This window comes from Haemaphysalis longicornis, unplaced genomic scaffold (genome assembly GCF_048455015.1).
Source record: "Haemaphysalis longicornis isolate Haplotype H1 unplaced genomic scaffold, Haemaphysalis longicornis Haplotype H1 scaffold_12, whole genome shotgun sequence".
Taxonomy (NCBI): Eukaryota; Metazoa; Arthropoda; class Arachnida; order Ixodida; family Ixodidae; genus Haemaphysalis; species Haemaphysalis longicornis.
This window is the reverse complement of record NW_027526225.1, coordinates 27,985,092-28,057,180: the sequence shown is the minus strand read 5'-3', so window position 1 is coordinate 28,057,180 and position 72,089 is coordinate 27,985,092. Positions and strand designations below refer to the sequence as shown.

Below are 72,089 nucleotides of genomic sequence, written 5' to 3'. Positions count from 1 at the left end.
TATATAAGACTACTGCGCAGGCATTGATTTACTTTGGCCGGGTGGCTGAATCGAGTCACAGACAGACAGACGGACAGACAGACAGATCAAAATTTCTGGGTTTAAGTAGCCCAAGAAAGACTCCCGTCTTCAAAAACCGAAACGGGACCACCGCTTGGCGCTGCTCCAAGTATTGAACGCTCAGGAGGGCACCTGAAGGAACAAATACGAGGCAAGTTTATTATTATTATTGTTATTAAAATTATTCATGGCATAGCGTCTTGTGGTGAGCTCCTACAACATGTTTCTTTTTACGTACCGCAAAAGTGGACCAGGAAACATAATACCATTAGCGCACCCAGGATTTTTGTCTGTTAGGGGGGGGGGTTGAAATTTAGACAACAAATATTAAATATTATATATAAATGTAAAAATATAAAAGAACAAATATAAAGACAAATGTAAGCAACACAAATAAATAAAAATAAATAACCATAAAACAAAATATATGAAACTATAAAGAATAGGCGAGCTTTTATTAATTTTTACGCGAAAAAATTAAGCATTAAATCAGCCGCCGTAACCTATACAACTCGCCTGCAGGAGGAATATAATAATGGATGCGCCTTCACATAATAAAAGGAGCTACGCGAAGCCTTTTGCCATTGCCCGAAGCCCCGGAGCCAAGTTTGGAAGTACAATAGGAAGGTAGGGATGACGGGAGATCAGGCTGGGAAGGAAATACAATTAAAGCATTCCTGAGTGCCTTCTTCACTGATGAAGTCAAGCAAAGAGTAAAACACGTGCAGTCTCCTCGTGACCTTTATTTTTGCAAAAATGCAGAGAGAAAGACTTTGCAGTACAGTTGACTATTATGTGACGACGAATATTGTCCCTTCTCTACAGCTACGGTAGCATGGTGATTGGCAGTGAAGCATGCAGTCGAGAAGTTTCAGTATTTTTAAGTTGGTTGAATTTACTAATAATATTGGTAGACCATTAAAACATACAAATTTCAAACAATACACTTATTACATGAAACGAAAGAATAGTCAAGCGAGTGTAGCAACAAAATTTGGATAATAACTGCCGCTACTGTAGCATGTAGGTCGAGCGGTGAAGCAGTCGAGAGTCGAGACGTTGAAGAAGTTTTAAGGTTAACTGATTTAATTTACTCATGACATTGTCTGGTATTTAACACATACGAATTGGAAACAATACACTTATTACATTAAATGAGAAAAACAGTAAAGAGAACAAGAGAACTTAAAGGAGCCATGAAGACAAAATACAAGTGGAGATAATTAGAAAGACTGCTTAGTCCAGATAACAATGATACCAATATCATCGCAATCTTCGAAGAAATAACGGAGATATTAAAGAAAACGTTTGAAGCAGTCGCTACCCCCTAGCCAATTTCCCGCAACTTTTCTATGACGTCACGGAACCTTGTTTGTGCGATTGGCGGCCGCCTAACTGACCTGTCGCGACGACACATGACTGGACGTCTGTAATGGGGCTTCTAGTTCAATTTGACCGCATCACTTGAATGCTAACGTGCAGCTAACGCACTGAAAATTATGTTTTATTGTTGGCCCGTATGACGTCATTCTTGCTCATAACACGTCACTGTGACGCAACATTTGGAAGTTTTTAAATACTTCTTGCTTTTTTTTCGTTAAAAAACATCTTTTCTGGCTGTAATGGAGCTGAGTGAGATACTGAATCCTAGTTCTTTCAAATTAAACGAAGTTCTATTTTCTCTTCATGGCTCCTTTAAAGGGTCATGGCTAACTGGATCGCGGTCTCCTGGCGAAAGAGCCGTACGACTGGCGGCACCGTTTCTCGAGTGATTCCCTGGTGCAGGCCCCCTTGCAGCAGGCAGAGCGGCGTTATATTTACTTCAAGCGGACCCGTGGGAGAAAACCATGCACATTCTGGCCCCACTTTCTGCGGCTAATCCGGGAGACGCTTATGAACACCAATCAGCCATGTTCCCACCAAAGAGAAAAGGACCAATGACACATAGATACTGCACTGGAAAACGCGCGCTTGCAGAATTATTGACGCAAAGAAAGTTGTTCAGAGAAAAAGTACACAGTGGAAAAGACAGCAAGGTCGTTTGAACTACACCGAGTGCCCGGAGCCCGAAAGCGGCCAGTGCCGACGCCACGGAGAGTATGGAACGCCGGTGCCGCGCTGTAACCCAAGCTGGGCCGATGGCTCCCCGTAACAGCAGCGTCTTCCAGTCGGTCGGCGCGCAAAGGCACACTCCGCACGCATTTCTTAGAATACCTGGGCCTTGGAGGCCGAAGAAGTAATTAAAAAAAAAAAAAAAGCACATTGAACGGGAGATTTGCGGCAAGAGCAAGAGTACTAAACGGAACATAGCTGAAGGGTGAGACCCCGGCGCCGGCAGCTGCTCCCCGTGAACCCGGCGGACAGGGCTTCGATTTGTTTCGACCGGGTCATTGAAAAGAGAAGCGAATCAGCCATGGTCCTGCCAACGACAAAGGAACTCCACATTAACAGACACAAATTTTGAACCAGAAAACGCGCGCTCCGGCAAAAGAATTATTGACGTAGACGAAATCGTTGAGACAAAACACTGAAGCAAAAAGTGGAAACAACAGGAACGGCCGTTGGAAGAGAGAGGGCTCGCAACCCGGAGCGAACAACACAGGGGGTGCGGAATCTTCTACAACGCGGATACCCGATCCCCGGGGACACTCGGCCAGGACTGTCTCCTCGTTGGTCGGCGCGCAAACGGGTCTAGGTCTTTTCGGTACAGGGCGGTTCGGTACAGGGCTTTTCGGTACGGTCTTTTCGGGACACTGGCGTTTCGGGACACGGGCGTTCCGGTACAGGACATTTCGGTACAGGGCCGTTCGGTACAGGTCGTTTCGGTGCGAAAACGAATTCGAGCGAGCGTTTGAGGCGGCCGAATACGCGTGTGTTGTTAACATGGGAGTTGCACGCACACAAATCGAACCTGTTTATTACAACTGTTGCTTGTATTTCTGCGTTACTTTAGGTCAGTAGAAATTTATGCGGCCTCGCCAAAAAAATGCCTGTTTGCGTAACCGTAGCCAGAAAATGTATAGCTTGTTCATTACTTCGTTTCTTCAGCGACAATATCATCATGTATTTTCTACCCGCCGCGGTTGCACAGTGGCTAAGGCGTTGCGCTGCTGAGCATGAAGTCGCGGGTTCGATTCCCAGCCACGGCGGCCGCTTTTCTGATGGAGGCGAAAAGCAAAAACGCCCGTGTGTACGAGATTTCGGCGCACGTTAGAGATCCCCAGGTGGTCAAAATTAATCCGGAGCCCTCACCCTGCGGCGCGCCTCATCCCCTGCGTTGCGCCGGCGCGTTAAACACTACAATAATAAAAGAAATACTAAATATTCGTCCTCTCGCGAGGCTCAATTTTTATTTGCGCCTTCGCGTTTCTCATCCCGTCATCGCCCACGTGATCTCTTGCGCTTCGGCACATTCTGTGAAAAAAACCATGCCTTGGTACCCCGAATGGTTAGCGGCACGAATGTCAGCGGGAGCCCGATCTTATAGGGCGAGCGTTTTAGGCAAGCTGCGCCGCAAACCATGCACGCTCCTCCCCCACTCCCCGTGCGTCCAGAGAAATTCTGGGAAGACAGGTGACTGACCACACGGGGAACCTCCATTGGGATTCCGCAGCCCCTTCGGTCCAAAATTTTAGCCCAGAATAAAAAAATTACGGGTTTAAGGAGTTTTCGCTGCATGAACATATCAGTTAGTTCTTTATTTTGTTTTTGTTTTGATTTGATTTTGCACAGGATCTCTAGGATCTATTTTTTTAAGACGGCTTCTGAGCTCATATTGTGATTATTTAACGCCTACTTACGAATCCGCATACTTTTCAAACGATTTCTCCTGTAAATATTGGTTGAGGATAGTTCCTCGATCCTGTTTCATTTGTTTGCTTTTCGCATAAATGTTCTTTCAATCGATTATTGAATTACTTAGACATTCTTTTAAATTTTGTTCTGAGTAGCGAAGTTCTTTGTCACAAAAGTACCGTACTTCACAGGTACCAATGAGCCACGATCCAACGTAGCTCCTATTCGGGGGCGCTGCTTTGACGTGCATGTTTGCTGCGGGAAATATTTCTTACGCACTAAGCGCTCTTCCAGGCTGTTAAACTAAGTAAACACCTATCTTATAAATAAGAATGAAACGGTTTAACAGTGCAGTTAGAAACATTATCCGTCGGTATAGTAGCGCTAAAGTGTTACACTGGGTTTTTCACTTACATCAACCCACGCGATTTGAGTTGCAGCGGCTCATTTTAACCTGCAACATGCCTGTTGCAGTCGGCACTTGTTTTTTTTATATATATGCCATGTATAACGTCGTGCCGACACCTGCTTCTGCGAACATCATTTTAACGGTGTGCGGCTCAAATAGTACTGATTATGGGGAGCAGCAGGTGACATTGGTCTCAGATCACGATCATATTATGCCCTGCGGCAAAACGCCAAGAGTTACAGATGAGCAGTCCTTGCGAAGATGAATAACTGTATGTATGCTGCATAAAACATTGCAGAGTGCTTTCAACTTCATTACACAGAATTTCCACATTTCATTCACAAACACAAAAAAACTACGAATAAGTCGGGACGAAAGCGTGCAGCAAGTTACAATAGGTGCCTTCCGTAAAGCATTGCTAATAACGCCTCAACTACTTGCGTTATCAGAAGAAAGCAACGCACACAAATGCAGAATCATAAGAAATTGCAACTTCTTCGTCATTACATGATAAAAGGACAGGTTCCTTCCCCGTGCGGTGGGACTCATTTCCGCGGCCGTTGTCGAAGGGACTCCGCAAAGTGGAAAAAGAAAATAGTTACTCTCACTGATTTTCGAAAAAAAACAGGTGATAATGAGTCGTCAAAAAAAAAAAAACGAGTGAAAAAACACGATGATACTGTCACTGATTTGCATACCTCGGCAAAGTTGGCGCGGCTCACTCAAACTCACTCACAATTTTTTTTTCGAATCACCACTCACTCCAACTCAGACTCAATGCTGAGCAGCACATCTGCGCTCACTCAAACTCAAACTCACATTGAGCGCAAAACTCAGAACTCACTCGGACTCAACACTCAAAATGTACTCAGAACTCAAAATGTACTCAAACTCAAAATGTAATCAAAACTCAAAATGTACTCAAACTCAAAATGTACTCAAACTCAATTTGGACTCAAAACTCAAAATGTGCTCAAAACTCAAAATGTACTCAAACTCAAAGTGTACTCAAACTCAAAATGGACTCAAAACTCAAAATGTACTCAAACTCAAAATGTACTCAAACCTCAAAATGTACTCAAAACTCAAAATGTACTCAAAAATCAAAATGGACTCAAAACTCAAAATGAACTCAGAACTCAAAATGGGCTGAGAACTCAAAATGAATTCAGAACTCACATGGCCTCACAGAGATTGAGACAGTCAGAGAGTGAGAGTGAGAGTTTGAGAGTGTGAGATTGAGAGTGTGAGATTGAGAGTGTGAGTGTGAGTGAGAGTGAGAGTGTGAGTGTGAGTGTGAGTGAGAGTGAGAGTGAGAGTGAGAGTGTGAGTGTGAGTGTGAGTGAGAGTGAGAGTGAGAGTGAGAGAGTGAGAGTGTGAGTGTGAGTGTGAGTGAGAGTGAGAGTGAGAGTGAGAGTGAGAGTGAGAGTGTGAGTGTGAGTGAGAGTGAGAGTGAGTGTGAGTGTGAGAGTGAGAGTGAGTGTGAGTGTGAGTGTGAGAGTGAGAGTGAGAGTGTGAGTGAGAGTGTGTACCTTTTGCTGTATACCTTTTGCGATATCCTCATAATTATAACCAGAAAGCATTTTCATATTTGTCCCACGTGACCCCCTCGACGAGACCTTTAATTTGATACACCACACACCCTAGCAGGGTCATATGGAATTCATACCAGTCAAACTAACCATGACTCATGACTGTAACCAGGACGCATTATTTAGGTGTCCGACATGATTCCCCTAACTGGAACCTTCAATTTGACGCCCCACATGCTTCAGCGGCCTCACCTTGAATTTAACCCCATCTATGACTCATAATGACCATCTCATGATTCGAACTACGAAGCCTTTTTTTTATTTGTACCACGTGATTCCCCTCTTCAAGACCGTAAATTTGATACCCTACAGTCCCTAGCGGGGTCACTTCGAATTTTACCCCAATATAAGACTCGCCTTGACAATCTAATGGTTATAACCAGGAAGCATTTTTGTATTTCTCCCACGTGATTCGGCTCATCAAGACCATTGATTTGATACCCATCACATCCTAGCGGAATCAATTTGAACGTTAAACCAATCAATGACTAACCATGACTATCTCATGATATAGCCCTACCACATTTTTGTAAAACTTGTTGCTGGGCTAGTTAGTTCATGATCATAAAAACTGGGATTAGCGCTTTAAAGACCAGGACACACGTAAGAGAAAATGGACAGGACTGCCGCTGACAGGACTGACGTGGGACATTTTTGTCCCACGTGATTTTCCTTATCGGAACCTTCAATTTGATACCCCGGACACCCAGTGGCATCATTGTGAATTTTAACCTAATTTATGACCCATTTTGACTATGTCATGATAATAATCAGGAAGCACGTCATTACCCTCATCGAGACCTTTAATTTGATACGCCCTAGCGTCATGAACCTGAATTTTAACCGAATCTTTGATTTACCATGACTACGTCATGATATATCCATATCTCATGTTCGTCCCGAATGATTCCCCACATCGAGACCTTGAATTTGATTCCCCACATGCCCTCGCAGCGTCATTTTGAATTTTAACCCAATCTATGACTCATTATGACTGCCTGATGACTACAATCAGGAAGCATTTTTTTTATTTACCCCGCGTGATTCCGTTAATCCGGACCTTTCATTTGATACCTTACACGCCTTAGCCTCATCAGTTTCACTTTTCACCCAATCTAATGTGGTCATTATTCTGTCTTAAGGGGCGCTGCCCAGTCAATTCAGCTAATTCATTTGAAACAGTAGAAAGGACAGCCCCCGCCCCCATTTCCCCCCGGCTCTCACCTCTTCCTTTGTGACCCCTAGTATATCAAGCCGTTAACAGTAGCAGGCGAACAACCAGCACGCCAGCGCCGCCGTGTGCTTTCCCACCACCCTTTCCCACGCTCTTAGTGGATCCGTCAGGAGGAAAAGTTAAGACAACCCTTTTTTATGACCTCACCAGTCAATTATCACTCACGCGCCCAGCCGCGAAAATTAGGTATACAGGAAGTGCTTATGGCCATAAAAATTCAACAAGAAACTAAAAAAAATCAGACACCACCTCCCCCCCAACCGATCATGCAGATCGCGATTGGTGCCATACCCGCAGGTAACTTGAATTCCGAGCCCACAGTGACGCATGAAACTTAACAGCCAACCATAGCTGCCTGCTAGGCTACTCATATGTACTCAAACTCCAAATGGACTTAAAACTCCTATTTACTCAGAACTCAAAATGTACTCAAAACTCAATATGTAATCAAATTCAAAATGTGCTCAAACTCAAAATGTACTCAGAACTCAAAATGGACTCAAACTCAAAATGTACTCAGAACTCAAAATGGACTCAAACTCAAAATGGACTCAAACTCAAAATGAGCTCAAACTCAAATTGTACTCAGAACTCAAAATGAACTCAAACTCAAAATGGACCCAAACTCAAAGTGTACTCAGAACTCAAAATGGACTCAAACTCAAAATGTACTCAGAACTCAAAATGGACTCAAACTCAAATTGTACTCAGAACTCAAAATGGACTCAAACTCAAAATGTACTCAGAACTCAAAATGGACTCAAACTCAAAATGTACCCAGAACTCAAAATGTACTCAGAACTCAAAATGTACTCAGAACTCAAAATGGACTCAAACTCAAAATGTACTCAGAACTCAAAATGGACTCAAACTCAGTCGTGATCACTCGGCTCAAACTCACTCAAGCTCAAACTCACCATGCCACACTAGCCTCGCGCTCACTCAAACTCAAACTCACGCGTGAGTTTGAGTCCAAATGAGTCTGAGTGAGTGGACTCATGAGTGAGTTTGCCGACCTCTGCTGATTTGTTATATAAAATTGTGGTTATAATAAGTCGCTAAGAAACAAATATCGCAGCTAATATTTAACAAATCAACAGAGGTTTTTTTGGAAAGGCCTCACAACCAACTGCTGGCCTAAAATAACGCAGAATTTCGAACAAGAACATCTGTAATAAATAGGTACGAATTCCGTGCTTGTAACCACACCGTAAACAACGCCCGCAGCCTAGAGAGCTCGCCGAAATTCGTCTTTGTACCGAAACACCCGTGTCCCGAAAGGTCCGTGTCCCGTAACGCCCGTGTCCCGAAACGCCAGTGTACCGAAACGCCCGTGCACCGAAAAGACCGTACCCAAACGCCCTGTACCGAAACGTCCTGTACCGAAAAGACCGGAGCCGCGCGCAAACACATCCTACATGCGTTTCTCAGTAAAACGGGGGCCTTGACGCCCGAAGTAGTTTTAAACAACAGGGAAAGACAGCAAACGCAGCGAGGGCTTCGCAACAATTATTCGCGGTTATTGATACTAAAAAAAGGCTGTTCACCTGCCTACCAACCGCAAAATATGGTTGACACGGCGAAGCCAGTTTCGAAGAACAGAGACAGGGCCCAAACTTAAAATACGTCTGAATGTGAAAGTTTACTCAAATTCGATCTATCTGCAAGTGAACGAAATCTGTTCTTATACGTTGGCACAATTTCCACTGAACAGTCAAATTAACGCATATTTCTAAAAGCCTATTCAACACAACATCATTCTTATCCGTGATCACGGGTTTTCGTATCTGCGCACGAAGCAATTGCTGCCTTCCTCGAAAAGTTGTCGGTGTATGCTATCGTCCTCCTGCATCATCCTCATCCACGACGCTGTTAACTTTGTTAAGTCTCGCCACCCGTCGGTTCCTTTGCTGCTAATAGGCGATTTTAACATTCCAAACACTTCCTGGGCAACTGAACCACCTACCATCAGCCCGTTTTGTATGAACATTCGCAAATGATTTCTTAAATCTGTGCTCTATTTTTTCCTTGTCGCAATTAGTAAAGCAACCTACCAGAACCACTGCGTCGGTAGCTAACACACTAGATCTTGTGCTTACGTCCCCCTCCTATTTTGTTTCGAACATTAGCCATCTGCCAGGATTAAGCGATCATACTCTGCTATCGTTCAACATCAATGCATCCTGTCCCAAGCACGTGAAAACGGTTAAAACAATTCATGACTACGGTAAAGCCGATTTTATCTCCATTAATAAGTAACTTTTGCACATTTCTTGATAGTTTCATCTCCACCTTTGATAGTCGTAGTGTTCAAACTAACTAGGACGTTTTTGTAGATAAGGTGAAACAACTAACAAATAAATACATTCCTGTTCGCACTATCACATCCAACCGCAACGCACCATGGTTCAATGTACAGATTAAGCGTCGCTTACACAAAAAGCGTCGTATTTATAGGGCCGCGAAAAAATCCTCCAGCATCGCTCGATGGGACGACCACAAAAAATCCTCGCAAGAGTACACCACCGAAATAAAAAATGCGAAATATTGCTATTTTAACACCATGCTACCGACTATGTTATTAACTGAACCTAAGAAATTTTGGCGCGTTATTAACCCCAAAGATAGCGAAATGTCAACCTTGATTGACAGTGCTGGAAACACCATTCCCCCTCATTTTTGTGCAGAAGCCCTAAACGATGCCTTTTCCAGAAATTTTTCAGTAACTACGGATGTCCCTGTTTCGACTACCTCCCATTGTGACTACCTACCCATGCTTCCTATTATTATTGACTACGTTGGTGTAGAAAGTGTAATCAAGTCCTTAAAGCCTTCCTGTCTCCTGGGTGTGATACGATCAGTCCGAAATTTTTGAAAAATACAAGCTCTTATTGTTCAATCATACTAACAAAGATACTCGAACAATCGTTTCATGAAGGCTGTCTCCCCATCGACTTTAAGATTGGAAAGATAACTGCACTGTTTAAAACGGGTAACAAACATTCACCATCTAACTACCGGCCCATCTCGCTAGCCAGCATACCTTGTAAAATATTAGAACACATAGTATATTCCAACCTGGCAGGTTTTCTCGAATCTAACTCGTTTTTTTCCAAGTGCCAACACGGTTTCAAAAAAAAATTATTCATGCGAAATTCAACTTGCACCTTTCACCCATGGACTAAACACCATTCTTGATCGTTCATCTATCGCTGATTGCATTTTTTTTAGACTTTTCAAAAGCGTTTGATAAAGTATGTCACAAGTTGTTACTTCACAAACTACAAAATCTTAATCTTGATCCCAAACGTTTATTTTGGATTGAATGTTTTCTTTTTAACCGCTCTCAGTTTGTTTTAGCTAACGATAACGTCTCACCCCGAACGAATGTCTCTTCTGGAGTCTCTCAAGGATCTGTCCTGGCTCCCCTGCTATTTCTTATTTACATTAACGACTTACCTTTATCTGTTACTTCTCACATTCACTTGTTTGCCGATGGCTGCGTCCTCTTTCTTTCGTGAAATATCTAATGACTATGACCTATTAACCCTTCAATCCTTCAAGCAGTATGTTCTAAATAAAAAATAAAAAATCACGGCGGCGACGCTTCGGAGACCGTGAACTCCACCACGCCAGTAGGATCTTCAGGGGAAACCGAAAATAATATGGCTGAAAAAGAAATCTGGTCAAGATTCGAGCGTACAGGCGGGAGATGGGAGGTGGGAAAGGGGGCGCTAGAACAATTATTAAAATTTGGTAAATGTAGGCTTGTAAACATTAAACGAAGGTTGGTTGTCCCGAACACAATGGCTGGATCTTGTATGCACAACCGGTACACGCTTAATCAGCATTTAGGACATTAGAACCTGCGGCTGTTTTCCAAAAGGCCCGTTTTTCCTCCCCGACAATATCCTAGACCAGTGTTCGCGAATTCATTTTATCAAGGCAGCCCAGCCTACGTAATACTCTTCATAATGTTTTCTTCATTCTGATGGGCTAGCTAATGTTTGTTACTTTTTGGATATTGGGTGTGCATGTAGTTTATGTAATTTGAGGATGTGATTTAAAAAAATACAAAAGAGGCGGTAGACCATCGTAAACACGGGTAATTGTCTTAGCTAAAAAAGAGCGAATATAAATTAACAACCTCTCATAGATAAAAAAAACATGTGCTAAAGAATTCAATCGGCTGCATAAAAGGTGTCCCCAGGAAGAGGTATTAAACAAAAATATAGAAATGTAGAATTTCTAAAAATACCTGGCAAAGATCGAACATGGCATCAATAAAAAAAATAAATTCACTGCTCCAGATTGTTGTCCACGTTGTCCACGTTGTCCATAACCCACGTTAGCGGAAATAAAAATATAACGGCTCTCGCAAACAGGCAAGCACCAGATAATTTGGTCGCCGAAATTTGGACACCGAAATTTCCGCACCGAAATATCCTGCACCGAAATGTCCCCGAGCCGTCTGGAGTTTGTCCGGTGCTCCCTGAAAAAATTCGCTTAGGAGCGTTTCTTTTGATTATCTTTATCTCCAGATGATCTGCTGCCGGTGGTGTTAATATTCTTATAATATACGCAGTTCGATGTGAGTTTTAAATGCCTCACTTAATTTATACCCAGGATTATCCGACACTATATTTTAATTTAAAAACCTAATTGTAACGTTAATGTAACGACACGTCCCAATTTTCGAAGTGGAACTGGAACGCGTTCCTTTCGCAATAAAGGAACTTGTAACGGGAATTCGTTTCAAAATTGGCAAGGAACGAGGAACGAGCTTTCGTTCCTATTTTGGAGGAACGTGTACACACTGTGTGTAGCGTGTAGCATGTAGCGAGGAGCCCGAGGAGAGGAGGTATGGAGGAAGAAAAATGTTAGGAGGGACCATCACGTCAGGCGGCCCAGCTTCGGCAAGCCAACCTCCTTTGAAGCCGCTTTCTCCTCTCCTCCTCGGGCTCCTCCCGCGCAATGCATTATGGAAGATACACCACCTTCAGGCCCGCGGTAGCATTTAGTGGATCCGGCAGGTTGCTTGTCATGGCTGCCTGTGGAGTAGGCATTCACAGTTTGCATTGGCCTACATTTGCTGCGGCGATTGCGATCCAAGTTTTGTTGGGAGTTATGGCGCCACCTTCCCTTCACATCAAAGCTGTGCAACGATAGCATGCCTCATCAGCTGAGAGTTCTCTGGAAGCGCGAAAAGATTTGGTTTCGCCAGCGTGCATTCTGGCATACCTTCGCTTTCCTGTGCTGGGTTCGCATCATTTCCTCCATGGTTCGCATACGCGTGGTACGCGTGGTACGCGTGCTGTGCGCGGTTGTCGAACATCTGTGGGGCGTTTTTATCTCATTCAATGCATTGAGGGGAAAATCGCTGAACCAGGGATTTTAAAGGTAGGTGCGATAATAATGTTATGGCGAGTGGTAGTGTTGAGGCCGCGGACGTTTATTTGGAACGTGTTTTTGAACACGGGTTGGAATAATAACAGCACCTGTCTGACAAATGTAACTATTTGGGGTCTGTAAATGGCCTGCGAATGAAGAGCAGACAATCTTTTATGGTTCAGAAACGCGGTATTGAATGCAGATTGAGTGTGTGTGTGTGTGATAGTAGACGATCAGAAAAAAAAAATACTCGAAAGTTTAGGTTGCGGGATTTCGCGATGAACGAGTTTAATTGGTACGAATGCATGGTCATATTTGTTGATAGAGGCAAGGATACATAGCATTCCGTGATGAAAGAAATACAACTTTGGCGGGCGACAAAAACGCACACGATACAGTGGGTGGTTAACATTCGCCCGCATTTGTCGCCAGCTTCCGAACGCACGTTCGGCTCTGCTTCGGGCGAGTTCGCAGCAAGTTTGAGTCTGACCGACCGTGGAGAGCCCCAGACAGTCTGTGATATTGAAAAAAAAAGAAAAGAAAAGTAACCTTGTACTTTTTGAATAAATTTGAAATTTGAAAAAGGTTAATCGCTTAGAAAAGAGCTTGCGCTGCAGCTGAAAAGGAAGGCTAGCGGATCCGGTAAACATTAAATAGCAACAGATTTTTAGCTAGCTACTGCTCGATCACGAAAACCCCCAATGCCATGTTTCGTTTATTGTGTGTAGCTGTAAATACACTGCACAGAATCAATTGCGGTAAATTTTAAAAAAAGTTTAATACGTACAGTTATGAACAAGTAAAGCACGATCACGAAAATATGAGCCAGAACGCACAAGTAGCGTTCTTTGACGCCTGTTTTAACGAAGCTGGGAAATGTGGTTTCCTAATGCACCAATGGCGCGCCATTGCCAGACGCACATACGCGGACGCCTCCCGTGTATGGGGCTTTATTGACTCTCGCTTTTCAAAAAGAAAAAAATGTTGACTTCGCGCAACGAGCAAATTTACGGCATAGAAGTTGCCCCCTCTTAAATTGACCTTTGCACTGCGGCGCCAGGGGTTTCCCCAGGCATCGAATCAAGGGGGGGTGTCTCAATGGCTCTGGGGGGGGTCATAAACTAGAAAAGCTGTTTTTTTATTTTTTTATCCCACTAGTTAAATAATAGACGTCTGTTAACCAAACGCTCATCCCCGTGACGTACGTTTTTCATTTTCTATATATATATATATATATATATATACACCTGAGAGGCGGTGCTTTCTATTCAATCTAAGAAAAAACAAATTTAGAGAAATTCATTTTTTACCATGAAAGGTCCGTATTCAGTTTTTTTTTTCAATTTCTCGCCATTTTTCAACGTATAAGGACATTTTCGAACTTCTTACCAGGGCCAGTGACGAAATTTGAGTTCTTGAAACAATGTTTAGGTAGTACACGAATTATGCAGCACTTATAAATCAGGCACCGATTGTACGCTCCCGATTTATTAAAACGCCAGGATTAGCTTCCGTAGCGCTTTTCGCTACTCCCTGGCTGGTAGCAATGTGCTCGCAGCGTGGTCAGCCTCAAACCACTTTGCCCCATTCCTTTGAAAGCCTTTTTTGTGTGCACATACGAACTTGCCACGAGCTGTCGAAAAAAAGGAAATAAATACGTGCAATGCTAACAGCAAGTTCGGGGGGCGCACTTTTGTTTATTTTGCCCGAGGCTACTGCCAAGAATAGCAGACGGGCAGCCCGCGCATGTGCAGATCGATACTGAACAAGGTCCATACAAGGACTGACAAGAGTGAAATTTGTGGATTCAAGGGGGGGGGTGTCCAGAAAAACTAGGGGGGGTCTACACACCCCCTAGGGGGGGTGTAGGGAAATCACTGGGCGCACGGCAACGCGGCCAGGCGACGGCGTAACTGTGCCGGGCCAGCCGAGCGTCGGAAAAGCACGTCTGGGTGCCGCGAAGTGCGTACTTTATTTCTCGGGCACGCACGATCGCCTACGGGCGGGCGCGTGCGCGTGAACGACGGTGTGACGATCGGCTGTCGCTCGGAGGCTGCTCTTTACAGCATAGTGTAAACTGGCGACGGCAAGCTCGGGCCCAGAAGCGCAGAACACGTCTGGACGCAGTTCTCCGAGCGGTGTACAATTACGGCGCGCTGGTACAAGCGTGAACGACGATATGGCATCGCTCGGAGACGTTCTTTGCGGCGTAGTGTAAACTCAGCTGTCAGCCGGGCGCCGCGAGCGCAGGACTTATGTATGCAGCGAGGTAAACTATTTCGCGGTCACGACGATGTGACGACGTAGTTGCTGCCGCTCGAAGACTATTTGCTTCACGGGCCCGCGCGGCCTCACGAAAGGCACGTACTGCGAAGTGTTATTTCTCAGGCAGGCACGGTCGTCCCCGGCCGGTGAACATTTGAGCGCACGGGTTTCCGCGTAAACGATATATCTGCCATCGCTGGAAGAGATGTTCTTTGCGAGTAGTGTAAACTCGATCGGCTGTGCACGTTGGCGTCGCCGTTACGAATACATGGTGCTGCGGTAGCTTGTCGTTTTGTTGCGAGTCTCAGTGAGAAAATGCAGCAAGCGTCAGAAGCGTGAAATCTGTATTGCGATTCCGAAATTACTGGCCGTAAAACAAAGTGGTCGGGCGAACTGAGAGGTCGCTCGCGTTCCTTGTTTGCTCTCACTTTACTTAATTACGCTCTTGCATTATATATTCGCAGTTCGCACTTCATAGGCTAGAATGAGGGTCAGCAACGTTTTGGAGTGTAGGGCCGAGTTTCATGCAGCCGACACGGCGGAGGGCTGGATGGCAAATCGGGTGGGAGGAGGAGGGGGGCTTTGAATGCAAAGCGAAAAAATTCAGCGAGTCACCCATAATATTTGTCAATAATCTGGCGAAGTGTGAAGATGGGGGACAATTCAACTGGAAGCGACCAATTTTATGTTCGTGTCTCGCTGTCTGACTCTATTTGAGGACAAAACTGGCGTGTCGAAGTTCAGATTGTTAGCGACGAAGATAACCCAACAGAGTCAGTGATGATCGCATGTAAATATTCGTGGCCGCGCGCCGTGTATGCGGCTGCGTTATGTTATGTTATGCAAATATAGAAGTACACATTTCTGCAGCAGCGGGCGTGCGATTTGGCGATTGTTTTGCGTCCTTTAATAGCGCTTAATTTGTTCATTGGCGATTGTTTTGCGTCCTTTAATAGCGCCTAATTTGTTCATTTGACGCAGTGCATCACCTACTCGCTAGTATACATGTACGCTGCCGTTCTTAAATCGTGCGGCGTAAAATGTTACGCAAGGATCATTTAGTTTGCAAATATACAAAACAAAACTTCCACTCGTTTCCAAGGCGGTGCCAGGCCAGCAGTGTGAGCTGAGTCGGCTGCGCAATTCTTGGGTTCGCTTGCATGCTCCCGCTGAAGCAACCTTTTGCAGTTACCTCAGGCTATAGGATGAGCATCTTTCTGTGTTTATGCTACTCGTGAGCTTTCCTTTGTCGACCGCACGCAAGAAGAAAGAACGGTAATCGTCGTCAGGAAGTTAGACCACCCGACCTGGCGATACTGTCCCACGACGCGACGACCACGACAGCTCGCCGAAAAGAAAGCCGATTTGAGCGGATATTATTTTGTTTAGCCTGTAAAAACTACTTAAAGGGCTATTTCATACAGTATACAGTCATTTAAACGTGTCACAAAGCGATTAAACTAAGTAGAACCAAGTTTCACTCTGCCTAGTAATCGAAAACGCATGGAGGGCGGCGAGGGTCGTCTGCTTTTGTACTACCCAGAGGCGTCGGCCACTAGGGGCGCTGCATGTCGCCAAAACTCCAGCCATGGAGGAAGAAAAAGTTAGGAGACGGCATGTCGTCACGCAGCTAGCCTTCGCAAGCCCAGCTTCTCTGACGCCGCTCCCTCCGTCGTTTCTCTTTCTCAGCCGCCGGAGTCGGCCCAGCAAGTGACCTCCATGGTCGGCTGGGCCGGCGGCGGTCTCCGACTCCTGCGCATCTCTCGTGTTTGGTTGGCGGTAGCTTTTCCCCGTCCTTCCTGCATTTGTGTGCTCGGCGATCTCATGCCCGCGTGCGGGCAGGAGTGCCGCGTACGTGCGAAAGACAAAAGCCGTGGGAAAAAAACCGACATATAGCAGGCTTCGCGACAACGGGCCGCAGAGCAGTTTGGAGCAGACGAAATCGAAGAGTGCGCGATGGCCCATGTAGCGGTGGAGCGGTGGGGTCACGTGGTGCAGTGACGCCTGGGCCGACTTCGATTTTACTTTTTATGTATAGGCTTCACGTTTCTCCGGTGGCGCCGTCTCCTAACTTTTTTCTTCCTCCATGACTCCAGCGCAGGAGGCCTTATGTAAATATTACCTCACGCTTATTTGGGTCAAGTTATTTGACACAATTTGTGCCGGTAGTTGAAGTTGTCACATTCTGTGCCATTACTCAGCGGGGACGAGAGTATCGCCGCTTTTGTTCGATCGCGCTTGGAAGCCTCGATCGCGCTTGAGAAACCAGGATTGAGTTCAAGAGGGATCAAGCTCGATCGCGATTGAAACTGCCGTGTAGCAGAGGCCCGATCCGGATTGAGCTCGATACGGATCGACTCAATCGCGATTGAAAGTGCCCGTGTGACAGGGGTGTAAGTTATCGGCAATATTCCCAATTTAACGTGACTGCACTGCGGGCACCCAATAATAAACATTTTGTGCGGCATAAAAATTACTTACGTATTCTTTGTTTATGTCCCGCAGAGCACAGCCACCTTGCGGACAGCGTGGAGCTCAAGGAAACTAAATTCAGGAATGCTTTGAAGGAACGGACGGGACAGCAACCTCACGTGCCGGCACCAGAAAGTTACACCCAGGAGGTCGTGGATAGCTACACTAGGGTTCGAATGTCATTTAAACCAAATGTCATTTGACTCAAATGGAGTGCTTCGAATGCCAATTCAGAATCCGCCGTGCTCCACTACAATTTCGATGGCATTTGAAAGCTTTAGCATTCGCTCGCCGTGCTGCATGGCGCTGCTGCTGTCGAGTTCTGTTTTTACACAACAATGCAACAATCATATTTAGCGGCAGGCTTTGGTATTAAAATGATATGAAATTACCGATAACGTAAGCTTTGACACGGTTTTTGCTTAATTCTGAATCACAATCGAGGTTTTTTGTGCTGTCTGGCCACACTGGTTCGTCGCTTGCTCGCACTGGTGCTGAGAATATGGAATTATTACATCTTGATATCACGTTTAAGTTAACGAGAAGTAAACAAACTCCCACAATTAAGAATATTTTGTCTGTTTTAAGTACGCCAGTAATGTATTTGTTCATGCTGTCTTGGAACGCTGTGCGCGAGAATGCTAGAAATGGCATTTGAGAGCCCAAATGTCTCTCTGGGTGCTCATTTGGCTCGAATGTCATTTGAGCCGAATGGCATTTCAAAACCAAATGTAGCAGCACAACTTGGCATTTGAGTCAAATGACACTCGGACGCTAGTGTAGCAGGGGTATAACACGCCAGGTGAGGCAGAACACGTTTTTCTGGTACTCAACGTAGGATACAGTTTATTTTTTACAAGTTGAGTGCCAGCGTTGTTCGTGTACAAGGCGTTGAATAAAAATTGGCCGCGTATCTGCTCACTTATGTCGTCGAACGATGATAATTTTCTGCCGCCCTGGCCACGTAAATCCCTAACCCCTGCACACAGGGTCTTCTTGCGGGGAAGCAACCTTTAGCACTAAAGAGTACGTTAAGGTTGTTCGTTTTTGGGTTTTATATTTTTCACACGAAACTGTTTTATGCCGGGATACACCAAGATTTCACTGACGTCATATCCGCCACGGGAATGACGCCAGCACACCTTTGCCGAAGCGACCCGCCAGCAGGACGTCGCTCGCCAAGCACACCCACAAGGCAGCCGCCGACCCGTAAAACATGCTCAGCTGCAGATTTCGCTGCACATTTCACTTTCGTGTTTTACCGATTCCTATGACACAGGAATCAAAGACAGTTTTTTTAAAGCAGCATGCTCTCTTAGGTCAATTTTATGCATTATTTTTGAAAACAAGGAGATTTTGGTATCTTTTAGCTCGGTTTAGCCTCCCGGCACGTTTATTGCATCTGCGAAAAAGGAGGCTCATGTGGGGCACGTCTGTTTGGCCAGGTTTGTAACGTACGCCTTCTGGCCTCCCTGCAGGTGGTGGTTGTGACTTATTGAGAAAGCATGGAAGAGAAAAGAACTGGGGATATTGTTGAACTCAACGGGGAGTTCACCCTCATACAACCCAGTCCAGGGAAGGAAAGGGGGGGGGGGGGGTTAAAGGACAGGAACACAGATAGAGAGGGAAGAAGGAGATGAGGGGGGTACAGTCTATGCAGCGTTCGTCTCGTCCAAGGCTCGACGGCTACAAACGATGCACTAGTCCTCTAACAACCAGGAAGTTGAGGAGGTGCTGGAAGACCTGCGGTCGGAAGGCGTCCGGACCCGTTGGGAACAGGAAGTCTTCCAGCTTGTGGCTTGGTGCACCGAGTCGCTGGACGGCGGCCCGGAGCTCCTCCCTCGCGGTGTCGTGCTGGCGGCAAGAGCTCAGTAAGTGGTCTAGCGTTTCGGGCTCTGGGCAGTCGGTGCAGGTGGGGGATGCCCGGCGTCCCTGGTGGTGCAGGCGGGCTCCCACGGTGCAGCATTTAAGCCGCAGGCGAAGCAGGAGCGACCGGGCGTCTCTGCCGATGTGGTAGCTTACATTTCAATCCCACATACACTTACTTACTTACTTACTGAGAAGCAACGTACGAAAATTATGCTTCCATTTGACAAGACAAGTCTCAAGCTATGTGCGTTTTCTTTTATTTGAGAGGTTTGATTGCCCTTGTGACTCAAGGTTGCACGCCCGCGAGCGTGAATTCACACAAAGTCTATATAATTCTTGCCCTATTACCGCTAGTTTCACTGGCAGGCGCAGTGGCTACACGCATTCTCACTTAGTTCGTACGCATATTTATGAATGTTGTCTTGTTCGAGCTTCTAACCACTAAAATACTATCCCGATGATACCGGGACAAAAACCTTCTTGTGTCATTATTAACCTCGCACAATCTCCCCGTGCGATGAGGCTGTGCGATGGACAGCCTTATATCATGAAAACGACGGCTCTCGAGCTCGAACTCTGGCACTGTCCATACTAATCTGATAAAAAAACTGATAATAATTTATTATCAGTTATTATTTTTTCGTCGCCCATCAGGCCTATCGGCTGTCCCTCGCTGGGCGCGTGAATAAATGCGACTGGTTAATGTCTTCATCATCGTCATCATCACTACCACGACCGCTGCGAAAAATTTCCCACCGCCGCCTAGCGCACACTCGCAAACACACCCTTGCCCTCAGGAGGGTGTGGGTGGTATGGGACGTTGCAGCCAGTTGCCGCATTAGAAAGCGGAGAAATCCATTCGAGTCCGACAAAGCGGAATCTTCTTTTCCCCCTTACGCTCACAACTGGAGGAGAGGGCACGGATGGCCACCGGACTTCCCACCGGCCAGGGGCCAGCACCTCGACTCAAACCAATGAAGCTTATTCATCATCATCATCTCCCTTACGCGCTGTGGGTGGCTGCGGGAGCGCATGCGCGCCAGTTGGGGGCTGCAGGTCACGTGGTACTGGCTCGAGCGCGCGCACGAGCCCTTCGAAAAATTCGCGATGACGGCGGGTGGAAAGATGGCCGTGCGCTGAGGGCCTCGACCATCGCCGTCCCAAATTGGCTCGGAGCGCGTCGCGCGGCGGCGTCGAAAGTCGGCCCAGGCTTTGGCCGCCCGAGTTCGACGACGCGCCGGCTGATGTTGCGCGGGGGATGCCACCGCGTTGTTTCCGTGCTGCCGTGGTAGTAGCCAGCAGCTGAGCGCCAGCCAGAAGACATCGGCCGCGACGCGACTCCGAGCGCCATGGAGGACATTAGGAGCGACGCGATCCTCCACCTGGCCGAGATCATCAAGGGTGAGCGCTGGCGCCGATCGCGCGGCCCGGGCGTCAAACTTGGCGGCGCTTGTGACGCGAGGCTTGCGCGCACGCCCATCCCGCCGCTAACTGCGGTACACTGCTTCGTAGAGACATCGTTGAACAGCGCTTGAAGACTGGGACAAAAGATAAGGAGGCAGCAGACAGCACCGTCGTGTGCCTCCTCGTGATACTGTCCTCGTCTTCAAGCGCTGTTCAACGATGTGCAAGGAGCTCAACTGTCGATTCTACTGTTCTATATATGTAAGCGGAGCGGTCGCGTGCGCTCCACACTGCGAACAGTTGGTGCGCTGTCAGGAGTCGGAGTCAGGAGCGCCACTTTTGTAGGCCCTGAGCTCTGCGATTGCGGCGCATTTCCGCGGCTTCTACGGGGTGAGAGCTCCCTGTCGCCTCTTTTTGCCTTTACAACCCCAGCTGGCGTGGTCACGTCTGTAAGAAAACATCACGCGTGGGACACGCAAAAAAGCAGTTGCGGCTTAGTAGAGTGCTCGAATTCCATCAAAAGCTATCTGGGGACGTGGTTCTACGAGCGTCGGTGACGACAAAACATACCACCACTGTTAACACCGACCGCGTCAGGCACAAGTGCATTATATTCTCACCTCGTTTGGACCTGATACCGGTACAGCGACAGGGTGGTTTCGTCTTGCAACGCGTATTTGCTCTATACTGGGGAACAAGTTAATTAAGAACGGCAATAGCTCATGTACGGTATCACTCCGCCCAAGCGACGGACCCGGGTGTCAACGGGCGCGCGCGTTTTGAGAGGAGGTTGCTATGAATGTGTGATGCCGTTTGCCTTTTCTTCCGTAGTTTCTTTGTCGTCGCTTAAGTATATAGTTTATAAGCACATTAAGTCCGACAAATCACGGAAATAGCTCGCGCCATGTTCAATATAGTCCCAGTAACGCACTACTTGCGCCGGGCGGAGTAACATCCGGCCGCGGTGATGAGGCACAGCGAAAGCAGAGAGGGGAATATTGCCTAGGACAGTTACCACCTATAACAGAAAAAAAAGTATTTTGTGCCTAGTAAGCTTTTTGTGCCTGCCACAAGCAGTGCTAGTATTAAACCAAGAGTGTAAAACATGGGTATATTAGTCCTTGTTGGTAAGATGACATGTCATCACCCCGCTACAAAGGGGAAAGCAATATCAATCATCAATCATCATCATCGTTCGTCGTTCCGTTCCGTTCGTGAGATCATCGCTGATAGATTGGAAGATGAAATCAATAAATACCCAGACAACAATTGGGATTACGACGAACTGATTGCGTTCATAAAGGGTAAGATGAATGAAGCAAAGCAACGAAACCGATGGAAAGGGAAGAGAAAGCCGAGAAGCTGGTGGAATAAGGAAATAAAAGATGCTATTTTACAGCGAAGAAAGGCGTCGAGAGAACATAGAGAAGCAAAAAGAACTTGTATGGAACCGGAGGTAGGGAAGGAGAAATGGGATATCTACCGTGGGAAAAAACTAGAACTGCAGAAAATGGTGCAAGTAAAGATCAAGCAGAAAAGCGAACAATGGATGGCAGAAATACGGAAGAAGGACAAAAGCGCATCCAAGAAGTTTTGGAACCACGTAAAATTACTAAGCTCAAAAAACGATATCCATCGAAAATTCCTGATTGATGAGGAGGGGAAACATTTAGAAGGAGAGCACGCGTTGGCGCACATTCATCGAGTGATTAGTGAGAAGTTTAGGGCAATAAGTGGTAGGGAAGCCTGCACCGGTAACATCAGCGCCGCAGAAAACTTCGGAAAGGGAAATAAGTTTGAGCAACCTTGATTGGAAAAAATCAGAGAAAAAGGTTTCCCCCCAGACAGCAGTGGGCCCGGACGGAATGCAACTGATAAACCTGCTTGGACCTAAAAGTAAGGAATCGTTTATAAGGGAACTAGATAAGGTGATAGAAACCAAACAAATATATACTGGCTAGAAAGTAGGATGAATTTAATATATAAAGGCAGAGGAGACAAAGTATTCTGGCCTCGCGTACGCTGTTCGACGGGTCGATGCGTCCGCTATCCATAAAGATGACGGGTAAACATTGGAAGGCTTAAAAGGCAAACTTTAATTAAGGATAAATGAAAAGCAGAAAACGGTTACAAGTCCAAAAAAGAAAGGTTCCTTCCTCTGGTTAGCTCCGTAAAAAAAGTGGTGCTGTCTCGAGGGCTGGCAACAGCAGACTGGTGGTCGTGGCGTTTCTGGACCCAAGCGCGGCACGGTCTGCGAAACGTAACTCAATACCTCGCCGGGATGGGCTTGCGTTCGGGCTAGTTGGTGTTCCATAACTACTTCTTAAGCGCCAAAACCTACAGGGACATAGAATGAGACAGGGACACGCGCTAACTTCCAACTAAATTTTATTGAGCAAGCGTGAAATATATACATGAAAAATAGTCGATAGGAGATACAGAAAAGAATTACACACATTCTATGTCCCTGTAGGTTTTGGCGCTTAAGAAGTAGGTACCTCGCCGGGGTTGCAGGACAGCGGGAGAAACGGGCCGAATTCCTTTTCCGGCCGTCCCCGGCTCGGAGAGGGGAGGAGAAGCGCGCACACACAAGCACAAGAACAAACACACAAAACACATTTGTTTCACCCTCCGAGGGACACCGGCTGACTCGCAGTTCAGAGTTTGTGGCGCCTCGCTGCGCGTCGATGAATGCGAGCAGAACACAAAGCCAGTATTGATTCATACAGACCACTCGCAGAAACGTCAGTGGTGTATAGATTCGTAATGCAGGCGATAAAATCAAATTCAAGCATGGATGCAAGAAAATGAAATTTTTGGGGAACTGCAGAATGGATTTAGACAAGACAGGCGACTAGATGACAATTTGTTCGTGGTAATGCAATGCACTGAAATTGCGAAAGCACAGAATAGACCATTATAGATTACCTTCTTGGACATTAAAGGGGCATATGACAACGTAAACAGAGAACGGCTGTGGAGAATGCCGAAACTCGAGGGATTAGATGACGAGTTAATACAGTTCCTTATGGCAATCTATAAAGAAAATAGAGTGCACCTTAGATGGGAAGGACAGAAATGCGCCCAGCAGGTCAACATCCATCGTGGACTGAAACAGGGATGCCCTTTGAGCCCAATACTGTCCATGCTTTACATGGCAGGGTTAGAAAAGAAACTGGAAGAAAGTCAAATAGGGTTTAGCCTAACCCATATGCTGCAAGGTGAAGTGGAACAACAGCATATTCCGGGAATGTTATACGCAGACGACATTGTTCTTTTAGCCGATAACCAAACCGATATGCAACGGCTAATAAATATTAGCGGCCGGGAAGCCACCGACCTCGGGTTAAATTTTAGTGCAGAAAAATCAGGAATAATGGTTTTCAATGACGCTACCACTGACGTAGTGTCTATCCAGCAAGGCGAATTACCCAGAGTGAAGGAATATAAATATTTGGGAGTAAGGATAAACGAAGGGGATAACTACTTAATAACTCACGAGGGGCGACTTAAGGTTAAGGAAAAGCGAAACGCAGCTATAATGAAGCATAGAGCTCTGTGGGGGTATAACAAATATGAAGTAGTAAGAGGAATGTGGAAAGGAGTAAAGGTTCCGGGTCTCACATTTGCGAATGCTGTACTCTGCTTAAAAGCAGACGTTCTATCAGGCCTTGAAGTGAACCAGAGAACGGTAGGACGTTTGGCCTTAGGCGCGCATGGAAAAACTAAAGAAGCAGTTCAGGGAGATATGGGCCCTTACGCTTTGAAATGAGGTTGAGGGCAATGGATCAACGAAGGTGGGCAGCTAAGGTTTTTAGGTACCTATACTTGAAAAGCGTGGACACGCAGTGGTTAAGAAAGACTAGAAGGCTAACGATGAAATACGGAAAGAACTGTGGAGAATCCAAAACAGCCAAGGTAACCAAAATATAGGCAAGGCAGATTAAAACGAATAAATGCAGGAAAAAAATGGAAGCTAAAACGTCGTTAGAGATGTACAGGGCTGAGAACTTGAACATTAGAAAGGAAAATTTCTACGATAATTCCCAGGGCGGTGCTTTGCTTTTTGAGGCTAGAGCAGGTTGCCTGCGAACTAAGAGCTTTGTGGGGAAGTATTCACAAAATGATGGGGTATGCGTGGTTTGCGGAAAAGAAACAGAAACTATGCGGCACATTTATTTATTTATTTATTTATTTTCACATACTGCAGCCCTTTAAGGGCTATAGCAGGAGTGGTTGAAACACAGAGCAGTGATTACAAATGCACCACTGTAAGGAACAAGAAAATACAGTATACACACCTACACACATGGCAATTCCATTCAGAACAAAATCCCGATCCTGTAGGTGCCAATGTACACAGAAAAATTGTTATACACCCAATGAATGGGCACTGCAGGGCGGGGCGCACATACCAACACAACAAAGCAAGGAACTATTGTTTAGACACGACTTTCAAGAAATAGCTGCAATTGATTTATCGATGCGCTCCCAGTTTCACCCGGCAGTAAATTCCACTGTTTTGTCGTTCTTGGGAAAAAAACTAAATTTGAATACATTGGTGTGTGCATGAAGTGGGGTGAGGTTTAGGGCATGATTATTTCGAGTTATGGTTAGCTCAGCATACTTAAGATAGCTGTTATCGGAAAGGCGCTTAACTGAGTGAACGATACCATGCAAGAATTTGAGCGAATCGATATCGCGTCGCGTAGAGCGTGAGACAAGGTTTGAAGTTGTAAGGGCGGATGTAGGCGACAAATTACGCCCATAGCGGCGACAAATGAAACGGATTGCTTTTTTTTTTTGTACGGATTCAATATGTTTTATTTCTCCTTTTTTTATACGGACACCAAACGATAGAGGCATAATCAAGAGCTGTACGAATTAGTGTTTTGTACATTACTAATTTAGTTTCCTGTGGGGATGTTCTGAGAGTACGTCTTAGGTAACCAAGTTTTTTAACAGATTTGGTGCAGACTGAGTTGATATGTTTAGACCAGGAGAGGTTAGTAGTGAAAACCACGCCAAGGTATTTATAATCTGAAACCCTTTGGGGTATTAGGTCATTGAAAGAGTAGTTGAAAACGGAAGTCTGCGTTCTGGTGGTCAAGGACATTGAGACAGTTTTACGGAAATTGATATTCATTTTCCATGTATCACACCAAGAGCAAAAGGCACTAAACGAGTCATTAAGAAGATGGTGATCCTGAACGGAGGTAATAGTGTTGTACAAAACACAGTCATCGGCGTAGAGGCGTAATATACAGGTAATAGATTGTGGCAAGTCATTGATAAAAATAAAAAATAACAAAGGACCAAGAACGGACCCTTGTGGTACCCCTGATGTGACTTTAATTAGAGGTGAATTGCCAGAGTTAAAGCTAACGTATTGGGAGCGGTTAAACAGAAAATTGGCGATTAGATCTGCTAGACTTGAATTTTTTAGGATGGCACCGAGGTTATTAAGCTACTTAGAATGGGGAACAGTGTCGAAAGCTTTTGCGAAGTCAATGAATATTACCTCTCGACCTGGTGGCCGCAGTCACGACTTGAAGAAATGTCATGGGTAAATTCTGTCAATAGACCCTTTGCAAAAAGGCGGACAACACTGAGAATTCAGCGGTGGTAACACTGGTGGTGAACGCGACGACACCATTAGAAAGGAAGCCGGTCGTAGCAACGCCGTTGCGGTTGCACGTTTTGGCTCACGGCTTCACGAGTCTTGCCCCACGAGTCTGTTGCCCCATCACCGTAGTCATATTTCTCTCCTGAAGTGGTGTTTTGCGCTACCTTTCGAAGATTAACGCTGGTGAAATCGCTTTCGCTTATCTACCCCGCTGCACAACGGCTCGTCTGGGGCGAGTCGAGGCGTGCCCTTCTTTTCTCCTATTTCTTCTGTGTTTGTTCCTTCCTCTGAGTTCCTCTCAAGGTCGACTGCCTCTGCTCGCTGCTGACGCACGCGTGCGACCTATCGCTCCCGCATTAGCACCGCATTCGCCGACGGAAAAATTAAGCGCCGCAAGTACAGAGGCGGTGAATCGCAAACATGACCTCTAGCAGAGACATCAAAATCAGTTTCATTATGCATGCTTTGGTCATTTTCGCGAATAGTTTTGAAAGTTTGAACATACGCAAAGTGAGCGCTCAGCAGAGACGGACCCTTCATAGCCCGTTCATAGCGGCCAGCCGCCGCTACCACGGGGCAAGGGCGCATCGATTAAACGCAATTAAAACTCGCCAAACAAGGAGGCAACGCTAAGGCTATTCTTTATTTCCAACAAATCCTACCTTTGCTTGCTGCTGTTTGTCAACACTGACGATGGCGTAACGTAGGACTCCACGCTGACGTATGATCGCTCGTACTCGTAGATCCTTTCAGTGGTCGACCTCGAAGAATAAAAATCCTGAATATGCCGCTCTTCTATCGAAGGAAGGGCGGCAAAGTTATTTTCCCATCCTCCAGTGGGAAACCCCACTTGGCCGGACGTGTATGCAATTGCGTGGACGGTGGACGGTAGCTACCCCATATAAACTCTGTGCTCGCAGCCTTTTCGCTTCCTTTCTAATGGCGGCGCAGCGGGTGCACAGTGTTGCCAGAGTGGCTTGCTGCTTTTCCGCCAACGATTTGGCCATTTTGCAAAGGGTCTATTGAGTTGAAGTGCTGAATCCCCATTCGGAAGCCATGCTGCAGATTAGATAAAACATTGTTAGTCTCAAGAAAGTCTATTGTTTATAAATGATGTGCTCCAACAACATGCCGGAATGCGATGTCAGCGAGATGGGACGATAGTTTGGCAAAAGCTGTTTATCACCAGACTTATAAATCGGCCGAACCTTGGCCAATTTCCAGGTACCGGAAAAAATGCCTGAGGACAAACACTTGTGAATTATAATCGTAAGGTAACGAGATGTCCATAACGCATACCGAATTAAAAAGGAGTTTGGGATACCATCGGGACCGTCTCCCTTTTTTGCATCTAGATTCAGAATGAGATTCAAAACACCAGCATGACTGATAGTTACATAAAAAATTGGGCCGATATCGGAAGGAGAGTTAAAGGCAGGGGTAACGTGATTATCAACGGAAAATACAGAGTGGAAGTGAGTATTAAACGCATGGGAGATTTTCTGGTCATCAGTAATGGTTTCACCGTTAATCAAGAGTGAGGAGGAAGAGCAGCTACCAGGCAGAACTGATGTCCAGAATTTAGGAGGGTTACTTTTGAGTAAAGAGTGTAATTGTGTGCCAAAGAAAAAAATCCTTTGCAGAAGCCATCATTGCGGCAGGTTGTTTTTTAGCTTTCTTGAACTCGTTCACACTATCAGGTTTATCAAGGTTCTTTCTACGCCTCAGCCTGTGTAGACGACGAGATAGGTGAAGAATATCTCTGTTCATCCAAGGAAGTTTCTTATTCGTTTTTTTTTAGTTTTTATTGGAACAAAATGATTAATGCAAGATTTTACAACGTTTTCAAAGTACGTCACAAGACTATCAACGTCACAGTTGCTGCTCATGGATTCGAACAGAGAAAAAGCATCAGCAAGGGCATTCAAGATCGAGAAGTATCGTTACCACGATTAAAATCCAGGAATGTTATGAACGAATACAAGGTTTTAAACACAGGATAAGGCAGGGTCACGATGACCGCCTTATGATCCGATATACCTTCGGTAGTTTCACATATATAAATCCAGCTTCTGCAATGTTAGAGCTTACAAACATTAGGTCGAGGAGTGCGTCCAGTCGAGTTGCATCACTAACCAACTGCACCAAGTCATGCGACAACGGAAAATTGATAAGCTCTCGGCCGAGGCCAGGTTCTCGACCGGAAGGTGTCAGGAAGGCCAATGAATTCCGGGTGCATTGAAATATCCCATACAGATAATATTAGATGAATGGATATTGTGGTTATGAATATAACTATTAGGATTGCGTATATGATGGACGGAGGTGCCAGGTTGGCGGTAGCAGGCACCAACCATGAGATGATGCTTGTTTAAGTAAAGCTTGCACCACACCGATTCAACATCTAAAGGCACATGAAAAACAGAGAACTTCAAGTCTGACCGAAAGAGTAAAGCCCCACCCCCGCCTTTGCCGTTCTGTCGATCATTACGAACTAGGACGTACCCGGGTGGAGTTTGAGTCATAAACGCCTTCATGTAGCCAAGATTCAGTTACACCTACTATGTGCGGGGAAAACGCGGATACCAGAGAGACAAAGCTAGGAACTTTATTGAGCAGACTTCTTGCATTGACATTCAAAATTATTAGGTCATTACATGGACAGTGGGGTAGTCAGGGGGGGGGGGGGGCGAAGATCCAGGAGTGGGTGCAGGGTGACGGGAAGACTGACGGGAGGGTACTTTAACAAGCGTGTTAGAAGTTGCGTCTAGGGTATACTGAATGTCATCAATAAAAAGTTTATCAAAGCGCAAACGTACTTCAGACCCGCTGTTACGAAATGAAGCAGAAGCATCCCAAAGCTTTTTTCGTACAGAGCGCACACTTTGGGAATAATCTTCCGTGACGTACCAGTCGGATCCTTTGAATTTTGAGACGTTCTTCATCACTTTAATTTTAGCGCGGAAGTCTAGAAGCTTCATAATGACGGGCCGCACATGGTTGACTCGGGACCGACCTAGCCTATGGCCACGTTCAATGGTAGGACATGTAGTCTATGAGCAAGGTATCACTAAGTACTTGTAATACCCTAGCCCGGAGACTGTCACTATTTTCGTCGTCCTCTTCATTCAAACCATGCAGGATTAGGTTGTTGCATCTCATGCGATTTTCAAGGTCATCATTTTTTGACCTTAGGTCGTTAACCGTTGTCTGTGTCAAAGCTGCGCACTCACTGCTAAATGGTACCGATGAAGCAACTGGTGCAGAGATGGCATGGGACGATTGAAGGGCCGAATCACGTGAATCCAGAGAATCCAATCTAGCGTTGACAGTATGGGGAAAATTTTTAATATCGAGGATAACTTTGGCCATTTGACTGACCGTCGAGGAGTTTAGAAAGGAGTTGCTCCACAGAAGAGTTACCATCCATCAAAACAGCGCTTGCTTCATTTTTAGAACGCGTCCTGGGTCCCTGAGCATTCCCATCATTACTGCTTGCTTTAGCGGCAGCAGTTTTAGAGGGGCCAGGATTTAGTTCAACATCGAAGGCGCCGTAAACTATATACGGCATGAGAGCAAACACTGACAAAATTGTGTGGGCAGGACAGCAGCAGCAAACACCGATTGTCAGAGCGAAAACACTTGGCATGATCAAGATAACATACCTGCAGAATAAAGGCGAAGCGGTTAAGCATACTGCCGGCGCTGCCTAGCCCACTGACGACGGAGACCAGGTCCTGGGGTTTTATACTTTTCCTTGATGACGTAACAGAATGATGACTTTCGATGATTGGCTTGGTCGAGGTGGTCTTGCGCATGTAACACTCCGGTCAAGCAGCTGCAGGGCGCACCACGGTAGGCACACGCGCGCGTGACAGAGCAGTCCATGTGGCAACGGTTGATGCTGAGCGTGAAGTTCCCAAAGAACGATAACGCAGCGGTGGTCGGCACATGCTCGAAGCAGGTTGATACACAGGAGTGTTGATTCAGGGTCGTCAGGAATCCGAAAACCTGCAGAATAAAGGCGAAGCGGTTAAGCATACTGCCGGCGCTGCCGCTGCCTAGCCGCTGCCTGTGAGCTCCATCCAAATCTACATGAAGGAAATATTCGGCTTCCAGAAGCCCTAGGATTTAAGGGTATCACAGAGGAAGTTAACTTCAAGGCTGTCGAGGGGACGAAAAGAAGATTAGAATGCAGGTGGACTAAAAGCAGAGAGGGGAATATTGCCTAGGACAGTTACCACCTGTAACAGAAAAAAAAGTATTTTGTTCCTAATAGCCTTTTGTGCCTGAGCTAAGCAGCGCTAGTATTAAACCAAGAGTGTAAAACATGGAGTCCTTGTTGGTAAGATGACCCCGCTATACAAAGGGGAAACCAATAGCAATCATCAATCATCATCAATCATCATCGTTGCCGTTCTTAAGTTGTAACCGAGTATATAGTCATAACGATTGTGACCCCGCTTCCAAAATATACATTGTAGGAAAGTATGTTGCGGGGATGTTATTGCACAATACCTGTATGGATTTGGGCTGCGCGAAAACGCAAGCATCTGCGCTGTAAAATGTACACTCTGACATTTTGTAGGAAAAGCAAGTAAAGACTAATGAAACCACTCAATAATAACAAGCTTCAGGCTGGCAAAAAATAAAAAAAGCTCGTATGGGTCATAAGAAACCTAGTACAGCATCGGAAGTACAGCCTCGTGCACTATGCATTCGCGATCAGCCTGTCCACCATAGCGTACATTGTAAAGTTTACCTAGCCCAAAGTCTCTGATTTGGCCACATTTGGGACCATGAAGTTGAAATCATAAATTTCGTGGCCTCCTCCCCACCCCTCTCTAAAAAAAAGCAAGCAGTGTGTGCACGTGTGTTTGTTGTGCAAGGCTCTAATGTTGTGGGGGAAAGCCAACCGAAAGGTGCCCGGTTCACGATTCCAGCTGGGTCTGATATCTCAGTCACAAGATCAAGCCAGAGAAAGGACGCGGGGGCGTGGCTTCGCTGAAGAATGCTTTGTATGTAAACCTTTGCAGAAGCTGAAGGTCTCCTGCATTAGCGCACCCAGGATTTTTGTCTGGGGGGGGGGGGGGGGGGGGTTCGAAATTTTGGCAATAAATATAAAATATAGTAATATATAAATGTAAAAATGTAAAAACAAATGTAAGTAATACAAATAAATAAAAATAAATAACCATAAAGAATAAAATATATAAAACTATAAAGAGTAGCCGAGTTTATTATTTTTTACGCGAAACAATTAAGCATTAAATCAGCCGCCATAACCTATACAATTCGCCTGCAGGAGGAATATAATAATGGATGCACCTTCACATAAAAAAAGAAGGTACGCGAAGCCTTTGGCCATAGCCCGAAGCCCCGGACCCAAGTTTGGAAGTAGAATTGGAAGGAAGGCATGACGGGAGACCAGGTTGGGGAGGAAATGCAAATAAAGCAGTCCTGAATGCCTTCTTCACTGATGAAGTCAAGCTAAGAGTAAAGCACGTGCAGTCTCCTAGTGACGTTTATTTTTACAAAAATGCAGAGAGAAGAAACTTTGCAGTGCAGTTGACTATTATGTAACGACGAATATTGTCCCATCTCTGCTGTTACGATAGCATGGTGATCGGCAGGGAAGCAGTCCAGAAGTTTCAGTATTTTTAAAAGTTGACTGGTTGAATTTACTAATAATATTGGTAGACCATTAATACATACAAATTTCAAACAATACACTTATTACATGAAACGAGAAAATACTTAAGAGAGTGTAGCAACAAAATTTGGCCAATAACTGCCGCTACGGTAGCATGTTGGTCGAGCAGTGAAGCAGTGGAGACGTTGAAGAAGTTTTAAGGTTAACTGATTTAATTTACTGGTGACCTTGTCTGATATATCTTTAACACATACAAACATGAAACAATACAATTATTACATTAAATGAGAAAAACAGTAAAGGGAACAAGAGTACTTAACGGGACATGACTGACTGGATCGCGGTCTCCTGGCGAAAGGGCTGGAACGGGCTGCAGCGTTTCTCGGATGATTTCCTGGTGCGGGCCCCAATGAAGCCGGCGGAGCGGCGTTTAATTACTTCAAGTGCACCCGTGGAAGAAAAGCGAATTCTGGCCCCACTTTCTGCAGCCAATACGGGAGACACTTATGAACACCAATCAGCCATATCGAACCCGCCAAAGAGAAAAGTACCAATGACACGCAGACACAAAGTTTGCACTGGAAAACGCGCAATTGCAGAATTATTGACATAAAGAATGTAGTTCAGACAAAACACACCAAAGTAAACAGTGGAAAAGACAGCAAGGTCGTTTGAACTTCGAATGCCCGGATCCCGAAAGCGGCCAGTGCCAACGCCAAGGGGAGTGTGGAACGCCGCTGCCGCGCTGTAAACCAAGCTGGGATGATGGCTCCCCGTAACAGCCGCTTCTTGCGGTCGGTCGGCGCGCAGACACACTCCGCATGCATTCCTTAGAAAACCTTGGCCTTGGCGGCCGAAAAAGTAGTTGAAAGAAGAAAAACGCAACTTAAACGGGGGGGGGGGGGGGGGGGGGGATTTACGACAAGGGCAAGAGTACTAAACGGGGCATATCTGATGGCGAAGGTGTCAACGACGGCCGGCAGCGTTTCTCAACTGCGACCCGGGCGCCGGCAGCTGCTCCCCATGAACCCGGCGGTCAGGACTTTGATTTGTTTCGTCCGGGTCATTGAAAAGAAAAGCGCATTCTGGGCACATTTTCCTCAGTCAATCAACCATGGTCCCGCAACAACAAAGGAACCCAACACTAAGACACAAAGTTTGAACCAGAAAACGCGCGCTCCGGCAGAAGAATTATTGACGTAGACGAAACCGTTGAGACAAAACACTGAAGCAAAAAGTGGAAAGAACAGGAACGGCCGTTGGAAGAGAGAGGGCTCGGAGCCCGGAGCGAACACCACAGGGGGTGCGGAATCTACAACGCGTATACGCGATCCCCTGAGACACTCGGGCAGGACGGTCTCCTCACCCCGCAATAGCCCCGCCTTCCGGTCGGTCGGCGCGCAAACACATCCTACATGCGTTTCTCAGTAAAACGGGGGCCTTGACGCCCGAAGTAGTTCTAAAGTTCTAAACAACAGGTAAAGACAGCAAACGCAACGAGGGCTTCGCAACACATATTTGCTGCTATACCAGATACTAAAAAAGGCTGTTCGCCTGTCTACCAACTGCAAAATACGGTTTACACGGCGAAGCCAGTTTCGAGGAACAAAGACAGGACCCAAACTTAAAATACGTCTGAATGTGAAAGTTTACTCAAATTCGATCTATCTGCAAGTGAACGAAATCTGTTCGTATAGGTTGGCACAATGTGCATGAACAGTCACATTTACACATATTTCTGAAAGCCTATTCAAGACAACATCATTGTTATCCGTGATCAGTGGTTTTCATAACTGCGCACGAAGCGTTGCTGCCTTGCTCGCTTTAATGTTGGAAACTCAGGCGATATATATTAAGGAAAACCGAACCTTTTTTATTCAACGGGAGAGGGATTGCTCGTACAGTGAGTGCTTAATATTGAAGGAAAACAGTTGTTTAAGCTTTGAAATTAAATAAAATAACTTCGATCCCAACCTATGAGAAATTTCAGCGTCTTTTTTTCTAGAAGACGACGAATGATACAAATCTCGTGAAGGAAGTTCCGCACAGAAGTTCAGAAAGTGGCATAATCTGGCCCTACAAAAATTGTGCTACTATTTGCGGTTTAGCGTGGGCTATGAGGCGTGCCGTAGGGGGAAGGGGGGCTACGGACTCAGGAATTCTTAAGCATTCACAAATTTTCTGTCCACGGACACTTTTTGTGTCACTAAATTTTTTTCTCATTCTTTTTCTTAAAATACTTCAAGTTATACGCAAGTTGGTCCGCACAGTCTTAAAAGCACAAACCTAAAAGCTCGTGCTCTAGTTTTATTTTTTAATGCTTGTCATACAATATTCTGCTTCGAGATTTAACTGCGAATGTCCAATAATTAAAGCTTCCGAGACTACACACTTCGCTCGCTGAACTTCGGTTTCGGTCCGGTGGGAGAGGCGTGCGGAGGGGGTTTGGGTCGAGGGACATCTGGGGGGGGGGGGGGGAGGTTACAACCCCCAAACCCCGTGGGTGCGCCACTGGTTTCCTGTAGCCTCGCTTGAGAACCACTTGGAGCAACGAGGGAAATGACATTGAGAGCAGCCAGAGCGCTGTATATTGGGGCAAATTAGAGCAAATGACAGTACAGGTGCCTGCGCTTTTTCCCTTCTTTCGCCCTTGTCCGTGCGCTGTTTTCCCCGATATGTACAGCGAACTAGCCCGAACAAAAGCTCTAGTAGAGCGGTGTGCGGGGGTTTGAGAAGGCCCGGGGATTTCCACGGGTCTAGGTCTTTTCGGTACAGGGCGGTTCGGTACAGGGCGTTTCCGTACGGTCTTTTCGGTACACGGACGTTTCGGGACGCGGGCGTTTCGGCACAGGACATGTCGGCACAGGACATTTCGGTACAGGTCGTTTCGGTGCGAAAACGAATTCGAGAGAGCGTTTGAGGCGGCCAAATTCGTGTGCGTTGTTAACATTGGAGTTGAAAGCACGCAAATCGAGCCAGTTTATTACAACGGTTGTTGCTTGTATTTCTGCGTTACTTTAGGCCAGTAGAAATTTGTGCGGCCTTGCCAAAAAAATGCCTATTTGCGTAACCGTAGCCAGAAAATGTATAGCTTGTTCATTACTTCGTTTCTTTAGCGACAATATCATTATGTATTTTCTACCCGCCACGGTGGCACAGTGGCTAAGGCGTTGCGCTGCTGAGCATGAGGTCGCGGGTTCAATTCCAGGCCACGGCGTCCGCTTTTCTGATGGAGGCGAAAAGCAAAAACGCCCGTGTGTACGAGATTTCGGCGCACGTTAGAGATTCCCAGGTGGTCAAAATTAATCCGGAGCCCTCCACTACGGCGCGCCTCATCGCCTGCGTTGCGTCGGCGCGTTAAACGCTACAATATAATAAAAGAAATACTAAATATTCGTCCTCTCGCGAGGCTCAATTTTTTATTTGCGCCCTCGCGTTTCTCATCCCGTCATCGCCCACGCGATCTCTTGCGCTTCGGCACATTCTGAGAAAAAAACCATGCCTTGGTACCCCGAATGGTTAGCGGCACGAATGTCAGCGGGAGCCCGATCTTAGGGCGAGCATTTTAGGCAAGCTTCGCCGCAAGCCATGCACGCTCCTCCCCCACTCCCCGTGCGTCCAGAGAAATTCTGCGAAGACAGGTGACTGACCCCACGGGGAACCTCCATTGGGGTTCCGCAGCCCCTTCGGTCCAAAACTTTGTTCCAGAATAAAAAAATCATGGGTTTAAGGAGTTTTCAGTGCATGAACATATCAGTGAGTGCTTTATTTTGTTTTTGTTTTGATTTGATTTTGCACAGGATCTCTAGGATCTATTTTTTAAGACGGCTCCTGAGCTCATATGGTGATTATTTAACGCCTACTTACGAATCCGCATATTTTTCAAGCGATTTCTCCTGTAAATATTTGTTGCGAATAGTTCCTCGATCATGTTTCATTTGTTTACGTTTCGCATAAATGTTCTTTGAATCGATTATTCAATTACTTTAGACATTCTTTCAAATTTTGTTCTGAGTAGCGAAGTTCTTTGTATCAAAAGTACCGTACTTCAGAGGTACCAATGAGCCACGATCCAACGTAGCTCCTATTCGGGGGCGCTGCTTTGACGTGCATGTTTGCTGCGGGAAATATTTCTTACGCACTAAGCGCTCTTCCAGGCTGTTAAACTAAGTAAACACCTATCTTATAAATAAGAATGAAATGGTTTAACAGTGCAGTTAGAAACATTATCCGTCGGAATAGTAGCGCTAAAGTGTTACACTGGGTTTTTCACTTACATCATCCAACGCGATTTGAGTTGCAGCGGCTCATTTTAACCTGCAGCATGCCTGTTGCAGTCGGCACTTGTTTTTTTATATATATGACATGTATAATGTCGTGTCGACACCTGCTTCTGCGAACATCATTTTAACGGTGTGCGGCTCAAATAGTACTGATTATGGGGAGCAGCAGGTGACATTGGTCTCAGGTCATGACCATATTAGCAAAACGTCAAGAATTACTGATGAGCAGTCCTTGCGAAGATGAATAACTGTATGTATGCTGCATAAAACATTGCAGAATGCTTTCAACGTCATTACACAGCATTTCCAAATTTGATTCACAAACACAATTAACCCGCCGCAGTCCCTGCTAACTACGAATAAGTCGGAACGGAAGCCTGCGGCAAGGTACAATAGGTGCCTTCCGTAACGCATTGCTAATAACACCTTAAGTACTTGCGTTATCAGAAGAAAGCAACGCACACAAATGCAGAAACACAAGAAATTGCTACTTCTTCGTCATTACGTTATAAAGGGACAGGTTCCTTCCCCGTGCGGTGGAACTCATTCCCGCAGCCGTTGTCGAAGGGTCTCTGCACAGTGCAAAAAAAAAAAAATATTTACCTCACTGATTTTCCAAAAAATAAACAGGTGATAATCAGTCTTCAAAAAACGAGTGAAAAAACACGATGATACTGTCACTGATTTGTTATATAACATTCTGGTGATAATAGGTCGCTAAGAAACAAAATAATGAAAACTTATAGGTTGTCTAAATGCTACAAATATCGCAGCTAATATTTAACAAATCAACAGAGGTTTTTTTGGGAAGGCCGCATAACTAACTGCTGGCCTAAAATAACGCAAAATTTCGAACAAGAACATCTTTAATAAATAGGTACAAATTCCGTGCTTGTAACCACCCCGTAAAGAACGCCCGCAGCCTAAAGAGCTCGCCGAAATTCGTCTGTGTAACAAAAGACCCATGTCCCGAAACGCCCGTGTCCCGAAACGCCCGTGCACCGAAAAGACCGTATTGAAACGCCCTGTACCGAAATGTCTTGTACCGAAAAGACCGGAGCCGGATTTCCACACAGAAGCCAGCGTGTGCCATTGCTAGTGCAGCCACGTGGCCTGCGCACTGGCTGTGTCTCGTGAGCGCTGGTGTTGTTCCTCTCCGGGGACTGAGCACAGTTTGCACGTCGGCTGGGTGAGGATGCTGCACCGGCAATTGCCCCTCCGTTGAAAATAGTGCAATCAGTGCTAGAGGTTCCCCAATGATTGGAAGTCTTATGGTGGGCTTCAAGACTGGCCCTGTTCTTAATGGTGGTGTTAAAAGACGCCCCTGAAGTGGTGGAGTCGTTTGGTGACTCCTTCCTCACTCCTCGTGCAGTTTGGGAGGGTGTCAATGTTATTGGGACAAATCAGGCTTAAATGAACCACACGTGTACTTTGGCCGTGTTCTGAATGGTGCTGTAAAAAGACGCCCCTGAAGTGGTGGAGTCGTTTGGTGACTCCTTCCTCACTCCTCGTACAGTTTTTTTGGGGGGGAGTGCATAGGAAAGAGAGTGGCCCTGAGGGGGATCTGTTGCTCCCGTCATCTCGCAGACCGGCTGTACTTTGCCACGGTGCGAAGCGTGGAGAAGCCCGTGTCGGTGGGCTCGTGCCACTTCTTCAGCGTGGACGAGGAGCTGGTGTACGAGAGCTTCTACGCCGACTTCGGGCCTCTCAACCTGGCCATGCTGTTCCGCTACTGCGTCAAGCTCCAGAAGAAGCTCAAGGTGGGCGCACTGCTGGGGTTCGCACAGGTCGCTTATTCTCGCGGGATGTGGGCACGAGGGGGGTGCAGCGCATAAACACAACAGCCCAGCCCACTGCTCGGCTGCAAAGGGAGGAGCTTTCCCCCAGGGACCTTGCCGGTCACTCTACCAATTGAGTTAACTATAGGAGGTTAGCTATGCGTGTGCGAGAAGATTTCCTGGGAAGCATGAACGTGCTACTTGAATACTTGAGTAGAAGCTCCTCCTCCGCTGGGTGGGAAGGGAAGCCTTTACCAAGGGGGCTTCCTTCCGTGTGTTCAAACCGGGGACCTGCACATAACTACACTAAAGGCTCGTTAATTCGAGTTCGAATAGAACCATAAAATTGTTCGAATTAAGCGGAGTTCGAATTGGCCGGAGGGCGCTAGAATGAATGGAAATCGCGCCACACTGCACGGGAAGCCACCTCTCGACGCGTTATCGCGAATTAGGCGCTACTAAACGTTCGTGGCTGGCGATTTCGTAAATACAGTTTCGTAAATAACACTGGCATGCGCCGGAGCACTGGCGCCGGTGGCGCGGCGTCCTTTGAAGAAGCGAAATAAGCAGTTGCATGAGCGTAGCGCGCGCGCCACGCTGTTGTTCTTCTGTTTTGTTTGTTTTGCCTCTGGTAAATTTGGTTTGGTTTGGATTTGCAACACATTTGCAACACTCTGAGCCGACTTCTTTTGCGGGGAGCGATGGAAACGAGGGGATCATAGTTCGAATTAACCGCTCTGGATGCCGACGCGTTCGAATTATCGGCAGTTTTTCCCCATTGAAGTATACAGGGCTGTGCCGGGACCAGGGCGTGAGTTCGAATTGGCCGGAAGTTCGAATTAACCGAGTTCGAATTAACGAGCTTTTACTGCATTCAACTGCACTTTTATCCCGTATCAAGTTGTCAAGCCTTTCCTTAAAGTACAGCCAGGATGCATGTATGCAAATTACAGCTTCCTCAGCCTGGCTGCAAGGCAACGACATCTGATGGCATCTGCGTACGCGTATATGTTGTCATTTTTTTTAACACCTCGTTAGACCGAATTGATAGCCCTGGGGCGGGACTGTCAGTTTTGTCCACTTTACGTGTGTTTCAAAGTGACCTTTTCGAGCGAGCCCTTATTGGGTGAACGCAGACAATCAAGTGTGACGTTGCGATTTCTGCGCACGCCATTGGTCTGGGGCCTCGGAAGCGCGCCTACGTCACGACTGGAACGGACGCCGAATGGACGTGTTTGAAACGGACGAACCCACAATTCCGCCCATTCTGGGGAGGTCGCACTTCGTTCTGGCGCTGTGGTGATCTGGACAGGACTTCCTGGCGCTATTTTTCTTGTTTGCTGTACACGCAAGATTTCTTTATTCAGCATGCAGTCGATCCCCGCTGCAGCGAACCCCTATTGATGGAACTTTGCTCTACACTGAAGTGTTGCCCATTCCTCGTCAGTTGCCCACTATAATTAATGCACGAAAATACTCTTCTCAGCAAACAACTTGTTGTTGGTGATTTGAGTAAATGATGATGTTCGATGTTGATCCTTGATGTTGTTGATGATCTGCGTTGGTGCCTGATGGTGACGGCACTGATGACAAGACGACGATGGTTGATGGAGGGTTTTTCAAAACTGTATATTTACGCAGAAGATATATACAGAATATTGACAAACTGAAGATAGAGTTAACAAAGTAAGAAATAAAATGGGGTTCTAGGCCAACTAAGACTTTGTGCACGCGGCACGGGCGTCAGCGACGGAACCTGTCCTAAAACTACCCAAGTGGTGAGATCCTCCCTAGCCTGACCTGGCTAGCCCGGCAATACGCCGGCCGTGCATAGCACATTAAAACCTTGAGGATTCGACCCCGAGACCTCGTGTCTCGTGGTTTTAATGGGTTACTTAGGCCCCACCCCCGATACACAGGCCAATCGGTATCTCCTGGGCACCTGATAGGATGGATTAGTAAATCCGGGCCTAAACCACGGTGGGCAACGCCCCTCCGTAACCCTCAAACGCTGGTCACTCTCTCCCACCAGAAAAACAAGGAAGAGATCAAAAGTAAACCAAACAAACACAACCACTCAAAAAACCGAGGAAACACGTGCATCCGCCCGGGGCAAGCTTTTACGCACGTGGCCTGCGTCGCCCGTTCCCACGCTTCTCGTCCGAGACCGGAGAGCCACTCAAGCCAGCTGAAGCCCATAACGCCCATCTTTACAAAAGGTGGCGAGCCTCCAAGATTGCCCGCTTTTTGCAGACGATGCCCCGTTAATTGGACCGCGCGGCCAGAACCAACGCGTAGGGAACACGGGATGCGGCGGCGACCGCCGCAGGCGTCGCGATTCCCCCGCATCCTCCTTGGGCCGCCGCACGAACCTCCTCGCACGCTCTCACTCCGCGCGCGCCCGGTCAACAAAGGGAAAGCTATCGCCATAAATCGGCCACTGTCTAACTACAGTTGACAGCTCCAAGCCCCCCGTCTCCGGTGGCGCGACGGACCATGGTTTTACAACCTGCTAATGGAAACCGCGGTGAGTCCCGAGCCAGCGGCCGCCATTCCCCCGGGGTTCCATTTGAGTCGCCAGGCTACCAATGTTTTCCCAAGGCTACACCACGCACTTCGGCCAAAACAACGCGACAGCGCAGCTGCGACCCCAGAAAATGTGTCTTTCCGCGAACGGCATGACCCAGAGACCGCTTGCTCTTAACGAGCTGGCTGCCATAAAGTCATTCATTCCACCCTCTCGGAACCGCCGCTTCCCACGCGTTCGACAGATTCCGCGTCGCTGGCGCCTGGATCCCTTACAATTTGTTTCAATGATATTCTCGAGAATTCGTCTACGAGAGACATGAGCTTATCATGGGGGTTAGGCGCAAATAAGTTATCAACCGCTATCACTGCCCCGGCACCCAAAAAAAGACTGCCGGGAGTACTGAGCACACGAGCGCAATAAAAAGGCTAGCCATACGTTCGTACAGCGTAGTGTGTGTTGTGCGCGTGCGCAGTCGTTCGCCCTGGCCAAGAAGAAGATTGTGCACTACACAAGCAGCGATGGCAAGAAGCGCGTCAACGCGGCCTTCCTCATGGGCTCTTACACGGTGAGTGCCTCTCGCGCGGCGCGTCTTTCGGGAACTCTGACGGGGCCTGGGATGCCGCGTGGGGCAGCCTGGGTAATCTCGATGTCGAGGGGGAGGGGCAACACTCGCACTGCGCCCAATCCGGTTCGTTTAATGGACTGCTTTGTCCTGATAACAACGATACCACATATATCACTAACTCCAAACGAATAACAAAAATATTAACGAAAAGAGATGAAGCGGCCACTTTTCGACCACTTTTGTATGACGTCAGAGAATATTGTTCATTCTTCGGCGGCCTGGGCCAACGCCCAGAAACACCGCTTGGCGACCGTAAGGGGGCCTCCAGTTCCGTTTGATAGCACTACTTGAATGCGAACGCGTAGTGAAAAGGCTGAACCTATGTTTTTAGTGCCTGCCCATATTACGTCACTGCCGCCTATATGACGTCACGGTGCAGCCAGGCGGGTTCGACTATGCGATCGTATTGTTGCAGCCAAGCAGAGGCCTGCGTATAGCGCTCGAACACTGACAACAGAAGCGCGATGTGGAGGGGAAAGAATGGTTGCGAAGAGAGCGCGAAGTGCGTCGGAAAGCCTTGAGCAGGGGGCGCATATGCCGAACTGTTTGGAAATACGTCTCTCTTTTGTGGCGCGCAGATAATCTACCTGAAGCGGACCGCGGAGCAGGCCTACCAGTCGCTCTGCGCCAACAGCTACGCGCCGTACGTCTGCTTCAGGTGAGGGCCCATGCTGCTTCGCGTGGAGTCTTCTACCCCTGTTGCAAGGCGTTGCACACCCCGTCTCACTTTGTGGAGCGGCGCAGTTTGTTTTTAGTTTATTTATTTATTTATTTATTTATTTATTTATTTATTTATTTATTTATTTATTTATTTATTTATTTATTTATTTATTTATTTATTTATTTATTTATTTATTTATTTATTTATTTATTTATTTATTTATTTATTTATTTATTTATTTATTTATTTATTTATTTATTTATTTATTTATTTATTTATTTATTTATTTACGCTCATGGCAAGAAGGCAGCAAAACAGCTGTATAAACTGAAGTCTATCACAAATAAAATTAGTGACAGCAACTACAGCATCAGGTATGTCAACAATGTCGTGACATACCTGGAGTCTTCAATCTCCTCGGGCAAAGATTGCAAGGGCATTTAAGACGAGGGGAAAGTAGTCACGCGTCGTCTGCTTCCTTTCCACGGGGGTGCTGCAAGTTGGGTGCTGACGTGGACGGCATGGGTTAACCCTAGCGCCATACCGTGTTGTGTCATGCGCTCACTCCCTACCATCCCAGACTCTACACGGGTTGTAGAAAAAAAAACAAAAAAAAAACAAAAAAACGGGACGAGGTTTTAAAAACATGAGCTTTAGAAAACCAGGAACTTTAAGACTGGTTTAGCACGCAGTTAGGCTTTCTCATCTAGAGGATATTGACCGAAATGAGTTGGCCCAATGTCGAGGAGATAAGAAGCGCGCCCCAAAAGCGCATTCATCTGTCTGTTTAGCCGCACGTCACCGTAGCAGTGCGGGAAAGCCCGTCACCACGAGCGGGAAACGCTGGCGAATGTTTTAGAACTCCCAATTCTCTGAAAATTTATTCGACATTTTTGAGTAGTGCTATGTGATTCGAAGCCGAACTGAATATTGGGTCATTCGCTTCGAAGTTTCAACGTTTCAACATTCGCACACCCCTACAGAGACAGTTTAGCCAAACCGCCGTAAGTTGGGAATCGAGGGCGGCATCAGTAAATAGCCTTAGTATGCTGTTAGACTGCAAGGGGGAAACAGACCTGCCGTGTTAATTGAAGAAGCATTTCCTGTAGGTTCAGGAAGCGGGGAAGGAATATTTTCGGTGGAGGCATCGGAGGTAGTACAGTAAGAAGAAAAAAATGAATGCCTCCTCAGCCGAAAAGCCTAATACCTCTATTATGGGAAAATGATTTTTCATTAGGAGGGGAAATCATTAAAAGCCAACTGTACTTAAGGTTTCGACCTCTCAAAAGCCCCATTTCCGCCTAACGTGAATAAAAGAACTGCAAAGTACAATATATGGCAGCTGAAAGCGATCACCAAAAATTGTCAAATTCCGAAACCGAAATTGAAAACTATTACGGCCAGGATGAAGTGACGTCGCAGCCGGCCAGACACCAGCTCAGAAAAAAAAAGAGAGAAGCCTGCGCGCAACCACCTCGCGCCGCAGCCCCGAGACAAGCGCGTCCAGCGGAGCTCAACCAGCTCTTCCGGTACCCGTATAGCTACAGGCCAATCCAACGTAACTAGTCTGGGCCAAGCAGCCGGCCGGCCGGCTGGAATGCCACTTCCGGTTCATGACTGTTTGCGCGATCCACTGGCAGTTGCAGCGTCGTCTGCTACGGAGCTATTCTGAAACACTGCTGAATGATTAACGGGAAATTTCGCGGGGCTACCTCGTTTAAAATAAATTTAGCGCAGGTGAAATTTCGGCGCACTTGGGGTTTAACACGAGAGGATTCCGCCAGTGTCACGAGCAACGAATGCTGTACAACGATGTGACCATGGACAGAACTCGACATTACCTTCAAATCGTACACCGTACACACGGTTCACTTATGAAGGAATAGTGGGGTTTTGGGAATACAGCAGAGCGTGAACCATGCTGCTCATTTTCAACGGCCCTGGCGAAAAAAGGAAGAAAGTGCACAAGAAATCGCATGCATATATACTAATGCTTACGTTTCCTTTTATGTTTCAGGGATGCTGCCATCGGCCCGTGCACGTACAACCTGAGCCTGCTAAATTGCCTGCGCGCCATAGACAAGGTGGGCTGGCTTTTTTACAAGCCTCTTGAGGGGATGCGGGATCTACTAGGGATTGCGATTGCGATTGAAGCGGTGAGAGCGGATCTGGTTCCCGGGAGTAGAACCGTGTGCCCATCTTATCTAACTTGGAAGGGCCTTCTATGACCCTTTGCCTTGTTGCTGTTTGCACGCGTGGTTAGGCCTTGCTGGTTCTAGGGGCGGCCATCTTGGCCAACGGTGCGGTCGCATGCGCGGAAGCAATACGTCACTGGCCGTTGTGGCACGCCGTACTCACGTGACTTGACTTAGCTAGCGAGGACGAACCCTCATTGGTCTCCCCCTCTTACCCGGAGTAACACCCCTTTCTACCGAGCCGTGTTCGGCCGTGAGCTCTGTTCGCGGGGTGCATGTTCACATGAAGATTCTGTCGTTGTTGGTCGTATCAGGGGTCCCTTCCACGACGGCGGCCACGATGCCAGATATACCAGTTGGCTCATCTCGGAGATTCGGTCGGAGTAGGTTGTCGCGGGTTGATTGTCCCCGTGGTCACGATGGCAGATATCTGAGTCTGGTCCCTGCAGCTTAAGCGAGTGAGCGGAGTTGGTCTCTATCGTGAGCAACGGGTGTGTTGCCTGGTGTACTGTCTCCTCACCGGGCAATAAAACCTTAGCTTTGTTGCTGTGCGTTAGTCATCAAACCCGTGCGCGTGTCCTCGGATTCCGCTGTTATTAGTACCGCTGGGTAGTGCTAACTGTAGCGGAGCTGGTCAGGGCCCCTGTTATCCTGTACGCTAGCCCATAGACTGTACTGCGTGTCGTTAGCTGCACTTTCAGTAGAGGTGCGACCAGCACCAGTGGTGTAGGCTAGCCAGTGTTCTAGCAGCGTTTCAGTCGGTGCGTCTGTTACAGGACGCCGGCGTTAATCATAAGAGGGCGTGCAGGCGCTGCTGCACAAGTTCCTGGACTTTGAGACGTTCGACCTGGAGGAGTACGAGTACTACGAGCGGGTGGAGAACGGCGACCTGAACTGGATCGTGCCGCGCAAGTTCATCGCCTTCTGCGGGCCGCACGCCAAGAGCCGCGTGGAGAACGGCCACCCGTTCCACTCGCCCGAGACGTACTTCCCGTACTTCCGCGAGCATGGCGTCAGCACCGTGGTGCGGCTGAACAAGAAGATCTACGACGCGCGCCGCTTCGCCGACCAGGGCTTCGAGCACAAGGACCTGTTCTTCGTGGACGGCTCGACGCCCAGCGACGCCATCATGCGCGAGTTCATCGACATCAGCGAGAACACGCCGGGGGCCATCGCCGTCCACTGCAAGGCCGGCCTGGGCCGCACGGGCACGCTCATCGCCTGCTACATCATGAAGCACTTCCGCTTCACGGCCGCCGAGGCCATCGCCTGGATCCGCATCTGCCGCCCGGGCTCCATCATCGGCCACCAGCAGCACTGGCTCGAGGAGTGCGTATCGCGCGTCCACGGGGGCCTTTTGCCTTTTGGAAGGCGGCAGCTAGCTTTCATTCGGCTCTGCTCGTTCTGTGGGCTTTGCGGCGGCCTGACCTAGCTGGTGCATGTCCCGATATAGTTACTCCAGGAGGGCCAGGTTGATATTATGCATGGGCCTGCCTTTTGGAATGGAGCAGCTTTTATTCGGCTCTGCTCGGACTGCGGTCTTTGCAGAGTGCTGACCTAGTTGGGGCATGTCCCGATGTAGTTACTTCAGGAGTGCCCGGTTCGTAGCAGCTAGCCTCTGTCTAACCGTGGCGGTGTCGCTTCTGGCACCATCACTACCGCTAAAATGGCATATAGGACGTGAGAATGGCTTCTTGGGTGTTGAGCTTGCGTCCTGTGCTCGGCTGGGCCTTTATTTGTGGGAAATCAAGCGCAGGGTTTAGAGGCCACTTTGATCTCCTCCCCTCCAGAGCTTGTCATCATTTTCAAGGTTATCAGTGCTGTTGTAGTTAACTAGCCCGGAATAAGAGGATATCAGGGAGCAGCTATATTACTGCCAGTCAACAGCTGCCTTGTTTTATTGTGAAGCTTAACCGCCTCTCCCGCATTTTAAAGCGAAAACAATACGTGCCCGATTGTGCGCAAGATCTGCGTTGTAGCGTTCGTTATTTTTCCGGTACAGATAATCACAACTGTTACGAAAAATGGCTGCGGCTTAGCTCAGCTAAGCTTGGATATGCAAAGCAAAATCTTGGCTTAGTCTGGTTGAGTCAAGGTTTCGCTTGGTTAACGTATTGCCGACCATGGCTGAAAGCTGTTCGGTCCTGTGCAACGCTCACAGGAGACGGGCGAACGCGGCGCTGTTATTCACGCCGAAAGGGCCATTCCTCTACACCGGGCGCGAGACGAGTCACGTAGCCCGAGACGACCCACCGGCGCATGCGTGGCAGGCTGCGGGGGTGGTCGGCTGCCGATCGGCTGATCGGCTGCTCCCGCGTCGGCGGCCGCCGCTCGTGCGAGCAGAACGACTGAAAACGAGGCCTTGTGCGCCGCGCCGACAGCGGGCCCGGCGAATCACGCTATGCGCTTAGAGGGGTGTGCCTCCGGTCAAAAGGTTTAACTTGCGCATCCTCCACGAAACCGGTGGACGAAAGTATTAAAGCTTTGCTTTAATATCATACAAAGTACATTTGAATTAGTATGGGAGCTGAGGCCGGTTCTCCAGGGTAGGAGCCGAGCGCGGTATACCACAGCGCTACCTTTGCACGCTGACGTCATATCCCGTGAGCCACGGAGAATTCTGATTCTCCGGGGCTCTGAGAGTTCAGCACACCGGAGTGCCGATTTTAGCAACTTCATTATGCCAATATTTATCTGTATGCTGCTCTCGCAACCTGGTTTTGGATTGGATGGGATCTGTAGCTATACCCCTTTGAAACGGGTTGACGCTCCCCGAGAACACCCGTGAGTGTCATAGCAGGTTGATTACACCTCTGCACCAAGCCCCCCACCCCTATTGTTTCCCACCCACGCTGTTGTCCGGCTTCTCCACACCTCCAGTCTGCGCTTAGTCCGGTCGATGATGGCCGTCACTGCTTCTCGATCACGTCCATCACTGGTGACCGCCGCGTCCCCTGACGGCTCAGTCTGTTCGAAACCCAAAGCCTGCTACAGCGACACCCCACCGGGCTGTTGGGGCTCCAACCGCGGGCAGGACAGCACGACGTGTTCTATCGACTCCTCTTCTTCGCCGCAGAGTTCACATATGGCGCTCTCCGCCGTCCCACATGACACCTGCCACCGCCTTGTTCGCAACGTCCCAGATCGTGCTTCGAACAGGACACTCCCTCTTGCGTTGTAACCTTCACAACGTATCACTCTCTTGTGGGCGACGTAGAAATTCAGCGCTGGCTTGGCTGCGGCCCTGCTGGCCCACTGCTGGGTTTCCGCCTGCGACACGCGCTCACGCACCTTGGCGCTTGTCTTGGTTGTGTCCTTGAGGTTACACAGGGCTGGTAGTGGCACTCCATACTTTTCGGACAACGCGCTCACTCATTTCGTCCAGCGTGTGGACCGTGCCGTGAAAAGAAGACACCGACGCACTCGGTGGACCCAGTTCGTCTCCCCCAAGGTCCAAGCTCGTATTTCAAATGAGAGCTTTGCTGTCGCCTCCCGGGCCGTGAAATACGGCCACCCCATGTCACCCCGCACCACCTCGTTCGGTGTAGTGCGCTGCGATCCCAGGGCCAGCCTTCCCACCTCCCTCTGGCGGCGTTCCTGCAGGTACTCTCTTGTGGCAGCCGAGGGGCATAGAACCGCACCGGCGTATGTCAGGCCCGGAACCATTGCCACCTTCCACAAAATCCGGATCACCTCCATACGGTTGAAGGATCACAGAACCCTGGCCTTCAACACATTCTGTCCTAACCGCGCTTTCTCTCGTAGCAGCCGTTCGCACCTTGACAGATAGTCCGCCTCCGTCGAAAAAACAACTCCAAGGTACTTGTATAAGGATGCATACGGTAGTGCCTTGTCCTGTAGCATCACAGGCTCCACCTCTCCCTCTCCTCCGTCCTCCCCCCATCGGAGTACCGCACATTTACGGGCACTGAACCGCAGCCCCAAACGTTCTTCCTGCCCTGTGCACCGATCCAGGAGCGCTTGCAACTCCTACTGAGAGCCCGCTGTCACCACGATGTCGTCGGCATACATCAGGCCTGGGAGACGCTGGTTGGCTGTCCGTCCGTCCTCCATGTAAGATACGTCGAAACTGCTTTCACTCCCCTCTAAGTCCGTATGCAGATCTCCCAACAAAAGCACGAAGACCAAGGGGGACAGTGGGCGCCCCTGTCTCAGTCCTCTTCCAATGGGCACTGATCTAGAGTATGAGCCTTGCCAGTCCACCACCACCTGGGTGTCGGTGTACAAAGCCTGCAGCCGCCTAACAACCTCCTCGGGGAGACCCTTGGTGAGCAGCACGTCCCAGAGCGTAGCGTGCTGGACCGTGTCATAGGCCTTCTCCAGGTCTAGAAAGGCTGTCCACAACTGCCGTCCCTCAGCCCTGGCCAGCTCCACGCACTGGGTGAGGATGAAGAGTTCGTCCTCTATGGAGCATCTCCGACGGAAGCCCTTTTGGAGTTCTCCCAGCAGGCCCTCTTTCTCCGCCCACGCCTGGATCCTTTGGCGAAGGACCTGTGCGTACACTTTGTAGAGCACCGGCGTCACTGTGATACGAGGCGAAGTTGCTCCTTTCTCCAGCTCCTTTGTGTAGGAACAACATCCGTCCCCGGCACCAGTCCTTGGGTAACCTTCCGGATACCACGTAGCTCTCGCCGTTGGTCAGGGCCCACATTCTTCAGAATTGGTGCCGGAAACCCATCCAAACCGCTCGCCGTGCCAGTCTGTATCCCTGCAATGATGTGGTCTAGCTCCGCCGGTCCCACGGAGCCCAGACACTCCTCTGTATCTTGCACCTCCTGTTCCTGGTACACAGGTGCCCTCCGTGAGACCTCCACAGCTGTATCATACCTGAACGGCTCTGTGACCCGTTCCTAAATATAACTCATGTACTCCTCGCTGGAGAGAGGAGAAAGCGGGTCGCGCAATGGTCGCTGGGGTGAGCATATCTGTGACCACTTCTATTCATCTCGGCCAGGGAACGTCTGTTCACCTCCCGAATCTTTTTTTGAATCCCTGTTGCTGCGGCGTTCTTCTTGCCTCAGTATATCACCCACAGCTGGCTCCGCACTTCGTCTGGGGCGCGCGCCGTGATCGCCATTCGATGGGCTCGGCACGCTTCCTTCCTCCTTTCAGCTATTACTTGCGGGACCTCCACATCCCACAGACTCTTAAGGCAGTGCTTCCGACGTCCACTCGTCTCTTCTCCACCTCGTTGCGCACCCGTTCAACTAGTTCATCGTATCCGCCGCTGGCCTTGCCTCCAGCTGCTCCTTGATCCGGTCGATCTCAGGTTCTGCCAGGAATTTCTTCTGTGTGCCCACCTGGCGTTCATGTGCCCGCCGAATCAAAAGAATATGCCCTTGCTCTTTGCGTTAGCGTCCCACGTTTATTTTGATGGGTGAAAACGGATCGCTTCGCGTTGCCCGCAGTAGTGGCTCGCTTCGGAACGGCGCTGACAGGTTGGGTGGTCGTCCTGGGTAGGACAGGTAATTTTTGGTAATACAATTAGCCTACATGTGGGGAAGCAGGGCACTCAGCATGTAGGTTTCATTTGTATCCACGATGACTCGCTCGGTCGGGCAAAAAATTGCGCGCGGCTTCTTTAACGCCTCGGGTCAAGGTCGCACTGTGAGGTACTTACAAAACAAAGTTACAGTGCGCGCCGGGAAAGGGAAGCAGCAGTCAACGGACCGTGGAACGTATGCATCGCCCTGTGGGCTCATGACTTCGTTTCGCATCGCTATTGGGCACGATGCAAGGCCACGGATGGGGACAATAAAGTACGACACGGCGGAAAGGGCTAGAGCAACTCGAAATGCCGTTCGTCGTAACTGTTGTCGGGAAGAAGCTGCTACGGATGAAGCTGCGCCCGATAGCTAAGCGAGAGCAATATGAAATATCAACAGGTTGTTCGCCAGGAGATCAACAGAAGGTCCAACTATAGGCTTTCGTCTTTACACGATGAAGTCATAATCCGTCCCTGTCACATTTCACAGCGTTCGGATCACGCGCACAAAGTCGGTATCCCTTCCCGCAGAGCTAAGTTTTTTTTTTTTTTTGCATTAACAGAACGGCCCTCCCAACCCGACAGCAACCATTCAAAATTTCAGCCTTTTCAAGAACGCCCTAGTTGACCAGATTGTATAACCGGAAATGTGCTGCCTGTACAAGTAGTAGTGTAGTTTGTTTCGTGTTTTTGACTGTTCTCCCTAACTAACCACTCCCCTCTGTAATGAGTATTGACCTTGAGGATAAATAAATAAATAAATAAATAAATAAATAAATAAATAAATAAATAAATAAATAAATAAATAAATAAATACACATTCCTAGAAAGTTCCACGCAGCATGCTACGTAATTTTTTTCTCAACTCATCGCTTATTTCATACTGTCATCGGCTTCAAGACATATTTCTTTGAGCATATGGTGTAACGTACTGGTGAGGAAACTTTTTATGCACTCTCGCATACAAGAGAATTTCTTTTGCCTAGCGGGAAGGATGTTGGCGGTTATGCCGTGCATATAGGTACTGAGCACTACCTATACGGTTCCAGCGGTATGCACTGATGTGCACTAAGTATATATAGACGCCCCTCTGCTTGCAGGAAATAAATCAGTTGCAAAGAATTTTTATATGCCCCTTGTACGTTGTTAATGTATCGTGGCACATCACATCATTTTATTTTTTGAAAGAAAGAACATTAGGAAGGAGGCCCGAACAAAAAGTGGAAGCTAGTCCACTTGGCGAAGGTTCGGGGCTCGTATACAGTGTGCAACAACCTACATAAAATTGAACATGTCGTCGAACAGATTATCACGTTCTTAAATGAGCAAGCATAAAAATGAATTGTTAGGAATGTTTTCATTTCTTTTAACCATTTTTTAATGAAAATTTCACAGTCTGCGCGTTGGTAATACTGTGTCTGTTTGAAACAAAGAAGTCGGATGCATGTTTTAGGCTTAAGGGGGAGGGAGGAGGCACGTGTGGCAAAAGTTAATGGACACTACGCAACCCCTCTCGTGCAAAAAATATTGTCGCATTTCTGGTGGCGTACCCGCAAATTTTCCCGCCATTTTCTGCCGGGCTACCATGGTTGCCAGACCAGGAATGCCGTCTCCGCTAAAAGAGTGGCGGCAGGTGTTCGGCAGTTTATGTGACACTTTAGTCTAATGTACACGAGCTTTTTTTTTTTTCTTTTTCTTTCTACCAGGGGGGCTCTCCACGAGATCTCAGTAAGGTATAAGCTTGGGTGTGCTGGTAAATCGTTCTTGTAACAGCGCGAAAAAGACGCGTATAAGACGCGAAGAAGACGTAAATGGGACGCAGCGCTGTGCCCCCTTTACCAAGAAGAGATATTTCGCTGTTGGAACATCCCCCGACGGCAGCTGTTGCGCGCGCAGGAAGCAGTCCTACCTGTGGCTTCAGGGCGACCTGCATCGGTCGCAGCTGAACAGGATTCCGCCACACAACAGCGCCAACAGCGGCGGGCACGCAGCGAGAAACGCCGCCACGCCCCACCAGCAGCAGACGACGGAAGGGGCTCGGCGCTCCCTGAGTCCGCACAGCCGCAGCGCCTCACCCCCCACCGCGGGCAACCACGGTCGGTGGGCATCGCTGCGGCGTGCCAAGCCGGCAGAGGCCGAGGACGCGGTAAGCCGCATTCTGGAACCTATATGTGCGAGAGGATGGGCTAGCGTCACTAAATGAGTTACGCTTAAGAGTACCGCCACTTCGTGCGCCCGGCAGTGTATGGGGGCCATTTTGTTCTGGCTTGCAGTGTTGCCATCTCTTCCAACGAAACCGCCGCCGGCTGTGACGGGCAGAGTGCGGCCGGCCGCTCTAGCGTCGGCACAGCAGAGAGAGAGAGAGAGAGAGAGAGAGAGAGAGAGAGAGAGAGAGAGAGAGAGAGAGAGAGAGAGAGAGAGAGAGAGAGAGAGAGAGAGAAGAGGCCCTCAGAAACAAAACGGCTGCGCCCATATGTAAACAAATATCACGTGGTGCCGACCGACCAATGAAAATACTGGCGGCACGTAACAATGAGAGAAAAGAGTACCGATACTCTAAAAGCCTTTATTTAGTGACGCTAGGACGGGCAGGTGATAGTCACGCACGTCCCCTGCTCCTATTTCGCACCTGTTCAGTCCAGCAGTTGCTCGTGCAGTCATCATCATCATCATCTGTTAACAGCGGAGGTGTTGCAGGTCGAGCCTTTTTGTCCGTCTGCTGAAGGTCGTGCGTTACGCAGCAGTAGGAGCAAGTTCCCAGGCGCGCCGGTTGAGGGCGCAGTGGTCTCTCACGGGCTGCGTGTTTCCAAACGGTTCGCTGCATAGAGCACCCACGTGACATGTGTAATGCAACTGCGCGTGCTATTCTTTTGAGCGGTTGCTAAAAGAATCCCTCCGTTCAGGCTCTGTGCCCTCGATGTGGAGTACTGAGTACTAGCTCTGACGGCTTGGGTTTGAGCCCCAGCAGGTCTATCTGTTATTTTTTTTCTTCATTGCTTACCGTTCTTTCTAAATTATTTTGCCTTAACACAAACCTACGTGTTCCTTTTGTTAATAATAATGTGGTATATTTTAGGTGGCTTTAGGTTTGGGGCGCAGGCATTGGCGACATTTAATTGCCGTTCTGCATCGTGCGAACAGACATGTCACGTAGATGATCTGTGCAGCCCCGCTCGGGGAAGGAGAAAAGAAGGAGCCTCCCACCGCTGACTTTTAGCTGCCGATTCCGCTGCGCGAATCGTACAACTTGCGGGGCGACGGCGCTGCCGTTCTCGGGCGAGCGCCCGTTGACGTTCGAGTCGACACAAAAAAACCGGAGCTCCACTTTTTGGGCAGATTTCACACTAGATGGAAATGCTTTTAATTATTTATTTACCCTTAAAGGCCCCTGGGCAGTAAATGAGGAGGATATCTTCAGGGTACAAATGAGAATGAAAATGCCAGTCATGGTAAGAGCATATATAAATTACCGAAACAATAATACAGGCAGCAGCAAACGATAAAAGCACAGAAAACATAAAACGCAATGGTTTTATCTTTATAGTAAATATATAACAAAACAGTCCTGCATGAGTTGTCTGTCGCGTGTCTGACAGTTGAACTCCCAGTGTTGCGCTCCTTCCCCGTCCAGCCAGGCTTGTGGTCCGTTTGTCAGGCGGGAGTCCTAAAGGGGGACTAGCCCGCGGGAGTCTACAGCCGCGCAGCTCCTAGGAACCCCATTGTCGGGGAAGCACAGCACATGCCCGCAGAGGTGTGACGGTCGTAGGGATTTTTCTGGCATTAGGCCTAACGTTATGCTTTGAGGTTTGACAACATTAACAGGTTCGCTGCGTCTAAGAGTACGTCGCACGTTTTGCAGTCCCAGAGGTTAAATGTACGTCGGACGCGCTCCACGCTCGCCTCTCAACTGTTGTTGAGAGCAGTCTGTGCTGATTTTTACCCAATCGGCGAAACCGCTTTAGCTCACTTGGCTAGCCAGAGTCACTGCCATGCCGGCTTCAGAGCAGTCTCTCTTGATTTTTACTTAACCACCCAAACCGATTCCGCCGCTCACTGACTAGCCAGTCCTGTCACGCCCGCTTTACAACTCACCGCGAGATCCTTATGCTTTGATTTTTAACCAAACAGCCTTAACCTATACCGCGCACTGACTAGCTCTGGCAAAGTCAATGTTACCGTTGAATCACTATTATTGATTGCATATTACCAAACGTGTTCAACGTGCAAGTAGTTCAGCAGAGGTATGCATCCCACCAGTAACGACAGAAGTCGTAAGGAAGGCTCTGAAAGAAATGCAAGGGGGCAAAGAACCTGGTGAGGATCAGATAACAGCAGACCTCTTGAAGGATGGCGGCCAAATCGTACTAGAAAAGCTGGCAAACCTGTATACACGACGCCTAACGACCTCGAGTGCACCGGAATCTTGGAAGAATACGAGCATCATCTGAATCCATAAGAAAGGGGACATGAAGGACCTGAAAAATTACAGGCTGATCATCTTACTGTCAGTCGTCTACAAGGTACTAACCAAGGTAATCGCTACCAGAATTTCTGCCGCCTAAATTTCAGTCAACCTAATGAATCAGCAGGGTTCCGTAAATGCTATTCAACAATGGACCATATCCACACGATCAATCAGGTGATAAAGAAGTGCGCGGAGTATACTGAACCACTATATATAGCCTTCACAGATTATGAGAAAGCATTTGACTCGGTCGACACCTCAGCAGTCATTCAGGCATTACGGAACCACACTGTAGACGAGCATTATATAATAATACTAGATGATATTTACAATGGGTCCATAGCTTCCATCATCCTCAATAAGGAGAGCAGTAAAATACCTATACGGAAGGGCGTCACACAAGGAGACACAATCTCCCGAATGTTTTCACAGCATGTTTACAAGAAGTATTCAGAACGTTGGATTGGGAACAGGTGGGAGTAAGGGTTAATGGAGAATCCCTCAGTAACCTCAGATTTGCGGATGACGTTGCCTTGCTAAGTAACTCGGGGGACGAATTGCAAAGCATGCTTTCCGCACTGGAAAAAGAGAGTAGAACCGTGGGCCTGAAAATTATTAGGCAGAAAACTAAAGTAATGCTCCATAGCTTCAGGAGAGCACAGCGGTTTGAGATAGGTGGCGAAGCAGTGGAAGTGGTAAGCGATTATATCTACTTAGGCCAAGTTGTGACCCCTGATTCCAACCATGAAGCAGAGATAATTAGAAGGATAAGAATGGGGCGGAGTGCATTCGGCAGGCATTCTTAGATAATTAATGGTAGCCTACCATTGTGCCTAAAGAGGAAAGTGTATGGCAGCTGCATCTTACCGGTACTTGCCAACGGGACAGAAACTTGGAGGCTCACTAAGAGGGTTAAACTTAAATTGAGGACGACTCAGTGAGGAGTGGAACGGAAGATGATAGGTGTGACATTGAGGGGCAAGAAGAGAGCGGAGTGGGTCAGGGAACAAACGCGTGTTAAGCGCATATTGTTAGAAATTAAGTAGAAATGGTCGTGGGCAGGTCATGAATTGTGAAGGCAGGATAACCGTTGGTCATTAGGGGCAACAGAGTGGATCCCAATGGAAGGCAAGCGTGCAGGGGGCCGTAGAAAGTTAGATGGGCAGATGAGATGAAGAAGTTTGCGGGGATAAATTTGTCACAGTTAGCACATGGACCGGGGTAATTGGAGATCTATGGGAGAGGCCTTTGCCCTGCGGTGGGCCTTTGACCTGCAGTGATGATGATGATGATGATGATGATGATGATGATTACCAAACGTAACTCTGGCTATGGTCACACCAGCTGTGGCTTCAGTGAGCCGCAGCGGTTTCGCTGGGTGGGAAAAAAATCAAGACGCACTGTTTTCACCGTAAGTCAGGAAGTGAGTGTGAAGTATGCCTAACGACGAGTCCTAAACGCGGCCACCGAGAAAAAAGAAGTACGCTGTAGTTCAGAGAATCGAACCCGGGACTGTAATGACAACAAATGGATGCGTTACGTAACCACTGGGGCGGCTATGATACACGTAGTACGAGCACAAGTATCCAAGATACGTGCGACTTACCTTTAGGCACAGTGTAGCAGATCACCTGCAGCTCGACGTATACGATGACTGTGACGCTGCTTGGCACGTCTGTATACAGGATAACCGGCAGACGGTATCTCCGGGATTTGGGAATCGCTGCAGCGTAGTCCATAAAGCTTGACGTCAATGTTTCGATCGCTCTCTTTTCTTTTTTGAGCCGACTAGTGGCAATGCTGATAATGCTTAGCCACCAGCTGTGTAACTAAAGCACGAACTAGTCCGTTTAATGCTTACAGGTGCTTCGATGTATATATCACTGGCGTCTGTGTGCATCTCGTGCAGTGAGTGTGCTCATTTAGTCACTCGACGCCGTACGTTTCTTCCTTGAGAAAGTTGGTTACCTTTCTCTCTCCACCCTCCCGTTGCCCCATCCATATGTTCCCCTGCTCACGTAGCAAGGCTGTTCTTTTAGTGAGCATTGGTCACGCACGCCGCCGTGCTTTTGGCAGGCTAATTCTTGCAGTGCCAGGAAAGCGGGCTGGCGCTCAACAGCAGTTGACTGTAATGAGCATAGATAAGGGCAGCAACCGTAGCTACTCTCCAGAGCTATTGGTTGAAAAGAGGGAACAGAAGTGGCACACTGCGTCATTTCAAAAGAACGGTGCGCACTTAGGGCAGCCCCTGCTCACCTAACCCTTATTTAAAAAGGATAAACGGCGCGAAAACGACAAAACACGGGAAAGAGGCAGAACAGACAGAGCGCTGCGTCTCTTCGTTTATTCCAATCACGAATCGTATCTTGCATGAGCGTGCTGTGTTACTTGTCTGCCGCTTAGGGACCTGTGTTGATTGGTGGCTTTGACTGTCGACGGAGCGAACAGACACAGCGCTGTTCCTGTTCCTTCGCTCTCTCGTGTTTGGCATTTTTGTGCTTATTATATCTTAACTAAATAACTGTGGAGAAAACTTGAAGGAGTAACATTTAGAGGAAACGAGCTTCCTGGATCAGAGAACAAACTTGAGTAGAAGATATCGTAATCCAAATTATGAAAAAGAAATGGACTTGGGCTGGCCATGTGGTGAGACGAAACGACAACCAGTGGACCACCAGGGCAACAGTGTATATACCCAGACCCTGGTCTAGAAGAAGGGGGAGGTCAATAACACGACAGAGAGACGAAATGAGGCCATTCGAAGGCGAGGAACGGACTCGGGCAGCACAGGACAGGTGCGGCTGGTGGTCGTAGCAAGCCTAGTCCTGCTCTGGACCTAAATGGGCTGATAATGATCTTTTAAAATGTAGACTCGCCCAATCTGGCGGCCTAACCCCGCTGGTGCATGCACACGTAAAGGTCCCCCTGTCAGCCAGACAAAAATGAGGGATTTGGTTGACACGAGACATCCCGTTGAAGGCATGCCGGACATTGGGTTGAGGGGGCGTTTGTGCATGCAGGTTGAGCGTGCCCACATGTGGGCCGACTCGGAGGAAGACCTGACCCAAGGCGACAAGCTGATGCGCATCAAGGCCCAGAGGCGACACCCGCGCTCCCTCACGGCCGCCGGGTGAGTTCGCCTCTATACTGCTATAAATGGAAACTGTTAATTAATTTTTATGTAGGAGTCGCAACTGTGAAAACACGCTAAACCGACATGACACCAATTATTTCTGCTTGTTTGCTCTAATGTGCCATTTTTGATCAGGATGTATTTCTGAAAATACTTCTGTAATGGATCCAATACTGTCCATGTAGGCGATGGATTCAGGTGCCACTTCAGCACGTTTTTGCAGTGTATTAACCCTAGAGAAAATGTAGCTCGTCCCAGCTGGTTTGTGGCCAAATTCCCAGCTGGGACCACCAGGGCCCAGCTGGTTTTAAACTTAATCAACCCAGACAGCGCCTCCGTATACTTTTTTCTTTAATTTAGAGTTAACCACCTAAGGGCCCTAGACTGGAACACACCTTTGATTTCTTGAGTTAATTGTCAGCTCTTTTTTATTTTTGTTGTTGTTAAACAAATGAATGAAGGTGCACGATTAGGTAGAACTATGCGGTTTTGTTAGTTCACTTCGAATATTTTTTGCAGCAAAGTGGTCAACGGCTTGGTCTCCGCATATTGTGTCCGCCAGCAAAATCGCTTAGACCTGAAATTTTTTGTCTCCAGAGACAGTTTTTTTTTTTCTTTTCTGTGTTGCCCTTTTTAGAGGGCTCCTGGAGTAATGTGTTGACATGTTTTTCTCGTCCAGTTTGAAGGGCTCGGAGCGACGTTTTGGCCGGTGCCCTTCCCGTTTAAGCACGCGTACATCACAGGTCGCCTCTTCATGCGTGCAAGGGTTGGGTGTGAAGGGGGAGGGGGGGGGGGGGTGTTCACGCGCCCACCATGACACATGCCCGTCGTGCTGGTGCGAGGTTTTGAGAGAAATGGCTGGAAGCCTGGAGCCCACAAATGAGCAGATAGCATCACTTTTCGTTTTGGCATAGGCTTTGCAATGCTTGGTCATGTATGTGCGTGTACGACAGTGACCACACCGGATGTGCTCCCCCGTGCCGTACTTGTTGCGTCTTAGTGACCATGGAACTGCCACCTTTACGTCTGGTCTCTTTTCAGAACTCTTTCCGTGTCTTTTTTAGCCCCCACCCCCTACTCCAGGCAGCTTAAATGATGTGCGTCGCACCAGTGATTACCACCTGAACTTTAGTTTAGCGGGTGCTTGGGTCCGATTCCGTGACGTGCTATCTCGACGTTGCTTTCCTACATTTACGCGCCTGCAGGCTATACTTGACATGGCAGCAATGGCACTTCTTGGCCTCACGCCTGTAAAATTCACTGAATGTTTTCATCAAGATAAATAATAAACGCCTTTTATCACTTATTTCACTCTCCCACATATCTAACGGAGGTTTGTCGAGCTCCTATTCGGGCGCTGCATTGCTTAGTTTGTCTCGTGTAACCCCATGTATTGCTTGTGAGTAGAAGCCACAGTTTAGAATGAAGTTGGAAAGTGTCAGGTGCATACCACGTGTCACCAACTACTGCCACGATGTCATGCGGCTGCCTCAGATCTTCAATATTTCCATTTTCAGCTGCATTGCGATCATCAATAGCATGCTTGTGCTTGCGTGCACGGCCCGATTCGCTTTGAACGAGCTTAGTGACGACCCGTTATTTTCATTCTTGCAGGCTAGTGAGTGGGCTGTGACGGTTAATGAAGTCGGAAGAGTTGACGGAAACCCATTTGGTCCGGACGAAAAATGTTGCAATCAAACTGACAGGCACCGAACAAAAGAAAGTGTTGAAACTTAAAAAAAAAAAAACACGTCATCCCGGCTGACGTCGCCAAGTGGGTTGGGCATAATTGCCCAACCCACTTGGTGACGTCATAGGCGACGTCAAAGGGAACAGCGATTCAGAACACACACGCTCACGAGTGTCGACTGGTGGGCTAGTTAGTTTTTGGACATTCTTCTGGTTGGTATTTAGACACAGCGCACATCACCAAGACGCAAAGACACAGGGATGCAGACACAGCACTGTGCCTGCATCTTGACGTCCCGTTGCTATGCCCTGTGCCTGCAAGAACACACTCTTACCCGGGGAGAAGCTTGTGTGAGTTGGCTGCACACTGTGATCGCTAGCCTGCGAAGGCAGTGGGGCGGTGTCCGTCTCTCTTCAGTGTGACCTCAAAGCAGTGGTTCTCAAACGGGGGTGCGCGATGGCATTTCAGGGGCCCACAAAGCTCTTTTTCACTTTCCCTACTTCCCTCCCCCCTTCTGCCAATACAAAAATGTGGCTTCATGGCGTCACATGTACGATATTTTCCCCGCGTAGTACATCATCTGACGTTGGCTTTTTGCACAACACGCTTGCTATGCTAAAAGCCAGAAACACAAAAGGCAGCATAAAAGTATTGGGCCGACTTTAGCTGCTAAAACAAATCATGTGACAATGGCATGCATCAGCTAGTGTAAAAGTCAGTCTTAAAAGACGAACATTGTGGGCGACTTTAGCTGCATGCACAAATTGTTTGACATTAGAGAGTTTTAGCATAGCGGCTAGCGGAGACTCACGGCGGCGGGTTACCGGGACCCGACTGCGCATGCGCGCGCGGTGAGGGCGAGGAGGTTGTCCCTCAGTGGAAAGAACGCGCGGGCATGGCGAGGGCCGGCCCAAGGAACTAATCCGCCCTACCGTAACGAATCCGCAAGTGCCCAGTCGAGTCCCGGGACCCGCCTCCGTAGTGTTAGCGGACGCAACCAGTTATGCTAAAACTCTCTTTGACACACACAATTAAACAGGTCCCGCATCACTTTTGGACGCCCAAAAGGGGTCCACGGCACAGTCACGGTTCACAGCCACTTTCTTAGGTAATGAGTGTGACACTTGGGAAAGCTAGCGCAGCCATTGTCGGCAGCCATTGTCGGCTGTCAGCTGAGCCCACTTTCCGCCCTCGCCTGTGCACGCAGGGTGGAGGAAGGCGGCGGCGGCGGCCTGCAGCGCCGAGCCTCGTCGCAGCCCCTGCGGCCATCCGTGCTGACCCCCGTGCCCTTCGGCGCCTCCGTGGCCTCGCCCACGGCCAAGACCCTGCGCGCCCGCAGCCGGAGCCCTCCTGGCGGCAACGCGGGCACCGGCGGGCGCCGACGCACCTCCCCGCCGACACGCAGGTCAGTGTCGTCCGGCGGTGTTCTCACTTTTGTCCATTTCTTGTCCATTTCAACGCGTTCACTTTGAGCGATCCCTGATTTGCTGAAAGTACCGTATTTTCTAGCGTATAACCCGCATCAAAAATGCGAAAATTTCAGTGTCAAAGTAGGAGTGCGGATAATATGCGGGGTTTTTCCTTTAATGCAGCTTCACGGCAATATGCGTTGTGCCGTGAAGACGACTTTGCGTACAACAGTGAGGACTTCGGCTCGTGATGCCTCTAGTGAGAGCAGTGGCACTGAGTGATTCTACTTGCTAAATATACGCTTTTTCTGTCTACATAGTATGTGATTTGTTTCTTAAGCAGTAGCTTTGGTGCAGCCTTTCCTGTATCAAATGTGCGGGCTATAACGCGAGGATTTTTTTCTTTCCCGTCGGGCTGAAAGTGGGGATGCGGGTTATATGCAGGGGCGGGTTATACGCGCGAAAATACCGGAGACCGCCCGGTTGTGACGCAGCGCAATTAAGCTGGGTGGGGCGTGCGAAGTTCTGTGCCTCTCATTGGAAAGAGACCTCGCAAGAGCAATTACCTCATAATTGAAATGGACATTCTTGAAACGGACACAACTCAGAATTCCTGTCCCGGTCGCTCGCACCTTCATGTCGTCTGCCCTCACCCAGAAGGGGTTGGCCACTTATTTTCTCGACCCGGATTGGTAACAGTAATTAGACAGTCTTCATGGGAGACTTGGCTCAAGGCACGTGCGAGCAAAACTTTCTTCCTGCAATGTTGTCATTAGGGAGTGGAGCGTATTTAACTTTCTGCTCGCATAAGCGGGTTCCAAACTCAAGTTTCTTGTACTTAAACTAGCAGGTAATTCACAACTCGGAATATCGGTGGCCCTCTCAACCCCTGCCGTGGTAGTGCTGGTGTATTTTTCAATATAATTATCTTTGCCCACAACCGCCATCACGTCGGTGCAACTCTCATACCTGGCACGCGCGCAGAGCACTCTTGCTGGATCCCTTCACCTGCATTCGCCAATGCGACTTCCCAGTGTGCTTGTTTACCATTGCTTGACAAAATGCAGCCACGTACCACTAGAAGTCGCTATTGCTTCCATCTCTAATTTTCCTGAAATAACGTAAGACCTTGCTACGTATATATAGTACAAGGCTAGAGAGGAAGATAACAAATACACTCCCCCCCCGTTCCCCCACAGACGCTCACAGTTTGCTTTGGAGCCAATGCAACACAAAGCAGCAGAAAAGCGTCTCTCTCCTTCAGCGTATTGTGCATTGATCAGTTGAAGTGGTGTGGCAACGTTGGGAAAGGGAATGCCGGAAGCAACTGATTATGGTTGTTGCATATTGTTTAGGAAGGGACGAGCCGCCAAGACTCCTCCTGATGATGGTTTTATTAGTACCAACTCATGATATCAGGCACGAGAGGGAAACGGGTTTATTTCACATCAGGGATCAGACCTGACAAAAGGGCACTTGTTACGGTGGCATATATTAGTTTCTTGGCTTGCAATAGATTAAAACACTACGTGTTCGATAATTACGTGGCAGAAAGTACTCGCTTGCTTCTTTTCTAAGGAAAGTTTTTTTTTTTTTTTTTACTTTGAAGTAACATCTTACTGCTGAATAGTTGAGTGCCTATTTGAATTTTGTAGCGTGAGCTACACTGGCCGAGGTTGAGCAGTTTCGCGTGGCTCCTGGAGAGCCGTGCGGCGCATGAGCGATGGGCAGTGACGTCACACGGCGCACAGCAGAACGTTGCTCGTAGCCCGGCGCGTCTCACACACCCCATGCGCCCACCGTCTTCGCCGACCTCCGTTCCGCACGTGGCGGCCCGGTCCACTTGACGATCGTGCGAGGGGTGGCCGGGTGTGGAACCGATGGCTCGTGCGTCGCAGCAACACCGGCGTGCGCCTGTGGAACCAGCTTAGCCCTGGCGCGATTGGTGACGCTGCGCTAGAGCCGCTTGATAAATATACGTGTCACATAATGCGTATACCGTGCGTGTGTCATTGAAGCAGCAGTAAACATGATAATCAGGCTAATCCTAGACAATCAGTAAAGCTAAGAATAGCCAGTTGAACCTTCGCTCACGCTACGTATATCCTGGCATAGCCGAGCTAAGCCACTGCTAATTTTTTGTTACCATTCAATTCAAGCTGCGATGTTGCTATTCACAGGCAGAGTAACAAAACAGTGAATATAACGCAACTAATAGCCCAGGGAGAAAGTGGCCAGGATTATGTCAAGTTTTAGCCGCATTTTTTTAGTCAAATTTTTTGTTCAAGTACAAACCAATACGATAGACATCATATAGCTCAGATCAGCATGCATGTTTAACTGACCGTGCCCTTTCTCTCTCTCTCTCTCTCTCTCCCTTCTTCCAGCCACGGCCACATGTGAAGTTCCTAAATTGCCCGGCCTCTTCTTCCAGCATGCCCGGCCGTCATCGTGTGCATGGAGTAAAGACCCAACGCCCTGCCTCTCGTGCTGTGTTCTCTCGGCAACCTATTGCTGCGCGGAGTTCTGCTCTTGCTGGCGCAGTGCCTGTGTTGACAGCACGACAGAAACGCGTACACCATCTGTGCCACGGACTGAAATTGTAATCTGCACGGAGAGTGCAAATTAACAGATGTCAGGCGCAATTTAATAAGTGATTCATAATGACGTGCTCAAAATAGTCTCTCCCATCTATTAGCGGCACGTTTTGGAGCGAAGCTAGTCTCGCTGAATTTACTTAGATGATCGACGCTTGATGCGAGATGTCACCTTTCGTGAACTGCTCTTCAAATTTGCGTCACCTTAAATTTCTTGTATGTTTTACAAGAGGAGAATTTTTTTGCGGAATAGGCCACATAAAGGAACTACGAGTGAAATTGAGTAAAATTGCAAAAATACTGCTAAGTCTCGTAATTGGTTGTACGAACGAGGCGCGTGTTAATGCTTAGAGAAGTATTTAGGTTGCAATGAAATACTGCGCTATTAGTTGTCTGAAAAGATTTTTTAAAGCGGCCACGAATGACAAATTATAACTTGTTCAGTATAAAATATCGAACCTTTGGTACTCCCTCAGCTCCATTCCAGCCTCCAAAGACATTTTTTTAACCAAAAAGCACAAGAAATAATAAAGAACATTCAAATTTCGCGCTTGCGTGACGTAACATAGGTAGGCCAGCATTAAAAAAAACAGTGTGTTAATGGCACGTAGGAATTCAAGTGATATTACCAAACGGAACTAGAGGCCCCACTACAATTGCCCAGTCACGTGTCTTGGCGATGGGTTAGTGTGGCGGCCGCCAATCGCACAAACAAGATTCTGCGACGTCACAGAAACGTCGCCGGAAAGTGGCTATCCATGGCGTCGCCACGGCTTCGTCTGTTTTCTTCAGTATCTCCGTTATCTGATTAAAGTTTGAGATAATATTGGTATCATTATCGGGACAAAACAGTCTTTCAAATGAACCAAATTTGTATGTTGTCTTCATAGCCGCCTTTACATAGCAGCACGGTGGAAAGTCCATTAGCGTACGGGACAGGAATGTTTCCGTCCCTTTCTTTGTGTACTCCTTACGTGTGAAAAAATTTGGTTAAAATAAAAGCCTGTATGTCTAGCCTAACGTCTTAAGTGCGGCTGAACAAGGCTGGAATAGGCTCCCGTAAGTGTCTCCAAGCGATATGTTCTGCCTGTGACAACTTGAAATAGCCCGCATGTAGGACTACCGATGCTGCAGTTGTGCTGCTGTTATTGCGATAGCAGGCATACTGCTCTCCGTCATTGTACAGTGACAGACGCCGAGGAGCTAGCCGTCGCTCTGGCAGCGGCGGAAGGCTTCCGGACGGGCCGGTCATCTACAATAATTTCCGACTCGCAAGCCCCCGCCCACTCTGTGTACTCCCCTAGGCTGAAGGCGGCGTACCCCAACACCCTGAGCATCTACCTAAGACCCAACACAGGATCCTGTGGGCCCAGGCACACGCGGGAATACAGGGGAACATAGAGGCGGACAGGGTATCTCGAGGCTATACTACCAATCGAGCACCCGATGATTCCAAGAACCCACGCCAGTCCTCCCGGAAATTTACTCCGCCATATTGGCATACTACAGGGGTATCAGAAAAAGGTACCCTCCGCCACACAAATCCCCGACGAGGGCAGAAGCCACCGACTGGAGACAGCTGCAGACAGGCACGTTCCCAAACCTAAACGTGCTGAGCAAAATTTCTCCCACTCGATATGCAGACGCATGCCCGTTGTGACATAAAAAAAAAACCACCCTGTACCCCACCACATGGGAATGCAAAAGCACAACGGATGTCCCCAACACTAGCAACCCCAATGCGGAGCAACGGGAGGCACTGCTGGCCAGCGACTGCTGTGAAGACCAGATCGGTCTGATTCAGCAGGCAGGCCGTTGGAGCTCTGGACCGAGGGTACATGCACCCCTGCTGGCCCCATCGGGAACTGTAGCACGTGGCACAGGACCTCGGTGGAGTGCCACCCAACCACTAAGAAACAAACGTTTTCCCAGCCCCAGTGCTCCTTGGTTGATGGTATAACAGTGGGCATCTCAGTGGGCATCTCAGTGGGCATCTCATTTTTCTTTCCTTGAAGCCGCTCGCACAGATGGAGGGGAGTGTGGCATGCGAACTCTACATTCTGCCACTGGAAAAACGCGGAACAAGTTTGCCTTCTAAGGTGCACACGACATGTTCCAACACCTGTCATCAGGGGCGGATTATCTGTGGTTCAAAGGGTTCAAACTAACCGGCCGGGTCCGGGCTTAGCCCCCCCTCCCACACACCCCAAGGGCTGGAAAAAAACTGCCAGACTTCGTGGCTTGGTTCGAAAAAGTTTAAGCCCCTTGCTGATATTCCCCGATTGAGACAGAGCTTAGTATTTATTTAAATAATGAGTGCTTCAAAAATGCCGTTCGTTGCATAATGTGCAAAGTCCTGAAGTTAGCTCACAGTTTTTCAGTTTGGGGTGAAAACGTTGCACTTGACCAAAACTGCATCGTGTAGAGCGACGAAGCTGATCCAGCTGATAGACAAGAGAGCAACCGCACGAGGATTTGTTGAAGGCTCAATGCTTCTGACCTCATCAACTGCCCCAGCAAAAGGCAGGAACACGCATGTAGAAGGGTATATACCGTTCATTTCCTTAAACGATTAAAAATTCGAAACATGGTAATACGTATACGCTCTTCATTTCAAGTTTGAATTTCTGCGGACCGCATAGCCTCTTTTCTACTCTGTGATCAATTAAAATTTTGTTAAAAGGTAAATTTATTCCGCAATTTGATAGCAGAAAAGGCGTGTGCAATATGAATGAGTTTCCTGCTCTTATAAACTTGGATATGGCCTGCAAAAATGTAAGTGTACCACCTATTTAAAAGTAAACGATCTGTGCATAAATAAAAATGTGTATCATTTTTACTTCGTAACTATTAAAACATTTCTGTGAAAGTTCAGTACCGATCGTGTTTTCTAGAGGCACCACCCTTACTAAAAGATTTAGCTTCCCGCACGATGAAAACATTTGAATAATAAACCATTGAAATTATTCGTTGTGATCAGTCGGCATATACATGCCACTGTTAGTGTGGAAAACGCTGCAGTCGCTGGACGAAATCACAAAATTCACGCATCTCCACGAAGTGAATCATGACGAATAGGCAAAACACTGGGACGATTCTTATCGTAAATCACCCGTGGCATTGCCCACTGTAAATGAGTGACAACACGTCTGTACAGTATATACAATTCCAGTCCAATCCGATCTGATACAATTCAATTTAATCCAATCCAATGCTCCTCGCGCATGCGCAACACTGTGTACACGGAAGCCAAGGGACAAGCCACGGACAAAGCGAGGTCCTAAGGTGCTTCGCTTCTAATAGCCAGACGAGTGGTAGCGTATTTACTCTAAGGATGTGCAAAGAGTTTCTGAAAAGGGCCCACCTGTCTACTTCGGCAGTGCTCACACGCAGACAAAACCAAAACGCATGCGCTGCCGAATTAATGAATGGGGAATACTTGGGCCATCCGAGGTTTCCAGACGACATAGTATTTCTGAGTGAGACTGCAGAATACCTGCGAACAATGCTTGAGGAACTACAATCAGAAAGCACTGCCGTGGGGCTGAAGATAAATGTGAATAAATCTGAAGTAGTGAGGAATAGGCATGCCAAGAACGTCCTCTTCAGCTTAAGAAACAAAACGCTAGAAGTAGTGGCAGAATATAATCACCTCGGACATATGGTTAGTGCTGACCCCAACTACGAGAGAGAAATCCAGCGTAGAATAGGTGTGGGTTGGGGAGCACTCGGCAAGTACTCCCAAATAATGAAAAGTAAGCTACCTCTGTCACTCAAAAGAAAAATCTACGACCAATGGATACTGCCGGTTCGACATACGGAGCTGAAACTTGGCACCTTACTAAACAACTGGAAATCAGACTTCGGTCGGCTCAACGGGCCATGGAACGAATAATGTTACGAGTAACACTCAGGGACAGGAAACGAGCTACCTGAATCAGGGAATAAACTAGAATCGAAGATATCATAGTTAAAATAAAGAATAAGAAATGGTCTTGGGCTGGCCATATGTAGCGAGACGAACCGATAACCGGTGGACAATTAGCGCTGATACCAAGAGATTGGTCTAGAAGGAGGGGAAGGCCATTAACCTGATGGCGGGATGAAATAAAAAAAAAACTCCCACCTCCCCTCGTGGGAACCCCTGTGTAGATGCGACGCATAGGCGGAGCGGCGAAGGGACCGCGTTTTATAGCGCGCATAACGTTGAGGGGACTGCGTAAGCCGGTCCCAGTCGATGATGACGTTGGCGTACTTGTAAAGCGGCGTGGACTCTAGGTGTTTGAGCCAAGCGTGGATGTTGCTTCGCCGTAGAACGGCACACCGGTTATATGCGCAGCGCGCCCGAAGGAGAGGAAACCGCGGGAGAGAGAGTACTGCACATGCGCCGGCCCCAGCGCGTCTGCCGCGGCTATGACGCAACGTGCCGCGGCTATGACGCAACACAATCCAACACAATCCAATTTCATCCAATCCAATCCAAATCCAATCCAAGGCAAGCCAATTCAATCCAATCCAATGCCCCTCGCGAGAGAGAGTTCGCTATCGGAGAGGAGAGGGGGTGAGAGGCGAAGAGCGCAGCTGGCGCGGCGAGGAGAATGGGGGAGGGGCGGACAACGCCGACGACGACGCCGGAGGGACAAGGCGAGTGAATGAGATGCTCTGCATCTAAAAAAATTCCCCGCATTTCCCCGAGGGGAAGAATGTGAAAGTGCGAATGCACGAGTTGAATTTGCGCGGTTCGGTAATGTTCGCGAAAGAGAGATCACACACACACACACAACTACAAAGAAAGAAAGATGCATTTATTCACAGACACCTATTTGTGTTGTCGTTGTACTTGATTGCTAGAGCGGATCTCAGTTTTGAAATTTCGTGTCAGTACTCCTTTAAGCGGGTGCATTAGCCCTTCTCACTCCCGATTCTTGGCCAATCCCCCACGTGGGTATGTGCCATGTCAGCGGCCAGGCAGCGCGCGCCCATCTCCCCCCGTTGCCAAGGAAGACGAGGAGATTCCTGGCCATTCCCCCACGTGGGTATGTGCCATGTCAGCGGCCAGGCAGCGCGCTCCCATCTCCCCCGGTTGCCAAGGAAGACGAGGAGCGCGCGCACCCGCAGCTGTTGCTATGCGGACGGCGGCGGGCGCTTCAGGCTCGCTTAAGAAGTGCATTCGCACTTAAAAATCGCGGGGTAAACTGTGGACTCGAGGAGCGCAGGACAGGAGCATTTGGAGGCCAATGGGAGAGGCCTTCGTCCTGCAGTGTAACTGAGTAGGCTGACGATGAGATGATGATGCACTACCGGATAAGAACAAGAGAGCAAAACTGAAACTGCGCTCATTTGTGATTGATTGATTGATTGATTGATTGATTGATTGATTGATTGATTGATTGATTGATTGATTGTAGAGTTTAACGCTCCGACGTTTCACACGCGATGAGGTGCGCAGTAGTGGAGGGCTCCGGATTAATTTTGACCACCAGGGGATCTTTAACGTGCGCCGAAATCTCGAACACACGGGCGTTCTTGCTTTTCGCCTCCATCAGAAATGAGGCCGCCGCGGCCGGGAATCGAACCCGCGCCCTCGTACTAAGCAGCAGAACCCGGCCTTAGCCACCGAGCCACCGTGTCAGGTTCGTTTGTGCCGTCTCTTGTTCTCGTTCTGTTGCGAAGTTAAAATTTGCATCATGGAACTCTGATTGCAGTGCTGCTCGAGAGAGAGAGAGAGAGAGAGAGAGAGAGAGAGAGAGAGAGAGAGAGAGAGAGAGAGAGAGAGAGAGAGAGAGAGAGAGAGAGAGAGAGAGAGAGAGAGACCTTTTATTGTTATTGAGCGACTGGGGTTAGGGAAGCGTGGTGACTGCAGTGGTTGGAGGTCGGCGGCGACGATGGCAGCAAATTTCGTTCCACCAAGGCGATCTGAACGCTCGGGTGGGAGCTACGCAGCACACCCTCCCATTGCTCGTCATGGGTGATTAAAGGGAAGGGATGGGAAAGAGAAGTGTGGCGCTCTCGCCACATGCAGGGCAATGAGGTGAGCACCGCCCTGCAGGGAAAGGAATGAGAGCGGTGATTTCCAGATTGTTTGCTAGTTTCCGCCAGCGCATATCAGCGTTGCTACGGCGTAGAGTATCTGGTCGCGTTACTTAAAGTGCCCCAAAAGCCTTTCATCGCACCGCCGGCGTCCCCGGAGCTCCGCTGTTCGTTGCTGCCGCTAACTCACCCTTTGACGAGTGCAGAAACCTGGCTTCAGTAAGCACTGCATGCGTCTCGTCGCATGCACGTTGGCGCCACCACAGCTAAGCCTTATAGTGGCAGTTGCCTTGCGCCGAAGCTTCGACGTCATTTCCAACTCTAATCCGTGTGCGAACGAATCCATGCATGCTCACGAGATAAGAGGGGGCCAACCGGTGGCTCACAGCCGTTTCGCTGACATCAGGGGTCGGCAACCATTTGATGGAGGGACGAGTTGCATGACGCCGACACGCGTCAACGGCTGGGCGGAAAATACAGGCGGTGAGGCAAAGGGAGGAACTACAGACGTAATCTAGCTAAGTGTGAAGATGAGGGGCAATGCCAATTGGAAGCGATCTTGCTTTGTTCCTGTCTAACCCAATTTGAGGTTAAAATTGCCATGTCAGCCTTGTGATAGGAGTGACAAGGGGAGGAGGGTTCTGACGTGGTGCCGGGGACCGCATAATACTGGCCCGCGAGCCGCAGGTTGCCCACCGATGGTCTCTGTGTACGTAGAAATACAAATAAATGCCGCCAACAGCTATGAAACTCGTGAACAGGAGGGTGGCTCCAGTCAGAACAGCGCTTTATGGCCATTTTTCGGGACTAAGCAGTTCCCCTCTGCTGCGATGTCCCCCTCTGCAGCACGCCCATGCATCAGGGGCGTGTCCAGGGTAGGTTCGGTGTCAGAGCACCCCCGAAATTATATTAAAGCAGAAAAAGGCCCGTTGGGTTGCCCGTTTAGGGTTATTGTGTCCGGTAAAGGCACTTGGCAGGTTCAAGTTGGACGTCAGCTGCAGCGGCATCTTGCCCGGTTGCCGCTGTACGACCCTAGGAGCTCGGACGATGTTGTGTGTGCGTTGAAAAGTGGGAGGTGGGATGGAGTTTTTCGATTCTCCCTGGATGCAGAAGACCTGTACTACAACATTCCCCATGGAGGACTCTTCAAGGTATTGCGGGAAAGAATTGACGCCTACGGTGAGCTCAAGTTCAACGGGGAGACTGGAGTGAACAGTGCTAGTTTTTGGAACTGCTTGATTTTTATCCGCAATCAACGGTGATTCAGTTTGATGAACGTTTTTTTTTTTTTTTGTGCAGCGCAGCGGCATTTGTATCGGGTGTGAGCTTGCACCCATTATATTGGACATTTTTCTGAGTGCCTTTGATCAGCGTGTAAGTGACAGGCTGGGTGATGAAAGTGACTACACAATTATGAGATATGTGGATGATTTTTCTTGCTATTTTGGTGTTGCGGTAGAAAATGCAGAAGGCACTGTGAGGAAAGTCTTTGACTTATTTAGGGGATCGTCTGATGCGCTGAATTTTACGTGGGAGATACCTGTCGGAAACAAAGTTCGTTTTCTCGATTTGAAACTTGCGTTCGAGGACACCCACGTGCGCTGGCAGTATCACCCGCGTGCCAACAAGCAACTTAATTCCCTTTGACTGCGCACACTCAAAATTTATAAAAAGAGCTCTAGCTATGACTTGCCTAAGGGCCGCGTTGAACAGATCCTGTAACCACGGAGTGCAATCTAGCTTTGAATGTCAGATTGAACGGCTAAAGCAAGCAGGATTTCCGTCTTTTGTTTTGTCTGGTGTTTGCGCGTCACTTTTGCAGTAAGTGAAGCACCAAGGATAAAAGGATGGCGAGCAGCAAAAAATCGACAAGAAGAAGGTGCACGTCATTCCTCACTGGCATCGTGTGTCACATGGCATAAAGAAGGTAGAGCAGATATACGGTGTTAATGTTGTTTTTAACGCACCTGGAAAGCTGTCAAAGGCTTGCCCCATGATGTCAAAGACGAAGGCCCGCTCTGCACAAAGAAGCACGAGACGCCGTACACTGAGTGCACAAAGAATGTTGTGTATGAAGTCCCAATGAGTTGCTCGAAAGTTTACGTCGGCCAGACCGGTCGCTGTTTAATTCTTGAAAGGGAAATGATCGAAGCGTTTTTAATAAAAAAAAGCGGGTGAAGATTGCATCAGCAAGCCATCTGTTGCCATTTCAGCAACCAAGATTGAATTCCTAATAAGCGGACCAGAACACAATGGTGACGTCATGTTTGGATAACATATAAATGCTGTGTGTTTTTTTTAATAAAGTTTCGCTGGAAGCGGCGCTTCGTTTGTCTTGCTTGTTTTCTGTTCTAGTGTCCGTGTTTTTTCTTGAGCCTTTAAACCCTGTGAAAAAGGACCAAGATGTTTCGTGTGCGAAGCCTCTCTGTGGGCTTAAAGGAGCCATGAAGAGAAAATACAACTTCGTGTAATTTGAAAGAACTAGGATTCAGTATCTCACTCAGCTCCATTACAGCCACAAAAGATGTTTTTTTAACGAAGAAAAAAAGCAAGAAGTATTTAAAAACTTTCAAATTTTGCGCCACAGTGACGTGTTATGAGCAAGAATGACGTCATACGAGCCAACAATAAAACATAATTTTGAGTGCGTGAACTGCACGTTAGCATTCAAGTGATGCGGTCAAATGGAACTAGAAGCCCCATTACAGACGTCCAGTCGTGTGTCGTCGCGACAGGTCAGTTAGGCGGCCGCAAATCGCACAAACAAGGTTCCGTGACGTAATAGAAAAGTTGCGGGAAATTGGCTAGGGGGTCGCGACTGCTTCCCACGTTTTCTTTAATGTCTCCGTTATTTGTTCGAAGATTGCGATGATATTGGTATCATTGTTATCGGGACTAAGCAGCTAGTCTTTCTAATAAACCCAATTTGTGTTTTGTCTTCATGGATCCTTTAACACCCTGCGAAAGATATTTCTGGTTACGCCACTGTCCCACATGTTTTTATAACCAGTGTCATGGATGGGCCGCAGTGCTGGTGCCATCCGCTCACGGAACTCCTTCCTGGACTGGAAGTACCGCGCTGCACAGACGTGGAAATGGTATATCGCACGGCAAAAGGATCGTGGCGATAGTAATGAGGCGACACGATAGCGCCACTGGGTATCTGTCCGTTGTCAATGTGGTCTCTACTGCGATGGGCTCTGAAATAATGCCTCGGGCAGCAACAAGCTTGGGACGGGTGCCTGCGGTTACCCCGCTTTCCGAAATAAGACTATTCTTTGTTCACGTTTGTTGCTTTGTTCTCGTTTTGCTTTTATCATTCTGTGCGTGCGTGCGTGTCTGTGCTTGTGACTTGCCGTGATGAGATCATTCACAGCAGATGATTTCATGACGCAATCGCACGCACAGAAGGATAAA

General features: G+C 48.1%; 1 protein-coding gene across 1 annotated transcript; it reads left to right on the top strand.

The window, feature by feature from the left end:
- Positions 1-20,213: 20,213 nt before the first annotated feature.
- Positions 20,214-63,561, top strand: LOC144161903 (dual specificity protein phosphatase CDC14A-like). Its single transcript, XM_077692461.1, has 10 exons — positions 20,214-20,488; positions 37,641-37,813; positions 40,834-40,926; positions 41,565-41,644; positions 43,665-43,731; positions 44,651-45,171; positions 51,245-51,494; positions 56,834-56,943; positions 59,844-60,041; positions 62,433-63,561. The coding sequence occupies exons 1-10, from the start codon at positions 20,437-20,439 to the stop codon at positions 62,446-62,448; spliced, it is 1,560 nt and encodes a 519-aa protein (XP_077548587.1). The 5' UTR covers positions 20,214-20,436; the 3' UTR covers positions 62,449-63,561.
- The last annotated feature ends 8,528 nt before the right edge of the window (positions 63,562-72,089 follow it).

Bases quoted from the DNA above. Each gene is read 5' to 3' on its own strand.
- LOC144161903 (XM_077692461.1), top strand. From the start codon at position 20,437: ATGGAGGACATTAGGAGCGACGCGATCCTCCACCTGGCCGAGATCATC. The intron at 40,927-41,564 runs GTGAGTGCCTCT...TGTGGCGCGCAG, and splicing joins TCCTCATGGGCTCTTACACG to ATAATCTACCTGAAGCGGAC. The intron at 45,172-51,244 runs GTGCGTATCGCG...TTGCGCGCGCAG, and splicing joins CAGCAGCACTGGCTCGAGGA to GAAGCAGTCCTACCTGTGGC.